General features: G+C 37.7%; 1 long non-coding RNA gene across 1 annotated transcript; it reads left to right on the top strand.

Moving 5' to 3' along the window:
• Nucleotides 1-19033: 19033 nt before the first annotated feature.
• On the top strand, nucleotides 19034-55116 carry LOC119618537 (uncharacterized). The gene is made up of 3 exons (XR_005234880.2): nucleotides 19034-19503; nucleotides 36790-37053; nucleotides 54780-55116. It is a non-coding gene; the product is annotated as an uncharacterized lncRNA (long non-coding RNA).
• Nucleotides 55117-72089: the final 16973 nt, after the last annotated feature.

Here is a 72089-nt window from a genome sequence, read left to right as displayed (position 1 = left end):
CAGCCTCATCAGCTCAGCTAAGAGTAGATATATTAGTGAGAAAAATTAGAATAATGGGTAAAGCAAGATAACTAACGCTGTAGTTATGCTCTGAAGCTTATTTTGTTATTTAGGATTTTTGGTTGCAAGTGACAGAATCCAACTCAAGGCAGCATAAGCAAAAATATGTGAGATCTAATATAAGCACACGGAGATTTCTCTCGGGACCGCAAATACTAAAGATAAAGTAAAATATGAAAATGAAAATTCAAGGTGGCTGGCAGAGTATAAAAACATGATCCCGGAGAGCATGACAAAATCCAAATCTTGAAGTTCTTTGTAGATTTCATTAAAGCACTTTAATTCCTTTCTAAATGTAGCAAGTGGCCAAGAAATGGGAAACAATGTTATCAAAATGCAGGAAAATGGGATTATCAGATACAATACCACTTGAGCTGCTATACGGGATAAAGGCAGTATGAAGGGTTGCTGTTGGTTGATTTTTTTTGACTATGTATATAGTAGTGCTGTTAATTATGATCAGGAACATCAAAATGCAGATATGGGGTTGGAGGAAAACGTTAATGATGCATTTAGTTTTGAACAGATTGGATTTAAGATGCCTATGAGTCTTTCAAGAGTTATCTACAGACACTTAGATAAAAGAGTGTGGCGTTCAGGAGAAGCACATGTGCTGGAGTTACAAATGAGAAATTACCATCACAAAGATGCTAGCAGAAGCCATAGCAGAGAATCAGGATATCCAAGGACTTGATTAAAGGTGAGAGAGCAGGGGACAGCATCGAACATAGAACTCTAACAACCACCACCACCAGTTATGGGTCATATACATTAAGAAGAAAAGCCTTTAAACCTTCCAAGAGTAGCCAGAGAGATAGAGATCATTAGGAGAAGGAACACTTTCTGAAAACTGGAGTAAAGACTTCTGAAAATTTACTTCATAACAGCAAAAAGAACACTAAAAAAATAGACAAACTTTTACAGAGCTGTAAAACTTAAAAGCTTGCAACAATCTGAAGAATTTTATTAAAGAAAAATAGCTGAATTTCTGTAAGAATAGCAAAGAGCTTTGTAGCATTTTAACACACACTCTTCCTATTTCTTTTTTTTTTTCTCTCTTTTTTTTTTTTCTCTTTTTTTTTGAGATGGAATCTAGCTCTGTCGCCCAGGCTGGAGTGCAGTGGCCGGATCTCAGCTCACTGCAAGCCCGGCTAGTTTTTTTTTTTTTTTTTTTTTTTTTTTTTTGTATTTTTTAGTAGAGACGGGGTTTCACCGTGTTAGCCAGGATGGTCTTGATCTCCTGACCTCGTGATCCACCCGTCTCGGCCTCCCAAAGTGCTGCGATTGCAGGCTTGAGCCACCGCGCCCGGCCCCACTATTCCTATTTCTGTTTTCCCGCACAGTAGCAGTGAAAACCAATAGCCTCACAAGCATGGTAATTGTGAAAACCAGCAGTCTTACAGCTACTGGGCGGGGGATAGAAAGTGTTTAGAGATCTCCCAAAAGTCCATTTCCAGAGAACTATCACTATTTGACCTGCCTGACAACTCCCTGGAAAGCCCCATTCATTCAGACTGGCTTTATTTTAACTGACTCAGAGCTCATTCACTGGGGAAATGCTGTATCCCCAGGGTGTTTGTGAAAAGTGAACAGTGTCCTTCATTTAAATTGAAGCTGCCTGAGATAGTGATACCAGTTGTATCAATTAGGGCAAATAAGAGGCTAAGAATCTTAAAAGAAAAAGCTGAAAAATGAAACATTTACCGGGGGCTTTAAAAGACTTCAACATATTCAAGGGCATCTGCAAAACGATGCACATGTGCAGGGCTGTGAGAATGCCCAGGAAAGACTTGAGAAGATCCTAATATCTTATGGTGGCTGACACTGAAAATCTGCATAAGCAGGAACTGAAAGCTAAGGCAGAGTTGAAAACTGGCAGAATGTTGAAACGGTGCCCCAACACATCCACTCAGAGATCCATGGTGAAGTGTGAGAGACCTATGGATTCAAGTCATTCATGGAAATTTTTATCCAATCATTCGCTAACCACTAAGCTTCAGCAGAGACTTCAGCGGCCACACACAACACAGTGCAGACTTTAAATAATAAGTTGAGGAAAGTCACCAAACAAACTTCAAACAGCAGGAACAACAAACAGTAACAATAGAAAGCCCTGGGAAGGGAGGAATCTTATTTCCTGAGTTGCCACATTAGATTATGAAAACGTCCAGTTTTCAACACGAAGCTGTGAAACACACTAAGAAACAGGAAGGTATGGCCCAAACACATAATTATAAACTAAATAATATCATACATGGATTAAAAGAGTTTCCTATATTAAAGAAATAAAATAAAAACACAGAAAGATTCTTCATTGGGAGTATATTCAGGTAACTTAAATTATTAGTTTAAATTCTGCTGTACCTAAGTTTACTAATTAATTTTTAAAACATACATAGTCCACGAGGCTTAGAAATGCAAGACATGTACACTGAAACTACAAGACATTGCTGAAGGAAATTAAAGAAGACCTGAATAAATTGAAATTTAACCACATTTATAGATTGAAAAATTTAATATTGTTAAGATAGCAGTACTTCCCAAATTGAACTATAAAATCAGTGCAGTCCCTATCAAAATCCTAGTGCCTCTTTTTGCAGAAATTGGCAAACTGATTTTAAAACTTATAGGAAACTGCAAGTGACCAAGAAGGACCAAAATGATTTTTAAAAAGAAAAATAAAGTTAAAAATTCACACTTTTTAATTTCATAACTTACAACAAAAGTATGGTATTTAAGAAAATGTACTCACATAAAGATAGGCTATAAACTAATACAGTAGAAATGAAAATTCAGAAATAAATCCTTACAATATAATTGATTTTTGACAAGGTTGCCTGGACAAATCGATATGAAAAGAATAGTCTTATCAGCAAGTGGTGCTGAAACAACTGGCTATCTATCTGGAAAAAAATGAAGGTGGACCCTTCCTCACACTGTACAGAAAAGCTAACATAAAATGGATCATAGACCTAAATATCAGAGATTAAAGTATGAAACTCTTATAAGTAAATATAATAGTAGTAGTATATATTCATGACTTTGAGTTAGGTAAAAGTTTCTTAGATACGATACTGGAAGCAAAAGTGAAGACAGAATAAGTAGGTAAAGTGGATAAGATCAAATTTAAAAAGTTTTTGCCTCAAAGGTAACCACCAAGAAAGTGAAAAAGGCAATCCAGATAATGAAAGTGTTTGCAAACCATGTATTTCATAGGAGACTTGTATCCAGAATATATAAGGAATGATCACAACTCAACAATAAAGATAAATAATGCAATTAAAAAATGGGCATGTATCTGAGTAGACATTCCTCTTCAAGCAAAGATATATAAATGGCCAATAAACCCATGAAAAGATGTTCAACATAATACTACATGAGGAAAATTCAAAACAGAACTACAGTGAGACACTACTTCACACTGACTAGGATGGCTAAAATTTAAAAAGTAACAAGTTTGACAAGGATGAAAACGGTGGAGAAAATGATACCCTCATATATTGGTGGCAGAAATGTTAAATGGTACACCTCCTTTGGAAATAAACTTGACAGTTCTTCAAAATGTTAAACACAGAGTTACCATATGACCTAGCAATTTCAGTCTTAGGTATATAAGAAAAATAAAAATGCACTTTCTTTTTTTGTATTATTATACTTTAAGTTCTAGGGTACATGTGCACAATGTGCAGGTTTGTTACATATGTATACATGTGCCATGTTGGTGTGCTGCACCCATTAACTCATCATTTACATTAGGTATATCTCCTAATGCTATCCCTCCCCACTACCACCTCCCCACAATAGGACCCAGTGTGATGCTCCCCTTCCTGTGTCTGAGTGATCTCACTGTTCAATTCCCACCTGTGAGTGAGAACATGCGGTATTTGGTTTTCTGTTCTTGCAATAGTTTGCTGAGAATGATGGTTTCCAGCTGCATCCATGTCCCTACAAAGGACACGAACTCATCCTTTTTTATGGCTGCATAGTATTCCATGGTGTATATGTGCCACATTTTCTTAATCCAGTCTGTCACTGATAGGCATCTGGGTTGATTCCAAGTCTTTGCTATTGTGAATAATGCTGCAATAAACATACGTGTGCATGTGTCTTTATAGCAGCATGACTTATAATCCTTTGGATATATCCCCAGTAATGGGATGGCTGGGTCAAATGGTATTTCTAGTTCCAGATAAAAATGCACTTTCATACAAAAACTTGTACACACATTTCCATAACAGCATTATTCATAGTAACAAGTTAGAAGCAACCCAATTGTTCATCAACAGGTGAATGAATAAACAAAATGTTATATATATATATATATATATGCATGCAATGGAGTATTATTCAGCCATTTAAAAATGACATGCTGACACATGCTACAACATGAATAAATCTTGAAAATATTATGCTAAGTGAAATAAGCCAGTCACAAAAGACCACATTTTAAATGACTTCACTTACATAAAATGTCCTGAGTAGTCAAATCCATAGAGACGGAAAGTAGATTAGTGGTCGCCAGGGAATGGGTGGAAGAAGAGAACTGGGAGTGACTGCTATAGGGTATGGGGTTTCTTTGAAGTGATGTAAATGTTCTGGAATTAGTGGTTAAGCTTGCACAACTCTGTGAATATACTACAGATCGCTCAATTGTACACTTCAAAAAAAGGTGAATTTTCAGGCATGTGAATTATAGCTTGATAGAGCTGTTATAGGGAAAAAAAAGAGGAATCCAGAAGACATGATGACAGCAGTGTTATATGCTGCGAATAAGCCCATTTGATAAGAAATGAGCAACGTTTGTTGGATATAGCAACAGTGAGGTTTTTGATAAACTTGGCTGAAGATAGTGGGGAGGTGGGGCAAAACAAGTTTGATTCATTCACCAAATATTTATGAATTACATATTGCATAATGGCATGTACCATTGGGATGAGATATGAATGAAGGGAAGAAAGCCAGATGATAATGGGTTGATCTGAAAATAGGAGATGAGAAATGAGAGACTAGGAGTATGCACAATTCTTACAGAAGTTAGGTTCCAAAGGGCTGAAAACAAAAACGTTAGTAACTGGAAGAGGACACATACTCAGCTTGTTTTGTGGTTTGTTATCTGGGAGAAACTTCAGTATTTTAACATGGGTGAACATATTCTCTGTGTAGTGCTGATAGAAAGGATTCATGGGAGAAACAGGGATGGGGTTGATGACACACAATGGCATGGGGATAGCTCAAAGGGACAAGTTCTGGAGAAGTTCACCAGAGCACAGATAGAGGGACTGTCCTTAGACAGCAAGGGACACAGCCATATATTGGGTTGGGAGGAAGAGAGGAGAGGAAAATGGATGGGAATGAAGCTTAACTTGAAGACTTGTGGGAGAAAACTGAATAAATTTTCTGTCCTGGATTCTATTACTAATAAAGGGAGGTTTTACCTGTGGAGAGCCAAGAATTGGTAGAGTTTCCAGACCCGCTTGGGGTCAGTGAAATAGTGGCCATGGAGGAAGCTTGAGAGGAGAGTGTAGGAGAAATATGAATGATTCCTCTGTGTTGAACAGACAAATCCAGAGTGTTGAGAGCTCAAGTAAGGTTTGTTGTAGCCCCAATTCACAGGGTTGGACATTTTTTAAAATTCTCCCAGTTTTCAGCAGCAGTGTTCAGACTGTACCATTAATAAAGCAAATCAGTGAATGTTGCATAGTAGAGGAAGTAAAAATACTCTATTGATAAAAGAATTCTTTAAAGTGGGCACCCAGGATCTAAGCTGTGGGAAGAAAGGGAAGTCTGGGCATGACTGGTAGGGAGAAATTAGAGGTGTCAAATGATTGAAGGTATTTTTTCTCTTCTCTCTAATCTGTTTTGGATATCCCTTCCTCCTTTCCATCATCTTTCTTCTTCTATTTCTTCTCCTTTTTTAAGAAGCTGCTCATTTAAGATTCCTTTTCTGCCTAGTTGGTGTGTTCTTGATCATGAGCTCATCAGTTCTTGGAGAACTGTTGACTGCAAGTGCCTGTGTGAATGTTAGGCAGGTTTAGGATGCTAGTTACCTCTTGGTTCAGCTTTCACAGAGGGGTTTTATTTGAATTTCACAGCAATCCTGTCCTCTAAGTGAAGTGAAGAAACACAATGTACTTCAATGAGCTAGGGGTTATTTGAATAATGTTCCAAGAGGTTTAGGACAACTCTATGAAGTCCACTACAGGGTTGAAATTCAGTTTGATTTGTTTCACTTTTCTCAATTCCATGCTGACAGATCATTTAATTTATATATGGAAATGCATGCATTTCATTCTGTGAGGGGAGTCCTATTTATTTGGAGGGATGCTATAAATAATAGAAGACCCTTTAAAAGTAATAATCCACCACACATTTTAAATATAATTATTACTCCATCAATGTAATCCTTCCTTGGTTTTATAGATGATCTTTTCAACATATTTATTCTTTGCCCTCCTCCCCTCCCTAAACATTTTCTTTAAATTAGGAACCAAATATGAGCCAAGCACCATCTTAACCATTTTATGAGAAAGAGTCACTATTTACAAGGGACTTGAAATCCATTTGGGAATATACCACATATTTGTATATATGTATGTTGGAGTACATAACATATGTTATGTTGGAAAGAGTTCATTATTTATATTAACTTTTTAATTAAATTTCATGTGATTACACAGTTTTCCTAGAACATTTATTTGAACACCTGTTCACCCTAGTAATTTTGAAATCAACTTTTCCTTAACATCATTACATTCATGCAATATTTAAATTAGAAATTTATCCAAATCTCTGAAAATTTGATGGCAGGAATTGCGTCATTTAGGTATGACAAACTTAGTGTTAATACCTAACTAATTCTTGCTGATTTTAACTGAAATGTTGAATCAAAACAAATACTAAATCTCAGCATGAATGCCCATCTGCATCAGCTTCTAATAGCTATTAAATTCCGATGTCCAGACACACACACAAAAAAATAATCTTTACTACTTAACAGTTTTGTGACTTCAGTCAAGTCATGCGGCCTCTGGACATTGATTTTCTTAGTTGTTAAATGGGGATAATACTTTCTGCTCTATTTACCTTACAGGGGTGCTCTGTTTTATAGGTAAAAGCAGAAAGCACTCAAAGACCATGTTGAACACACATACACGTGGTGTGTGTTCACACAGAAACACATTCTTTTGAAAGGACATTATATCAAAGAATCATAATATCTTCTCCCATGATATGGGTGAATCTGAAAAAAACCAGGATTATCCATTCTGTCATAAATGGCAGGGTTTCTTTTTAAAAGGCTGAATGATATTCTGTTGTGTATACATACCACATTTTCTTTATCTATTCATTCATACATGGATATTTTGGTTGATTTGATATCTTGCCAATTGCAAATAATGATGTAATGAACATAGGACTGCTGCTACCTCAACATATTGATTTTATTTCTTCTAGATATATACCCAGGAGTAGGACTGCTGGATTGTATGGGAGTTTTAGTTTTATTGTTTTGAGGAACCTACATACTGTTTTCCATAATAGTTATACCAATTTACCTTCCCACCAACAATGTGCAGAGGACCTCTCTTCTAGATATTGTCACCAACACTTAGGTTTTTTTTTTTTTTTTTTTTAAAAATAGCATTCTAACAGGTATAAAGTAATATCTCACTGCAGTTTCAATTTGCATTTCTCTGATGATTAGTGATGTGTGGAATTTTTTTATATTCCTGTTGACCATTTGTATGTCCTCTTTGGTAAGTGTCTAATCAGGTCCTGGCCCATTTTTAAATTGGGATATTTATTTTCTTCCTATTGAGTTGTTTGGGTTCCTCATGCATTTTGGATATTAACACCTTACATGATGTACATTTTGCAAATACTTTCTCTCATTCCATAAGCTGTATTTTCACTCTATTGATTATTTCCTTTGCTATGCACAAACTTCTTAGTTTTGTGCAATACCCTTTGTCTATTTTTGCTTTTGTTGCCTGTGTTTTGGGATGTTATCATTGCCCAGGCTAATATGAAAACATTTTTCCTATGTTTTTCTGCAGTGATTTTTACAGTTTCAAATCTTATGTTTAAGTCTAATCCCTTTTAGTTAATTTTTGTACATGATGTGAGATAAAAGTCTAATTTCTTTCAACATGTGGATATCCAGTTTTCCCATTGCTATTTAATGGAGAGACTATAATTTCATTGTTATGTGTTTTTAAATCTAAAAACATCAAACTCAGAGAAGCAGAGAGTAGAATGGTAGTTGCCACGAGGTGGGTGGGGGTGGGGAAAATGGGAAGATGTTGATCAAAGAGTACAAATTTCCAGTTACTCAGGATGAATATGTTCTAGAGCTCTAATGTACAGTATGGTGACTATAGTTAAAATACTGTATTGTATACTTGAAATTTGCTGAGAGTATATCTTAAATGTTCTCAACACACACACAAGGTAACTATGTGAGTTGATGGATATTATAATTAGTTTGATGATTTTATTAGTCCATTCTCATGCTGTTAATAAAGACATACCTAAGACTGGGTAATTTATAAAGAAAAGAGGTTTAATTGACTCATAGTTCAGCATGGCTGGGAGGCCTCAGGAAATGTACAATCATAGCAGAAGGGGAAGCAGACATGTCCTTCTTCACATGGCAGCAGGAAAGAGAAGTGCAGAGTGAAGAGTGAAGTGCAGAGTGAAGTGCAGCAGCAAGGAGAAGTGCCGAGCAAAAAGGGGAAAAGTCCCTTATGAAACGATTAGATCTCATGAGAACTCACTATTATGAGAATAGCATGAGGCTAACTTCCTCTATGATTAAATTACCTCCTCCCCATCGGGTCCTATCCGTGACATGTGGGGGATTATGGGAACTACAATTCAAGATGAGATTTGGGTGGGGACACAGCCAAATCATATGAATGATGTTAATCATTTCACAGTATATGAGTATATCAAAACGAAATCGAACACCTAAAATACATATTACTTGTATTTGTCTATGATATTCCAATAAAGTTGGAGAAGAAACAGTACACCATGAGGTGCTGATCACGCTGGCTATCATTAATTGCTAATTTAAGAAATAAACAAATGTTCTTGAATGTTGTTATTAAGAGACCACCTTTAAATTTTCATTATATCAACATTTAAATCAGGGTTTCTCAACTCCATACTACTGAAATTTGGGGTCAGATTATTCTTTGCTGAGGAGTGAAAAGAGACTGCCCTGTGCATTGCAGGAAGTTGAGCAGCATCCCTGGCCTCTACCTCCTAGGTGCCAGTAGCACTCCCCTTCCCTACAATGTAAAAACATGCCTCTAGACATTGCCAAATATCCCTAGGGGGTGTTTGTGTAAAACTGCCCCCAGTTGAGAACCCCTGCTTTAAATAATATGAACCAAGGCTTTCATGAAGTATTTTGCAAAACCCACTGAAACACATTATATATTAAATTCCTATAATACTAAGCCTTTGAGAAAGTGGATGATTTGCCTGAGGTCACACAGAAGGGAATTCAGGGAAACCAGGATTGAAGTTCAGTCTTCTAGTGTCTCATCCATGCTAATACTCCTCCTCATCCTGCCTCCTGCCTCCATGTACTATGTAATCTCAGGCAGGGAATATATATATATATATATATGTATATATACACACACATATACATACATACATACATATACATACACACACACACACATATATACACATATATACATATATATAGAGAGAGAGAGAGAAAGTGAGAGAAAGAGAGAATGAGTGAGAGTGAGAGAGAGAGTAGTGAGTTTACCACACCACTCATAAGGCAATTCCGGAGATGAATAAGTCTAAATACGTTGACATGGCAATATATTGCATGACTTGTATGGATTGACAAGTAATTTCTTTAATGTATATTCTAATTTAGAGTTATAACACACATATGTTTTACTCTCACAATAAACTTGTAATCTCCAAAAAACAAGTGTCAATATTTCCAGTTTAAAGACAAGCAAAGCAAGGCTCATTTGAGTAAGCTGCCTGAGGATGCACAGCTATGTAATGGTACGGTTGGGATTTGAACTGACCTCTGTTTGATTGTAATCTATCTTTCTTCTCTCACCTCTTTCCCTTCTCTCCATGGCTGATGCCTAGACATTTCCATTATCTTAGGACAATAAGCAGGTGTTACAGCTCCTTAAATTTTTCTGAGGAAAAAAATGAGTCATTCATAGGTGTTCTGCTTAATTCAATTCACATTCGATTCAATTAATATTTATTGAGAGTCTTCAGAGGACTTGAAACTGTACAGTATTTTTAATGAGGTAGAGTTTGCAAATTTCAATCTCTTTGCTTTAAGAAACTTTGAGGATTATTTTTCCCCTTGCTTTCGAGAGATTCTTACCACCTCAGTGAACATCAAAGTGCATTCAAGGGCGAAAGGCCTTCTTTTCTGTTACCTAAACTACTTACGGTTTTTTATTGTGGGGCTATTGATGAAGCATTAATTCATCCAGTTTCGCTGTCTTTAGGAAGCAAATGTCTAATAAGAAGAAGCACTAATAATATTAGTGACTTTAACGCAAGTTGTAATCCCCTCTGTGTGTTTGCCACTTTTATATTTTGAATTGTCAAGAAACTTTGGAGCACAAAGGAAACAATGGTATGGGGTTTTAATTTTCATAATTTCTAACTTAAATTTATCTCATTTGTTCCTTTACTACTTTACTTATTCATCAAATATAATGAAGGCAGGGACACGGTGCACAGTGATAAAAAAGAGACAGTCCTTCCTGTAATGGAGCAGACAACTGAGTGAAGCACACAAAGGCATGTAAATATGGATGCAGGAGAGATGGTATGACAAAGGTCTGTGTGGCATGAGTGGAAGCACATGGAAAGGGCATCTATCCTGGATATGGAGCACACAGGGATGCCCTCCATGAACACTAATTCACGGTTGAAGGATAAGAAAGAATTATCAGAGGTGGGTGGAATCGGGACCAGCATATGCTCAATTAAAGAGTCAAGAAAAAATTATGCCACTTAATGGAGGCAGCAGAAGCTTATTGTGAGTGGAGAATAAAGTGTAAAACACACACACACAGAAAGAGACAGAGAGACTAGCAATAAGTGAGGCTGAAGGGTTACACAAACTGGAATGTGAAAGCCTTGTTTTACATGTTAAAGAGGCCATGCTTAATAGAGCCACTGAAGAGTTAAACTAAGGGTCAGACCTGTGGCCGATGTTGGTTTTGGGAAAGATCCCATATGCTACATGATGGGAGATGAATTGGCAAGAGACAGGCCCAGAGTGTCCAGTTCAGATGAGAGGTGAAAATGCCTTGAACCAGGGTGATGTCGAGGAAGTGGAGATAAGGGGCGAACGTAAGTGGGATGAAAGTGGTGATGCCCTGGACCAGAGCAATGTCAGCATGATGGTGATGAGAAGGCAGACAGAAAAGGAAAAGAGCCAATTTTCAGGCAAGGAAACAGGAGAAAAATCGTTCTGTCATACATGGATCTCGTAGAAGGGATGCCATAGTAGAGGTTTTGGAGACAGACAAGTATTCCATCCCAGCTTGGTGACCTTGGGCAAGTTACTATGATACTGTGTGCCTCAGTTTCCTCATGTATAAAATTATGACAATAATAGAACTACCTCATAATATTACAAGGATTCAACAGAACAATATATAAAGCACTTAGCCCAGTACCTGGCACATATAATCTATTCAGTAAAGAATAGTTATTGTCACGATAGTATTTTTTTCTTTCTGTTACGTTAATGTGGTCTCTGATATGAGGGGTGGGAATGAGAGTGAGGGTCATTTATTTCTATTTTGTATTTACTGGGGAGAGAGGTTGGCTGGATTCCCTGAAGTCTCAGCGTTGAACTCTTAGGATACTGAACTAAATAGTTCTTCTCTTTTGAATCCAGTTTTTGCTCCCCTCATCCCATCCTTTACCCCCTCTCCTACTGAAACATGTGGAACTGCAAACCTCACCCCAAGGGGGACTAAGACCAGGGACACATCTTGTTACCTTTGAAACTGGTTTCAGTTTGGGCTAAAGACAAAGTGCAGACAGTACGAAGGAGGATGGGAGTGGTGGCATGTCTTCAGGAAGGTGCATGAATTTCTTTGGGTGATGCCTTGGGAGAAAATGAAATTCTGCAGAGGTAGGGTGGGCCCTGGGAGTCAGGGATCTTCCTCACCCTGCCTCCTAGTCCCAATAAGGAACCTTAAACCTGCATTTCTTATTTCTGTCTTTACAATACCCTGAGATATAGAAGAGAATGGAGCAGAGCATGTCAGCCCAGGAAGATCTTAATAGACCATGACATTCAATAGCCTTCCTCTATTTCCAGATGCAGAACCAGAGGCCCAAAAAAGGGTTGGAGCTAATTTATATCAATTTCATGATAAAAAATAAAATAAAATAAAAAAAACAAATTGCATCCTCACTGAATAAAAACAATTGTACTTTCTATGTGCTAACCTTCATAGCAGTTCATCTGACTCTTTCTTGTGTTGTATTTCTTTTCTACCTCTTTGTATAAACATGTATACATTTTTCTTTTTCTCATCTCTAGCCTGATAAATCCGGGGAAGTGAGGTTGACTGTTTTTTTTTTTTTAATTTTTATTTTTTTACCTCTACATTGTACACAGTCTGATATATAGAACCTTGTACCAGACAAAATCTTAATAATTAGAAATTAACTGTTAATAATGGAAGCAGGTGCATCAATTAGAATAACACACAAAATCTACATTAGAAGGAAGAGAATACGAAAGTATGCTTCCAGACAGCACCAGGAGCATTGTATTAATCACTTGATCTACGCTATTTTATTTAAAACTTGTTGGGATTCTAGCGAGCTTCTCAAGTTCTGAATTTGTATAACCAAGTTACACAAATGAGTTGAGTGGATAGGAAGCCAAATGTTGGCTTCATTACTGAAAGAGCTATATGAAATGTGCAGTAGGCTTCTTCTGGAATTAGACGTGCCCACTTGGTCACAGCAATCATGGACATCCCCAGGTCTCTCTGGCATGGCCAGGACCTTTACTGCCCGGTTCATTGCATGGCAGAGGGCACACCCAGGCAAAGGTTCTGTGAAGACAGAAAGATTCCAAGGCAGAAAGGGATGGTGCTGAGCTATGAATACAGCTCCTTGTTCCAACAAGTTGTGTGAGAGGCGGAGAGGACCTAGAAATGTTTGATCATCGGCATCTTCCACATGAAAACACAGCCCCCCACCCCAGCTGGCAACAGTACTCTCAATTACTATAGGAAACACTGCAATTAATTTTCCCTTAATACAAAGAAGAAAACAAAAACAAAAACCCAAGACTCATCCAGTAAGGGACTTGCTCTAGGTCGTAGGGCTGGTAAAGAGCAGGGCCCTGATTTGAAGCTGGGCTGTCCTCAGGTCTAAAAATCTGCTTTACTTCATCACTTCCTCTTCCTCTAAGGTGGTCATTCCGATTCCCTATGTCAACTAAAAGAAAATTCTTTAAAAGGATGCTGATTTATTAACTCACCACCTTTATTCATAGGGTCATGTTGCTGGCATTTAAATGAAGACTGATGAGGGCAGAGTATTTGGCAGAGCTCTGCTGTTTGAAGTTCAGGGGGAAATTTTCTTTGTAGCTGAAGAGAGTCAGAGAATATAAATTGTGAGAGGTAAGGGAAAATGATTCAAGACAGCAATGGCTGGTGTTGCTCCCCTGGAGAGAAAGTGCCCTTATTGTGTGTTGTTGAACCGGATGGGCTGGATGAAGAGTCCTCCACTCAGTCTTCTCTCGTTGGCTATCGACTCATCTTAAAAGTAAAACTGGGCTGGGCACGGTGGCTCACACCTGTAATCCCAGCACTTCGGGAGGCCGAGGCAGGCGGATCACAAAGTCAAGAGATCAAGACTATCCTGGCCAACATGGTGAAACCCCATCTCTACTAAAAATACAAAAATTAGCTGGGCATGGTGGCACATGACTGTAGTACCAGCTTCTGGGGAAGCTGAGGCAGGAGAATCGCTTGAACTCGGGAGGCAGAGGTTGCAGTGAGCCAAGATTGTGCCACTGCACTCCAGCCTGGCAACAGAGCGAGACTCTGTCTCAAATAATAATAATGATAATGATAATAAAAGTAAAACTAGTACTTCGTTCAGAAACAAAACTAGAAAGTAGCATCTTTTTTTGTTTGTTTGTTTTGTTTTTTGTTTTTTGTTTGATAACGTAGGGGTCGGGACTTATGATTAAATCATCTGTTTGACATTTTCCATACTTTTCTGGAAATATCCTCTGTCCATAAGCAGGATGGAACATAAGAACCTATGTTCTGTGTTCATATCAACCAACCTTATATCTGACAGGGCATAATGTAATAAAATGGCATCTGGAAGGGGCTCAGCATATGGTACCTGCTGTCAAAAAACTCATGGGATCCTAGAGCTTCCGACCTCTCAGAGCCTCTTTTTCCTTATCAATAAAATCAGTAGATTTGTGCCTTAACCACTGTCATTGAAAACAATATTTACAAGGCTGGGCACGGTGGCTCTAGCCTATAATCCCAGAATTTTGGAAGGCCGAGGCGGGTGGATTTCAAAGTCAGGAGGTCCAGGAGGAGACCAGCCTGACCAACATGGTGAAACCCCATCTCTACAAAATATACAAAAGAATTAGCCAGGCATGGTGGCATGTGCCTGTAATCCCAGCTACTCGGGAGGCTGAGGCAGGAGAATTGCTTGAACTCAGGAGGCAGAGGTTGCAGTGAGCCAAGATCACACCACTGCACTCCAGCCTGGGTGATAGGGTGAGACTCCGCCTCAAAACAAACAAACAAACAAACGAACAAACCATGTTTAGAAAACAGTAGGTTAAATGCTAGAACAGAGCAGTATCAAAAGCACAGGTCTTGAAGGTGAGTAGACTTGGTTTTAAATCTTGGCCATGCTACTTACTGGTGGTTTAAGCTTGAGCAGTCATTTAGTCTCATGGAACCTCAGATTTTCCATATGGAAAACATGGATAACATTTGCCCTCTCTCTTCTTCTGGTGATGCACAAGAACAATGTAAATAAGATACTTTGCACAGTGTTTGACACATAATAAATGCTCCCTAAATGGTAGCTTATTTCATTATGGTATTATTAAACAATATTATCATTTGGTCCCTAGTAAATATGCATTTATGGGGTAGCATTAAACAGAGAGACTTTATGAGAAGCAGCCTCATAAAGCTCATTTTTAAAAGCTTTTTAGAGATATTGAAGAGGGTATTGTGCTCCATTATGTTACACATTTTTCCTTCATTTAGGACCTAGGAACAAAACTGATTTCCAGCTTCAAAACAGGCAAATAACTGTTTCTTCTTGGGAAGTAGTATTTCAATCATGTAACTAATTGCATTTCCCTCTTTGTTTTCTGTGCTAGGAAGCTCATATTTAAAGTTGGACTATAAATTAATACTTATCTAAATACCCTTTAATTCAAGGGTTCGTTATACCAAAGGGAACACCAAGTCCCAAAATTATTTATTTTGTCTATTTAACATGAAAGATTGTTCCTCCAAGTCTCAAACTCTTATTCCTTGACAACTACTTTTCCGAAAATTGTTTCCCTTTCTTCTCATCTGGCTTCTTGCACTCTAGATGCCTCATATTTTTAATGTTTTTTACCTGCATCATGTCATTTAATACCACACAAATGCTGTAAAACATAATACTATTATCTTCACTCTACAGCAAAGACCCCTGAGGCTTAGAACAATTAGAATTAACTGATATACTAGTCTTTCGCCTTCTCATCTCACTATACCCTTTCCCTGAATGATATATTTATATGATTTAAACAATACCACTGAACTACACCAATTTTGTACCTATAGCATTGAACTCCCTTTTGAACACTAAGTATTATTTCCAAACAACTACTAGATATCACTAATCTTTCTTTTCCCTGTAGACTTGTTCTTGCCTACCGTAATTAAATAATTTATACAATAAAAATTTTGAGCACCAATGTTTCCGGCACTATGCTATGTGTTTTATATGTATTATCTCATTTAATCCTCACAGTAATTCCATAAGGTGACTTTACCATTATTTCTAGGCGAAAAGTATATCATTTGCCCAAGGCTACCATCAAGCACCTGTTGTAGCCATCTGATTCAGGAGACAAGATCTTAAACCAATAGCGTTTCCCCAGGTCATGTGAGCTAGAAAATCTCTCTTTATGTCCTCCTTCTTTCTTCCCAGTCATATGCAACTAGTCATCCAGACCCAGTAATTCATAAACCAGTGATTCTCAAACTTAGCTACACATTTGAATTACCTGTGGAGCCTTAAAAGCTATTCATACTCTGCCCCATGACCAAAATTTCTGATGTAATTGGTTTGGGCTGTGTGTGGGGTTCCAGAGTTGTTAAAAGCTCCCTGGGTCATTCAATGGACATCCACATTTGAGAATAACTGATTAATTCTCTAAGTATGGATACCTGAGTCATCATTCTCACTTCTCCTGACTTAGCACTTGTATTAGTCCGTTTTCACACTGCTGTAAAGAACTGCCCGAGACTGGGTAATTTATAAAGGAAAGAGGTTGAATTGACTCACAGTTCTGCATGGCTGAGGAGGCCTCAGGAAACTTACGGTCATGGGGGAAGGCAAAGGGAAAGCAGGGCACCTTCCTCACAAGGTGGCAGGAAGGAGAATGAATGCAGGAAGAACTATCAAACACTTATAAAACCATGAGATCTCATGATAACTCACTCATTATCACGAAAACAGCATGGAGAAAAATGCCCTTATAATTCAGTTACCTCCCTGGTCTCTCCCTTAACATGTGGGGATTACGGGGACTATAATTCAAGACGAGATTTGACTGGGGACATAAAGCCTAATCATATCAACTCTGGTTTCACCATTTTCTCCCAGATGTCACAAGGCCCTAACCCAGCACCCTGTCTCCCTTTTTATCCCTTGCCATCCATCTTCCCTGATGACTGTCAGAGTGACCTCAATGAAGCACAGATCTGACCAGCTCACAACCCAGATTAAACGTGGCAATGGCTTCCTACCACCCTTAAGGCATGTTCATCTCCTTATTTTTTCCTGCTAAGCTCTTTTCCTTGAGCAGATCCCATACTCTTGCTACAGCCTCTGCCTGAAAACCACTTTCTGCATTTAGCAATGGTGTAATCCATTCTGTAGGCTTATGTTTACATGCCATCTGTCTTTGAGATATTTCTTGTATAACTACATCCCTACGGAAATCAATTGCTCCCTCCTCTGCGCTCTTAAAGCACAAAGCTGTTAAAATACTGATAACTGGCCGGGTGCGGTGGCTCAGGCCTATAATCCCAGCACTTTGGGAGGCCGAGGCGGGCAGATTACCTGAGGTCAGAAGTTTGAGACCAGCCTGACCAACATGGAGAAACCCCATCTCGACTAAAAATACAAAATTAGAGGGGTGTGGTGGCACATGCCTGTAATCCCAGCTACTTGTGAGGCTGAGGCAGGAGAATCGTTTGAACCTGGGAGGTGGAGGTTGCCGTGAGCCGAAATCATGCCATTGCACTCCAGCCTGGGCAACAAGAGTGAAACTCTGTTTCAGAAAAAAATAATAATAATAATAATAAAATAAATAAAATACTGATAATTTTACACTAACTAGGCTGTGCTAGATTGTAAGTTCACTGAGAGCAGGTAATGTTTCATTCATTTTTCCATCCGATGGGTACAGCACACAGTATAAAGGAATTGCTTTAAGGAGCTAATAATAACAGTTATTGAATAAATAAAGAAATAAATTAATAAACAGTTGTTCTTTTCAAATGTAACTTTTTAATTTTTATTTTCTCTTTAATTCAAGTAGGATAGTTTCACCTCTAAGAGAGATTTCTAAAATGGCACCCCATGGTTGGCAACCAGAGAGTTAAAGGTCTGGCTCCTGGCATCTTATACAAATCGTTGCACGGATTTTGAGAAAGTGGGTTAGCCTTTTGACACAACAGGTTTCTAATCTGTAAAATGGACACAGTGATTTTATGAACTTATTTCACAGAGTCATTAAGAGAGTTTAATGAGATAGTAGCTGTAAGACACTTAGCATAGTATCTGGCACACAGTAAGTACTCAAAAATTATTTTTATTTTCTTCTCCACAAAGTCTTCCTTGCTTATGAAAAGCCTCAGCGATGTCTCTCTTTTTCTTTCTTGTTTGGATTTATTTGCTTCATAAATATGAATTGAAGTTCCCAGACATGACATATGCTCTCTAAAGTGCTGTGAGATATTATATGTCTCACAATTATTCACTGTCAATTAACATTTATTATTTATGTATTATTCGATTAGTTACATATATATCAGTGGAGAGGACCAGTATTGCCCTTGGGAGCTTACTTTCTAGTGTGGGAAATGAGATAAAATACACAAAACAAATAAGATATATAGAATACATGATGGAGGTATTTCTATGGAGAAAAATAGAACAAGAGAGGGAAACAAAATAAATGTTGGGATAGGATTTTAATTTTAAGAAAAGTGGTCAGGTACGTCTTTGCTGAGAAAGTCTCATTGGAGTGAAGACCTGAAGGAGATGTGAAAATCAGCTGTGTAGGTTTCTGGGGGACAGAATTTCAGATAGAGGGGACAGCAGGCAGGCTAGTGTGGCCAGAGCAGAGTGGCTGGGATGGGGGTGGGGTATAAGTGATGAGTTCAGGGAGGGAACAGGGAGTATGGTCCTTTCAGTTGTTTTAAGGTCTTTGGATTTTACTCTGAATACAACGAGAGACCTTTGGAGAGCTGTGAGTTCAGGAACCACAAGTCTAACAGGTTTATTAGGATCACACTGGTGACTGAGTTAAGACCAGGCTGTATGGGGCAAATACAAAGGAAGAGCCTCCAAGAAGTAATCTGGATAAGAGAAGACTGAGAGTTGCAGCAGGCTGGTCACAGGGCAGATGGTGAGAAATTGCTGCATCCAGGATGTATTTTGGGGGTAACACAAACCAGTATGCCATCAGATTGGGTGTGGGGTGTAACCAAAAGAGGCTTTTTGTTCTGAGCAACAGGAAAGATGAAGTTGCCATGAACTGAGACTGGGGAGTCTATCAGAGGAGTAGGTTTGGTGGGGAAAAATGGGAATTTAATTTTGAAACTGATAAGTTTGAGACACCCAAGGAGAGACAGCAAGTATGCGGTTGTATATATCAAGCTGAAGTTTAGAGAAGTGGTACAGAATAGAGGAAATTAGAGCTATTGGTATGCGGGTGGGATTTGAAGCATGAGACGGAAGGAGGTCACCAAGAAAGTGAATGTATATAAAACAAACAATGTGTCCAAGGGCTGAGTTCTGAGATACTTCAATAGCAGAAGATGATGTTGACAAGCAGAAGCTAGCTAAAGAGACTGAGCAAGTGCTGGCAGTGAAGCACCAGGAAAACCAAGAGATCACGTAAGATGTCTCAGATGCCAAGTGAAGAAAGAGTTTCAAGGACAAGGAGGCAGTCAACTGTATTATATGTTGCTAATCAGTGAACCAAGATGAGAATTAATGTTTGACTTTTGTGTTTAGCAATGTGGGTGTCAGTCATTATTATAATAATTAGGTTTATATATAATAACCTTGATAACAACAATTTTGGTGGAGAGGTGGAGGTGAAAGTGTGATTTAAGAGTGATGAAGAGAAAAAGAGTAGAAAACTTATTCATGAGCTGTGGGTTTTATACAAGTTACAGAACTTCAAATCCTCCCTCCCTCTGTTCCTCCCTCCCTCCTTTCCTCCCTCCTTCCATTTCTCCCTCCCCTACTCCTTTCCCTTCCCTTCCCTTCCCTTCCCTTCCCCTCCCTTCCCTTCCTTTCCCTTCCCTTCCCTTCCCTTCCCTCCCCACCCCTCCCCTCCACTCCTCTCCCCTTCCCTTCCCTTCCCTCCCCTTCCTTCTTTCCTCCTTTCCCCAATCTGTAAAGCGGGATGATAATATCTTTTTTAGGTATGTAAATCATGAAAATATATGATATGTCATCAATAAAAGACAGCCTCTTCCTGCTCTTTTAGGATCCTATGTCTTGTGTTCTCAGTGGCTGTGATAGGATTTGCACAAGTAGGTGTCAATTAAATATCCACGGATGGAGACAAATTAGGTCCTTAATTCTGCTTCTGACCCAGGTGCGTGGTTATTTGTTTGGTGCAAACAGCATAGAGTTCCTGTTAAAGGTGATAGCTGAATGTTGGAGGCCACTACCAGCTTTTCAGGAAAGAAGCCTTTTGGCTCAGAATTTCATGGAGCTTCTGACTGTAAATAAAAATTGCATTGACTTCTGCTTGGAAGTGGGGATGGGAGGTCTGAGAGTAAGTGCACTCTGTCCAGGGTAGCCTCCTGCGGAAATGATTTCCAGAGCAAAGTGCCAAAGTGCTTTCGTAAATGACTCTGGCTCACCCCTTTCTCCATCTTCTGCCCTGTGTATACAACATTTATAAAAATAAACATTTGCTGGAGGCATTTGGGAGGAAGCCAAGGTGAAGCACCCAGCAAAAGAAACAGAAACACCAGAGAACTCAGAACTCCCAAGAAGAATATAAGCTTTCAGAGGAGGAAACAGAGGGACTAGCGGATGTTTGGGAGGATGGTGATAGGAGAGGAACGTATGTTTTAGAGTTTCCATTCTGTCCACTCTTGGCTTCTCCTTTCATTTGCCATATTGTTATGAGTGAATGAGAGTGAATGAACTTCTCCACTGGACTGCATGATCCTTGAGGGAAGGGACTCTCAAATGAGTACTCATTTTTGGATTTGGGTTATTTATCCAAATATGATACATTTATCAAGTACCTACTTCATGCCAGGAACTCTGCTCCTACAACCACACTCATCATGCATTAGATGCTCCATAGTTAAGTGAGCATTCCTTCACCCTTAAAAGTTAGTACTGCATTTGCTCCACTGGGCCCAGTGAACATGTCATCTCCTCATAAAAGCCAGATCTAAACTCCCACCCTAGGCAGAATAAGGCTTTTCCTCCTGTAAACTTCATGGCTTTTCAGATTTCCCACTGAAAGCTCTGTAATGGAAGCTCACTGAGTGTGAGGCTTGGCTTTGCTTACCTGTACACCCCACTGCCTAGAACAGTGCCTGGCAAATAGCAGTTGCTATGGTCTGAATGTTTGTGCACCCCTCCCTCACACTGCAAAATTCGTATGTTGGAACCTAGTACCCAACATGATATAATAACATTAAGAGGGGAGGCCTTTTGGGAAGTTATTAAGTCCTTAGGGCTCTGCCCTCATGAATGGGATTAGTGCCCTTATAAAAAAAGTTGAAGAAAGGTATCTTGCCCCTTCCACCATGTGAGGATCAGAAAGTGCCATCTGAGGAACAGGCCCTCACCAGACACTGAATCTGTTAGTGCCTTGACCTTGGACTTCCCAGCCTCCAGAAATACAAGCAACAAAATCTGTCGATTATTAATTATCCAGTTTAAGCTATTAATATTTTGTCATAGCAGCCTGAAACGATGAAGTCCGCAGGTACTCCATTAATATGAACAAATGATTAGTACCCAATTCCTCATTATTTTAAAGTCAAATATTTTGAGTCTGTCTCTACTACTAGGCTGTGAACACTTTGACGGGAAAGGCAGTGCTATTTTCTTAATTTTTCCATTTCACGGCATAGAGAAGTGACTTAGTAAATGGTAATGGGATAAATGTATAACCAAACCTTCACTGTTTTTTATGAGTTTCTTTTAAATTATTCTCTGCTTTATGAAATCTAACACGTAATTTTGTTACATAAAATGTGTATTACAAAAGAGATACAGTCAAAGGCTCTTGCCGAGATAAGGGTACTACAGGGAGTGGTGGAAGGATGTGGTATGTGTGGTATGACCCAGATGGATGCCACTAACAAGAACGTCAGAGGACGGGCCATGAAAGCTAAAGAATGAATTTCAATACATTGCGTAGTCAAGCGATAAGTAGTCCTGAATTTGGCAAGGGGTGAAGAAAGAGGTGTTTATTCAGACAAAGAAAATAGCATTTATTATAGCATATAAGTGATAAAGTAAAAGAAAAATAATAGAAGTTCAGGAAAATGATAGGAGTTCAAAATATCCAAAAGGTAGATTGAAGGTGGTCCGGTGCATCCAGTGGAGAGAAGGCACAGAAGTGAGGAAGTCAGGGACCATGTCAAACAAAGCCCTGTTATTCATGAGCAGGTTGGCCTTTGCCCACTTTCTTTTCTCAATGCTGAGTCACCTATTTTCTGCCCCAATCTTCATAAATACACACAGGCATTAGTTAGATAGGTAATCTACCAGAAAGACAAATGAGCTAATATCAAGAGAAACTAAGTCAGTTGAAAATATCTGGAAATATCCGGTTCGTAGAACTGAACCTAAATTCAAAATCTCTACACCTTTTTTTTTTTTTAAGACATAATTTTACTCTTGTTGCCTAGGCTGGAGTGCAATAGCATGATCTCGGCTCACTGGAACCTCCGTCTCCCGGGTTCAAGTGATTTTCCTGCCTCAGCCTCCCAAGTAGCTGGGAATACAGGTGCTCGCCACCAGGCCCGGCTAACTTTTTGTGTTTAGTAGAGACGGGGTTTCACCACTGTGGTCAGGCTGGTCTTGAATTCCTGACCTCAAGTGATCCACCCACCTCAGCCTCCCAAAGTGCTGGGACTACAGATGTGAGCCACCGTGCCCGGCCAGTCTCCACACTCTTAAATCCAAAAAGCAGCAGTAGGAATGGAAACTAGATAACAATATTTTATGCCAATTCTAATTAACTGGTAGTGGACGTCTGTGGTATGTTTTCAGTTTGTGATCCAACTGTGCTCTATAGAAATGAGATCTCAGATTGATTCACCCTGATGCCTCAGGAGGGCGAGGGGGAAGAGCAGGCAGCCCCACCTGTCATGCATCCCGCATGCCCTGCAACCGCATTGTGCAATTCTCAGTTACACCACGCAGATCTCTATTTCTCAGTGAATTCTTTCTAAATGATTATGATTCTTCATTTATCCCCTTTCTTTGTTGGAATACTTCTTCACTATGACACATACCAGAGATTTTCCTAGAAATCCAGAAAACTGCTAGTGCGGGCCAGTCAGGCTAGTGATTACGAAATTCTCCAAATTCAAAAATGGTTCATTTGAATCAGCCAAACCAAAGAAAACTCTTACCACCAATTCCCGCCCACAGATTTTTTAAGCTAAAGTGAATTAGGGTTATCCAATTACACATATATTAACAGTGATTACTACCTTAAGATGACTGCATTTCATTGCCATAGGCAGCATTTGAATTATCCAAGACTTAGATATTGAAAAATGTATGCAAGCTAAGGTGTCAACCCTCCCATACTATGATATTGGTGATATTAGTACTTTTCTGTAGGTACTTACCACGTATTTTCCTGCCATGATGATAGCACATTTCACTTAGCAGCTATTTTGTAAATATTTATTGAATGCATAAATAAATGAATTAACTGATGCAACAAATAGGTAAATGAGTGAAGGCAGAAATTAATTACACTTATCTAGTGCTAATGGAACTTTTTGAGGAGGAGAACCATGTATTTTCACCTTTGTGCTGCCTTGGAGGCTAGCATGTTACCTAATATGTAATTTTTAGAATTAAACATACATAGATTTATTGGAATATTATCACTCCTAGTAGATTATATGTCTTTATGTACTTTGGACTATAGTCCATGGATATGGACTACATTCCATGTGCTCTTTAAAATTCTTCACAGATTCTAGCACAGTATCTGGTGTTTAGTATGGTTAGACTTAGCAATGTATGTTTTATGTCATCTTTGGGATTTGAATTTCTCCACAAGTGGTTCATGAATCACTTGTGTCACAATATTAATATTAGAACCCTGCAGAAATCATTATTAGTTCTGATTCCAAGACAAAGCATGAGAATTTTTAACAAACTTGTTGGGTGGTTCTGGTGAACAAAAGTTAGAGTATCATTTTCTAAACTAAGAGCTACTTGAGGATAGAACTAGGTTTATGCACCTTTGACTTTCTTGTAATGCAGCATAATTCCCAGCTCACAGTTGATCTTATTTATTGAATGTAGGAGCTTTCAGAGTAAGTTACCTGCTGGCTGTGATGACTGCTGATGTGGTTTAGATCTGTGTCCACCTCTCCTCTTGCCCCTACCAAGTCTCCTGTTGAATTGTAATCCCCAGTGTTGGAGGTGGGACCTGATGGGAGGTGATTGGATCTTGGGAGTAGATTTCTTATGAATGGGTTAGCACCACTCCCTTGGTGCTGTTCTCATGGTAATGAGTGAGTTCTCGTGAGTTCTGGTTGTTTAAAAGTGTGCATCTCTCCCTTCACTTTCATGCCCCTGCTTCTGCCATGTAAGATGCCTGCTCCCTCTTTGCCTGCTGGCATGATTGGAAGCTTCCTGAGGCCTCCCCTAAAGCAGAAGCTGCTAAGCTTCCTGTGCAGTCTGCAGAATCTTGAGCCAATTAAACCTCTTTGCTTTATAAATTACCCAGTCTCAGGTATTTCTTTATCACAATGTGAGAATGGACAAATACAACTGTCAAATTGGTGATGTACTACCAAGGTAGTCAAATTAACAGGTGATCTCAAAAGGGTGAAATTGTGTATCATATTTGTTTTTGCCAAAGTGCTTCTGGAAGTTAGGAGAGAGTGCCTCAAATTTTGTGAAACTAGGAGTTCCCAACACTGCACATGGTCTGGGACCTTATCTAAAGAATATGCTCCTAGTACTGTTGAGTTCACTAATCTCTGAATGCAACAATACCACCTAATATATTGACATTGATCAGACTCCCTGTAAACAGACTCCAAGGCTGAGATTTGTGTGTTAGAAGTTCATCAAGGGGTGCTTTTGGGAGATACACCTTTGGGAGTGTGAAGGCACTAGGGCTGGGCAAAGGGAGGAGTTGGGTCCCGTGAAGTCACAACAGAGGCTTCCATGAGTCCCACCAGAAGTGCTGGAGCTGGGATGGCCTTCGGAGTTGTTCCACGTGAGGCAAGAGGGCCATGTTTTTGTACCCCACATTGAAGAATACTAGATATGGGCTGGCCCTGGGAAGGGGTGTGACCTAGGATGAGGAGGCTCCCTGCAGTAGAGGGCAGTTGGTAGCTGGAGAGCTGAGAGTGAACAGCAATCCCAACATCTGGAAAAAGGAGTCCCTTTTCCCAGGTATCTGCAAGGAGGTATCTGCATGGCACATCACTGCATCCAACATGTAAATTTCTACAATAACCATTTCTGAAGAATTTACAGTTTGAAGATAGTACACTATGTTGCAGTAAATCATAGGATTTGGAGTCAGGAATAATGAATCTAAATCATACCGCTTCTTTTTATTAGCTGTGTAACCTCCATAAGTCACTTAAGTTTTCAGAATCTCAGGCTTTTATTTGTAATAGTGGTGTTTGCCAATGCCTGGCTCCTGGAAGATGATACATACAAGCACCTCTGCCTCCTCACCCTTTCCCCTTAAAGGTTATTTAGCATTGACTTAACATTCATTCATCTGTCAGACACGCCTTTTTTGATTTGACTAATTATGTATTTGTAAAACTAAAATGACTTGGACGTAGGTACAGTTGTATCCCTTGAGCATGTTTACTAAATTGGTATCTTTTGGAAAAAAACCTTTATTTTATTTTATTTTATTTTGAGACAGGGTCTCACTCTGTAGTCCAGGCTGAAGTGCAGTGGCATGATCTTGTCTCACTGTAACCTCCGCCTTCTGGGTTCAAGTAATTCTCCTGTCTCAGCCACCAGAGTAGCTGGAATTACAGGCGTGTGCCACCAGGCCTGGCTAATTTTTTGTATTTTTCTGTAGAGACAGAGTTTTGCTATGTTAGCAGACTGGTCTTGAACTCCTGATCTCCAAGTAATAGGCCCACCTCAGCCTCCCAAATTGCTAGGATTACAGACATGAACCATCACACCCAGCAGAAAGAAATAACTTTGAAAGGAAGTATATGGATAGGCTTTACATCATAATGTGATAAAAAAGTAATTAAAGGAAACAATATGAAAAATATTTACCACTTATTTAAAAAATATCTGAGGGCCTATATCCTATGCTAGCCCTATTCTGTGTGCTTGGGATTTATCAGTGAACAAAGTAGATGGAAATCCTCTCTTTTTCAGAGCATACCTTCTAAAAGGAAACTAAAAACAAATTTAAATAAATACACAAGTTTGTTAGAAAGTAGTAAGTATGGGGAAAACAAGGATTTAGGGAGGATGCAAGTTGCAGTTTGAAATAGGGTCATCAGAGTGAGCCTCACTGAAAAAAATGGGATTTGAACAAGCATTGTAGGTGTTATGGGAGTCAGCTTTGAAGAAGAGTATTCTGAGTAGAGATCACAGTTGGTGCAAGGATCCTGAGGCAGGAGGATGCCTGTCATATTGTAGGAATAGCAGGGAGTCAGACCTTGAGATAAGTAGAGAAAGTAATCAAAGTGTGGTGCTTTGACTATCCTAACCTCTTCACCAACACACAGTTCAGGGCCTACCCTCCCAAAGCCATTCCTAAGACCTTCCCCAAGCCCCTGCTCTGCTGGAGTAGCCCACACTATGTTAACGTTCATGCCTCTTCACTTTCTAACTCCACACATGGAACAGGAAACTACAAACACCATGGAGTATTATTATTCCAGTTTTCCTCTTTTTCTATAGAAACCACAATAGTGCATTCAGTCTGGAAAACATCACCAGGATAGAATAAAAAACATACACACACAAAAAATCTAAGTTACATAGAAGCCTATAACTGACATCCCCAAATTCTAAGTTTCAAACACAAGCCTGGAATTGACACCCCAAACGAGCTTCCACAAGATAGCTCAAGGCCAGTCCTCATCTTGCTTCAGTATGTCCATGATAGCCACTAAGAGAAACTGATCTTGTATGTTTCCACAGCTTGAATGTTTCATCCTGGAGTGGAATTTATAAAATGGAAAGAAAAAAAATGATTTGTGGTATAAGTAACAATGCTGCCTCTCAGATATATTCCTCCCCTGTGATCTGGATTCCATTTGGATTGAACATTTTCATAGATGTACACACACAGGGTGGTTCCCATTGCTTAAATTCATACTCATAACTCAGCCTTAATATCACAAAAGGATCTTGTGATGGATCTCACAATCTTGTAGAGAAAACTGTGCAAGATTTTAATTGAAGTCCTTGACCTCCAAATCTTCTGTGATTTCATTCCTGAGTATTTGTGAAGAAGGAAAATTCTGGATCCTTTTCCCCATGTTCAGGAGAAGCTACCTAATTTCAGCTCTTGAAAGCCAGAAAACCTGCATATTTGCTGGTCATGATTTGGTGCATTTAATAGTGTGTAGTTCCTTCTGAAAGACCTAAATCTTGTTATAATATTTCTGATGAATTATCCAAAACACATTTTTGCTCTCTCTGATTTTTCCCCAGTGTCTCTAAAAACCATTTTGACAAAGCTACCAAATAACTGAACTTTTTGTCAAGATGCTTAAAATTCATCAAACTCTTTTTTATCTGTAAGAAAGAATCCTGTAACTGGAACAGAATGGCAAAGATTTGACACCTGGCACTTCCATGTATTAACTTTGTGATCTGAAGCCAAACACTTAAGCATTCTGCACTACAGTGTCCAAGTTTGACTAAGCTACTTCACAAGAAACTATGCAACTGTACTGTGGAATAAGCTTTGCCGGATAACTATAAAGTGATATTCAAGTGAAAGAGGCATTAAGGTCGGCTGCTGGTGGTCATGAAGGTCTCCTTGTCCCTGATGTAAAATTATATGACATACAGAGCAATTGCTTAAATTTTTCTAATCCTTTAAAAAAGCAAAGGCACTCGCATGTGCATTTTCTTATTCTACTCACATTATGTCTGTTTCCCTTGGGAGTTAACCCCTCTGATTCCCAAATCTATATCTTACAGCTCTTGAAGTATCATCCTGTTTCTCACTAGGATAATCAGTTTATGTCAATAATTAAGAACTCAGACTCCGGGGCCAGAAAGACTGCAAATTCTTTCACTCACTAGCTGCTGTGGGTAAATTTATTCACTTCTCTAAGGCCAAGTTTTACAAAGTAAAAATAATAATAGTAATTACTTTATAGGATGTTGATTGTATTTAATGAAATAATGCATATAATTATTTTAGCATAGTGCCTGCTACATAGCAAGTGCTTAAAATTGATTATTGTTGTTGTTGTTATCAATATTATTATTTAACCATAAATATTATACAACTCTATTTTTTAAGTTAGGCATTGAAATTTTGTCTGCCAAGAAAAATGACTCTGGGTCATTAAGGTTAAAATATTTACCATGAATATAATGTTGTTAATATATTTTTCTCATAGATCATCATTTCTTTAAAAAAGAAAGCCATTCTGAGGCATTATTCTGATCTCTGTGTTAAAAGGGGTTTGGGGTGGAGGATGGTGGGGAACTGAACCATCAGGCTTAACTGAGAATCCATTGTAATTAAGGTGCTGGGCTAAGAATAGAATTGAGATATTTGGACTCTAATCAATATGTACTTAAAAGAGAGAGGCCTTTCAAGTGGAAGAGAAAAGGGTATTTGACCAGCAATTCTTCTGCTACCATGTACACTGCTCCCTCCAACTTCTCTACCAAAATACACATGTAGAAACTTCGATGTCCAGGTTGCTTTTACTAGCTATTCCCAGTTTGTCCAGCTCTCATTACAACCTGATGCCTTCTTCCCTGAGAGATTTAAAAAAAAACTTGAAGTTTATGCAAGTACTTTGTTGCAATACAGATCCTGATGAAATTTATGATCTTGCAGACTTCTGTTTGAATCTTAGTTCTGACATTTACATTAGCTGTGTGACCTTGAGAAGATTCTGAGCATCTCTTGACATATTTTCCTCCAATCCAATGTGATGATTAAATGAGATAATTGAATCTATCATTTCTTGAGTGCCTATCATTCTTCTTGTCCTAGGCAAGGTGAGAGGTACCAAAAAATCTTTACTTGGAGTCCAACTTTAGGAGAGATGCGATATGTATGTAAATCACACTGTACTATAATGCACATAAGAATGACTTAGTAAGTGATAGTTGTTTTATTATTGTTATTATTATTAGCAGTAATAGTATGATCATGATTATCTGCTATTGAAGAGCAATGGGCAAGAGAAGACAGATAGGTTTTCTAGGCAATGGGAGCAACCAGAGCGACTGTGTTTGGGCTGGAACCCAAGATGTAATTGGGACACTAAATGCATGTGTAAAGCTGACAACAGTTAATAATTGGAAAACTCAGAAAGTAAACGTTGAGTCTTAACCCTACCGCCACTCCCCAATACACACAGGTAAGTGCAAAACCAAAAGTAGAAGGTGAAGATTTTGATTCACCTCAAGGCAGCTCATTTTCCTGCATCCTTATAGCTAGGACTGTGCCTTAATCTTTTCTCCTGAGCAAAGGGATTATGGGAGAGAAGTTCAAACTTCGAGCCTTTCCGAGGTGAGAGGGTTTAAAGAGAGCATCTCTGATTGCCCCTTGGAAGTTTTCACAGGTATCTTTTTCTCTAGATGTGGCAGCTGTTGGGGTATAGGATACAGCCTTGCTGTCTGATGCAAAACAAAGGAGTACAGTGAACTAGGATGCCAGAATATAAAAATGGAGATTGGCGTGTTTGCTCAGTTCTTTCTTTGTTTTATATTTGGAGAAACTGAAGCTCAAGGAGGGGAAAACTTGGATAAAATCATGTAGCCAGAAGGTAGTAAAAACTACAGCCAACAGGAACCCAGGATGTGTGGCTCAAGATTGAACGCTGTTTTTTGCCATATAACACAGCTGTTTGCCTCCATGGAGCATATTACAAAAGAGTGTAACTGAAAAATGCCTTAGATACCCGAGGCCTCTCATTTTAGAGATGGGAATACTGAGGCCTGCAGAGAAAAATGGACTTGTCCAAGGAAATAGTGAATAAATTGCTGCATTTCAATTAGAATTTAAATCTCTGTACTCAAACAATATACTTTTTAGTGCCCACTCTCACACTGTTGCAAAAAGCTCATGGGCTGGAGCATTTTGGAAGCAGTCTCCACTCCTTGAGGTTTTCTGCCTATAGACCAGGAGTTAGCCTTTGAAAGCCTTAAGCTTGTGGTTGGCCATGCTCCAGGCTGACTGCATGCACATCCCAAGTGGCAATTCCCATGAAATATCTCACAAAAACATGGTGGAAAGGAATGAGATCTTTTATTAAATCTGTTTTAGGCTTGTTGCCTGCTGGACTATCTTGGCCAGTTCAACTTCTTCCTCAATTTCTTGGCTCTTAAACATAAAGTACAGGTGCTGAGCTTGGGAGTCCAGAGGACTCTAGAATGCTGACCTCAGGGTGAATGATCCTGCGGGTGCTCTTTGTACGTAGAGCACCTATTGACTGAGTGTTGCTGGCCAGAGCTACCTACAGAGATAAGCCGTTCAGCTCCTTGGCCAGGTACTAGTGAAAGAACCACAACAAACAAGGGCATCTGGAAACATATAATCAGAATTGGCACACTTGCGGGAAAAATGCAGTGCAGTATATTAAATTATTTCTGCAACCACAGCTCTGTATCTAAAAGGGAAAAAAAAATCAAACATAATGTTTCATATTTCAATTTTAAAAGAGGGAGGCTTGGTTTTTAACGTCAAACACAGAGTTCAGGGCAAGGCACACAGTTGGATTTGTAATTTATTTACATGTACTTATTTATTTATTTATGGCTAACCAAGTTCCACAAAGAATTTGAAGCAAAGGATTTGTATTTTTTTTTCCTTTCCAAGTTTGTTTGGGCCAATAGTTGTCATTGAGTGGCTTATCATTGCACTAGAAATTTGGGGGACAGATAAAAGAAGATGCGTCATTCTTGGCCTCAAGGTCTCATTCACAGGAAACAAAGATAGAATTATGATGATGATGATGATGATGTACACAATGTTATGGTTTATAAAAGTATTATCACATGTGGTAATCTAATGATCTTCTTAGGTGATACTGCAAGCAAATATAATTTCCTCTAGCTTACACAAAGTACTAAATTGACATGATGTAAAGAAAGGAAGAATGGTCTACTCAGATTCACTTGACTGATAGGTGGTAGAATCAAACCTGGATTCCCAGAATTTTTAAATTCAAAATAAAATCCTTGATTGACCGGTTCAGGCACTGAGACAGAAAAGAGGAAGAAAGGCTGAAATTGTTTTGAAAGGCTTTGTGAGAGAGATGATATACGACTAAGCAAGCAAGACAAATAAGAGTTTGTTTTGGTGGAACTGAGAAAGAAAACAGCAATGCAACGAATGACTTCTCCCTTCACAGAGGAAACTGACCAAGTTTAAGCACATTCCATAACTACTTGGTGTTAAGTGCTTCCTGAAGCTCATCCACTTGCCTTGTTTGCTAGCCAGAATAGCACCACAGGTGGTTCAAACTATCCTGATGGTTACAAAGCCCAGCTTTCACCTTTTCCTGGGTGAGGGACTAGTTTTGGTAATGGCCTCGATCAGGCCCACCGCAGTTAGAGCCCCAGAAGCTCCAGCCTTGATGGGATCCATGGAGCCTCTGGCCGCATACACAGGCTGGGTGGTAGAACCCTTTTCACATTTACCTGGATGATACTTGGTAGAGTCAAACCAGGAATCCACTCACCAGGAAGACTTTTGTCAATGGAAAACAGGAACAGAGAAGGACATTGATGGATACATTTCTTTTTCCATTTTTCTATCCTACCTTTGTCAGGCTGTTTTGAGATGCAGCAGCCTTAAAGGACCAAGCAACCAACTATGTTTTCTTGAGAAGCTATAGTCACTTTATAATGGCTTTCCCGTAAAATATTATGTTCGCTTATTTCTAGAACATCAAACTCTCCTTGTTTTTCTTGTTCTTTCTGCTCACACTTTAGTCTCCTTTGGAATTCTTAATATTGAAATGCCCAGGTCTTCGTCTTTGGACACTTTCTTATCTAGGGTTAATATTTTTGGGTGAAAAAGCATTCTTATTTCAGATAAATATAAAACGTTTTATTTTTTAGCTCAGACCTGTTTCTTGGACTTTCAGATTTGTTTATTAAATGAACTGCCTGATCAGTATTTCTTTGCGTACGTCTAATCAGCATCCCAAACTTAACATGACTAGAACCCAACCTTTTGTCTTCCACACATACAGCAAATAAAGAAACTTGCTCTCTAGTAGTTTTCCCTACCTCCTGAAGTGCCTGTTCTAACCTGCAGTTGCTAGAGTAACCTTTGACCTCTTTTGTTCAACATCCCCCATCATCTCCAATCCATTAATGAATACAGAATTCATCCACTTATCCCCCTTCCATAGCAAGATGCCATTGTATTTTGCTAGATTAGTGCAGGAGCCTCCTAACTAATAATGTCTTTGCTGCTATCCCATTCCCCTAGTTTCAAGGCAGAAAACTAAGCAGCTTTTTTAGAACATAAATCAGATAACAGCTCTCCTTAGCTTAAAACGCTCTTAAATTTTGCAACTTGCTCAGACTGGAAGCTTGTCCTTAAAACGGCCTACAAATGCCTCTCCAATCTGCCTCCCCATGATGTCAACAACCTTTTCTTTTCTGTCTCCACACCAACTATCTTAGACTCTTTGTCCCTCTTCCAACATGCTATGCTTGCTCTTTCCTTGGGCCTCTGCACTCACTATTCCTCTGACTAGAGGTAAGGTACCATAAATATGTGCCTGGGTCACTTCGTCACCTCTTCAGGTCATTGCTCCAAAGACATCTTCTCAAGAAAGCCCTTTCTGACCACCCTATATAATATTCCCACTGAAACCTTGTCTCATTTTCCTGCTTTATTATTTATTTATATTGATACATATTTGATGTACATATTTTGGGAGTACATGTAATAATTTCATACCTTCATACAATCCTAATCAGGGTAATTAGGATATCCAACATCTTAAATATTTAGCTTTTCATTATGCTAGAAACATTCAACTTATTCTCTTCTAGCAATCTTGAAATGTGCAATCAAATTAATGTTAACTATCATCATCTTATTTAATTTTTTTGCATACAATTTCTCCCATTAAACATGTGACTCGTTTCACTTATTTATTTGATGTATTGTCTATACCTATCATCTTATTATAAGCACTGTGAGTCTCAGGCCCTCCTCCAGCCTCCTATCCCCAGCCCCTGAGACAGTGTCTGGCACATGGAAGATGCCCAGTAGATATTTGTTGAATGAGTGAGCACTCTGTCTCTTTACCCTGAGTACTCTAAGATTGTCTTTCCTTTGGGATCAGTGTTTCTGATTGCTGAGGTGATGAGAAGGGTGTGGTAAAATGCCTTTATGGTCATCGCTTGCTACTCAGAGCCTCAACGGAAGCTGCATCCCCCACCACACGTGCAGGAAAACACAGCACATCCTCTGCAGCATATCTGTGAATCTGGCCCTTAACAAAGAGCAAGAGCATTAACATGAACATAGTCCAGACTTACAAAAGGCTGTCTCTGACCTATCAGTCCCTTCCCTCAAGGAGCTTGTAGGCTCATAGGGCAGGTAAGGCCTTCCCAAGCAGCTGGTATAGTGTGCTAATGGCAATGAGTTACAGAGTGACATTTGCACATGCAAAAGAGAAGGGACAGTATTGGAAAAAGGCTTTAAGTTTTCATTTGAACCAAATGGTATTTCAATGAGCAAAAATAAAATGAAAAGGGGACATTAAAAACAAAGATATTTACTGGGGACCATGGGACTTGAGAGAAATGGATTCTGGAAACTGCGGCTGAGCATCTGAGTTTATTCAGGTTCTGAAGGGCAGCATTATGAGTGGACCCCCAAGATCAATAAAAGCCTCACAGAGCCAGTCATTTGGTGACAGTTTGTGAGAACATAACAATGACAACTCTTAAGAAAATAAAAATGCATATGTCAAAATGTGTATTTGAGGGAAGTAAAACGTTCTATTTGGCTTCTGTACCAGGGCTGGTTAGTGAAGAATGAATAAAGCAAGTCTTATTATTATTATTATTATTATTATTGCAATGATAATTCACGTGGTTGCTTGTGTGGAGCAAGGAAATTCTTGTGTAAATGGCCTTTAATAGAAGTTGATGAACATCTGGACTCTTGTGTGTCAGGTTAGCTTGCGGAGAATTTTACTTTTTAATTTACTGGCTTTTGCGCTCATCCTTTCACTTTTTAAAAATTGGGAAAGTAAATGCACTTTTAACAGCACAAGCAATTTACATTATAAAATATATTTTGTGGTTCTGTTAGTGAACTGAAGCTCTAGCACAGGCAGCTTATATGCCAATTCATCAAAATATATCTGCCCTCAAATAACAGACAAAAGGATCTAGGACTAGAAGATAATAATTTTGAACCCCTGCCTTGCTAATTGTTAGCTGTATGAACTTAGTTAGACACTCCTTCAAACCTTGATTTCTCTCTCAGTGAAACAGAGAAAATACTAAGGCTATTTCTAGGAAGATCCAATGAGATAAGATCTAATAATATGAAGTGCTTTGCAAATTATAAATCTCAGTTTGTCTAGAAAATTTGTGTTCCTATTGCAGTTATTGCTTATATATCAGTTCTTCTGTCCCTTCTTCAGTGTCCTCATTAAGAGATGCTGACAAAAATCAGTTGCATTTATATATACTATTAAACTATTTTTTAAAAAATTAAGAAAATATTCTCATTTACCAATAACATCAGAAATAAACTAAAATACTTAAGAAAAATTTTAACCAAGGAAATGAAAGACCTGTTCAGTGAAAACTGTAAGATATTGATTAAAGAAGTTGAAAAAGATACAACTAAATGGAAAGATGTTTTATGTGCATGGACTGGAATAAGTAATATTGTTAAAATATCCATACTACCCAAAGCAAGCTACAGATTCAATGCAATCCATATCAAAATTTCAATGGTATTTTTTCATGAAAATAGATAAAACAGTCCTAAACTTTACCTGAAACCACTAAAGACCCTGAATAGCCCAAACAATCTTGAGCAAGAACAAAGCCGGAGGAATCATACGTCGTGATTTCAAACTATATTACAAACCTATAGTAATTTCAAAAATATGGCATTGGCATTAAAACAATAGACATATGAACCAATGGTACAGAATACAGGACCCAGAAACAAACCCATGCCTACAAGGTCATATCTTTGACAAAAACTCCAAGAATACACAGTGATGAAAGTCTTTAAATAAATAGTGTTGGGAAACTGGATATCCACAAGTGAAAGAATAGAGCTGAACTCTTATATCACAGGCAAAACTTAGCTAGAAATGAATTAAAGAATGTAAGATCCGAAATTGTAAAATGTGTACACAAAGACATAAGGGAAAAGCTCTTTGATGTAGGGAAAAATCTCTTTGGTCTTGGCAATGATTTTTAAAAATATGACACAAAAATCACAGACACCAAAAACAAACAAATGGGACTATATTAAACTAAAATGTTTCTGCACAGCAAAGAAAACAATCAACAAAATGAAAAGACAACCCACAGAATGGGAGAAAGTATTTGCAAACTATACATTTGATAAGGAATTAATATCAAAAATGTATTAAAAATTCATACAACTTAGCAAAACTCTAAGAAAACAAAACAAAATAACAACATACAAGCCTAAAAATAGGCAAAAGATTTGCATAGATATTTCTCACAGACAGACATATGAGTGACCAACGGGTATGTTAAAAAGTGCCCAACAGCACTAATCATCAGGGAACTGCAAATAAAAATCACACTGGGATATTACCTTATGCCTGTTAGGATGGCTATTATCGAAAAGACAAGAGATAGCAAGTGTTGGTGGGGCTATGGAGAAAAGGGAACCCTTACGCTATTAGTAAGAGTGTAATTGGCATGGCCATTAAGGTGAACAGTTTGGAGGTTCCTCAAAAAATGAATAGTAGAACCACTAAAAAATGCTCCATAAATCCCACTATGGCTATTAATTCCATTGCAAGGGAAATGCAATTAAGATGCCAAAGAAGTATCTGCACACCCACATTAATTGCAGTAATATTCACAATAGCCAAGATATGGAAACACCCAAAGTGTCTGTCAATGGATGAATAGATAAAAGAAGTGTGGCATATATACACAATGAAGTATATTCGGCCAGAAAAAAGAAGGAAACCCTGCCTTGTGACAACAGGGATGAACGTGAAGAATATTAGGCTAAGTGAAATAAACCAGATATGGAAGGACAAATTCTGCATGGTCTCACTTACATGTGGAATGTAAAAATGTCAGAGTCACAGAAGCAGAGAGTAGAAAGGTGATTGCCAGAGAGTAGGAGGTGGGAGAAATAGGGAGATGTTCAAAATGTACACACTTCCAGCTATAAGATGAATAACTTCTGGGGATCTCAAACATAGCATAATAATGTTGGTGATTGTAGTTAACAAGGCTGTATTGTATACTTGAAATGTGCTAAGGCAGTAGATCTTATGTGTCCTCACCACATGCACACATGAAAGAAGGTGACAGATGTATAAATTAGCTTGATGTTGATAATCATTTCACAATGTACACATTTATCAAATTATCACATTGTGCACCTTAAATATATACTGAGCAATATTTATTGATTGTACTTCAACAAAAAATAAAACAAAATTATATTAAAAAAAAACAGACAAAAAACAAAGATATGCTGAATTTAATTAATCTCTGGTTTTATTTCTCCTACTTCTCTTCCCAAAGGCTCAGTGCTAGCGGATTCACAAGCAACCTGCACTCCTCAAAGAAATACAATGATAAGATGAAGGCGATCTCTCCAACTAGCGACTGGGGCTCTTCCTTCAGTGAAAAAAGTGGGTATATGCAGACTCCTGAATCTAGATTGCAGGGATGTGACCTATGTAATGAACTTGCTGCTTATGGCTCATCATCTTCTTCAATGACGTGAAAAATAGTAACAACTAATACGTCTCGGGCAAAATAAATACTTTAATGGACTTGTTACAGGTAAGTCTTTTAAAAATCTTTTATTATGAAGTGTTTCATAGATAGATAAAAGATTGGTATCCATAATATATAAAGAACTTTAAAATCAATAAAAATGTAAATTTCAATAAGCCAAGATTATATATAGCCAATTGACAGAATAGAAAACATAATGGCTTACAATGGCCTAAAAATATAAAAATATGCTTTACCTCACCAATAATAAGAGAAAAGTAAAAATGAACAATCCAAAACAGAAACAAAGATAACAACAGTGACAGACCACTTTACATCTAACAGCTTGACAAAAATTAAAAATCTAATGTATTCTATTGATAATTCAATAATTTCTAATTGTCTTTAGTCCTGTGTATTTTAGTCACTTTAGTGAACTTCCATGGGTTTTTGTGTGTGTGTCGAAAGAGGTCAAGGAACATTATAATTTTATTTATATAAAGTATTCCATTTACTTATGAAGTCTTCTGCATTGCTTTGTAAATTTTTCACTCAACCACCAGTTTAATGCACAGTTAAATAAAAAAAACTTTACTGTTTCAGTCAATCTTTGTTTACCAAAGATTCCCTCTTTTTCCATCTTGGCTCTGAGGTGTGCTTATTCCATGTATCAGAAAAAAAAAAAAGAACTAAATATTTCCTTAATAAACATTGATTTGTTCACATCATTTTAACCATCCAGGATTTAATCCACTTCGAAGGGCTTTTTTCTGCATTAAATGGGACATTTGGGCTCAGCGACCTTTTAGCTTCTTTCCGACTTTGAGATCATGTAACTACCTAGATTCCAAATGCATGTTTAGTATTTTAAACATAGTATTCAAAGAAAAGTCAAATGATTGGTGGAGAGGATTGTCAGGGTGGGCTGGGGGTATGTAGGATGCAGTGAGGGGTGGAGTTGGGGAGGTCAAGTGGTACCAATTGTGGGCTGGAATTCTGCAAGCAGCTGTGGGTCACAGATGAATCTTATAGAGGGCTTAAAGAGTAGTATGTGCACAAAGTTACAGTCACACAGCATTCACTCTGGTGGGGTTGATGACATCTCAGTCCCTACATCAGGTCCACAGCCTCTGGAGGTGGGCCCTTGTAACCACCCTCAGATTCATCTGTAGGGTTTTTTCCACAGTTCCCTGGGAATCTTCCCCTACAGGGCTCTACCATCCTGTCCCAAGCGGAAACCTTCCCTCCAAGTTGTCTCCCTGATGTTAGAATGGGTACCACCTGCAAGCCATACCATGGGACTATTGCCTCCTGCTTAGAAGAGGCTTCTGGGAAACACATTTGCCTTCCTGCACATGTGGGGGATTATGTCAGGGCCTTGGGAGGAAAGATCAAGCTCTTTGAAAATGAGATTATATTTGTGGTTGTTTATCTGGCTTCCCAGAGAGTGAAAAGAGATGGGATGGGTACTGAGGAGAGGAAAGATTTGCTCAGAGCCAAGAACTCTGGCCTGAGAGTCAGAAGGATTATATAATCTTAATGAAAAAATGGGTTTAATAAAAGTGGCCAATTAATAAAGAGGACTTTTTAATGGAAATATTTATTGAGCTTTTACTACATGCCAGGAAGGTTCTAGGCTCTGAAAATACATCAATGAAACGAGACAAGACAGGTTGCCTGTTCTTACAAGTTTAGAATCTAGTGGGAAGTAGGTAATGTGAGATAATTTTCATATTAAAATTAAGATAAGTCTATTAAAAAATTCTATTATGTTTTAAGATAATTATATTAAAATTAATTCTATTAAAATTACGATAATTTACTTAAACAGCTCATCACTATTTCTGGTACATTGTAAAAGCTCAATACATGGTAGTTATTTTTAAATGCTCAGTGGTAGGTAAATCTATGAAGGTAGAACACTGTGGGTCTTGCAGTATCCTTATCATCATCAGCACTCAATTACCATTATGTTTATTGAATGACTGAATAAATGGCTCTGGCAATTGACTAGATGTGAGTTGGAGAAACTCACTTTCTCTCTCTAGGATGCAGATTTCTCTTAAGTACAATAGAGGAAGGAGAATACTGCTGATCTATGGCTCTTAATAGCAATCCCAATTCACAACGACCCCATCCTCAGTCCAGATAATTCATCCCAGGTCTCTCAGTCTCACTTAAAGGGCCTTTCAGGGAAAACCTCCACTTATCATTTCACACTAGTCTTCAACAAGACCTCTAAGCTTAAGATGAACTAATCTAATCACCATCCTCTAAATTCTCCACGTGTTTCTTGCCCCTAGGCCTCTGCTCACAGTACTTCCTCTGAAAGCCTTCTGTTCTTTTATCCATCCAGTTGACTTTTTCTTGTTATTGACATTCATCATCAACTGTCTTCTCAAGAGAATCTCCCTTGCCATCTCTTCACTCTCACCTTGCACATTTAGGCTCCCCTCTGCTATGCTGGCAAAGCTCCCAGGGCTTAACCTTAACTTGGCATGGGTACATTTAATTGTGATTATCTGTTTTAGTGTGTTTTTTTGTTTGTTTTTTGAGATCAGAGATAGTTTTATTTTTTCTTTGTATCCTGAAAGACTCACAGTGCCTTTCACGTAATAGATGCTCCATAATCTTTTTTTAAGACAGGGTCTCTCTCTGTCACCCAGGCTGGAGTTCAGTTACATGAACACAGCTCACAGGGTCTGGGCAAGTTACCCAACCTCATTTTGAAGTTCTGGGCTCAAGCAATCCTTCTGCCTTGGCTTCCCAAAATGCTTGAATTACAGGTGTGAACCACTGCACCCAACCAATAAATGTTTCTTGAATTGAACTGAGTTTTTGTCCTGCATATTGCCACTGGGACAAAAATTGCCAGTCATCAGTTTATAATGAGTTCATATTAATGTTGACAACAATTTTTTTTTTTACATTGCCCAGCTGAAGAAACAAATAGAAAAAATTTCAAAGTCTGGATGTCAAAAATAATATATAATTCCATGTTAAGCTGAAATAAGATTATATAAAAGTATCAATGCATTAAAGTAGAAAGTGAATTATACTGATATAAGTGGGTCTTAAACTTAGTTCTGCCACTTAAATTATCTCCCTTCAATCTCTTGGGGGCAATGAAATTAGTAGTAGAAAGAGTACTTGTTTTGGCATGAGACAATTCTGGATTCAGTTGAGATATATATATATATCTTTTTCTAACTCTTTTTCTTCACTGACCTGTGAAATGTAGTATATTCTTGAAGTGCAATTCTTTCATTTGTATCATGGTCTAATTAGATATAATACATAGGGTATTCTTAATATTTTGTAAAATGATTTAAGTAAAGAATTTAACATAGAATCTACCCTATGTGAAATACACAATGTACACTGGTTTTTCCATTTATAAAATTAGGATCTTGGGGACAGAATGCATCAGAGGATGTAGCCATGTCTATGAAAATGGTATGCCTAGTTACTGGCCATGGTTGATATTCAATATATGTCTGTTAAAATAATGAAACTGGTGACATCATAATAACTCTTTTGTTGATAACCAGCACTACTTCCTGAAATGTATTTGAGTCAGTTAGAAGCTAGTTTTCTGAAGAAGAAGAAAGTAATAAAAACAAGTAAGAAGACATAAAAATAAGATGAAGAAAAGGGAGGAGGGGCAGGAAAAGGAGGAGAAGGATGAGGGAGATGAAGAGAAGGAAGAAGAACAAGGTGAAAAAAGAGGAGGAGGAGGACAGGAAGGAGGGGAAAGAGAAGATGAATTAAATTTCTACAGAAAGATGAGAAAATTGTAAATCTTTATAAAGGAGCATAAAATGTGATATGTGTATTATTAAGAAAAAAGAAATACCATCAGTTTGAAATAATTTTTAGAGTTTTCAGCCCAGAACAGTCCTGGTGGACTTTGTCTCTACCAAAGGATACCGTAAGAGGTATTGGGATGAAGCTGCTTTCATCCTTATTTTACAAAGGTCTGCCAACATCTCTTAGGACCAAGTGTTCTATACTTGTGAATTTCTTGGAATTCCAGGATAGCTACGGCCTATGTTTTAGTGACCCAAGGCAGCAAAATTGCAAGGGTCTAAACTGGATTTCTTGATTTAGCATCAAAAGTCTGATCTTTTAAATAGCTTGTGGAAGTTAAAAATGGCCAAGCCTTGACATCAGGGAATTACCCTTTTAAAAAATCATTATTTCTTTAGAAAGCACCACATGTCTGGATTTTTCCATCTCATTATTGGCATGACCATTTTTGCAGGCTTAGTAATGATACTCTTTTTAAACGTTAGTCATAGTAATGAGACCCTTTTAGGAGAGAACCAAAGGCTCCATATTTAGTCTTTCAACTAATGAGCTTGGGTAAAATGTTGAATTTGATATGTGCTATAGAAACAGTTAAAAATGCAGCAAAAACTAGCTTTGAGAGGCAGTCAAGCTTGCCTGTGTATTTGGTCTTATAATCAGGAGGTATGCATAAGTTAGGCCTTTGCCTTTTCTTTCAGACTTTTTCTTTGCTTGATATCTTTTTAATTTACTTTACATTTTCATATGTTATGACATTAAAAAGGAAAATATCAAAATAAAATATAGATGCCTTTAGGCACTTTTTCTTTTCTTTTTTCCTTGTCTCTGATTATAAGAAAGGAGCTTCGGTGTGGTAATATACAAAATAAATAAAGTTCTAAAAACAGCATAAAACATCTATATCCCACCAACTGGAAATGTGTGTGAGTGTGCGTGTGTACACTCACACACACTCACACACACACACACATATATGTCTCTAGTTTTCAGTCTGAACTTTTTATTTTTCATCTTTATATACTATTTGCATAATTTTATATTCAACTGTTTTGTTGTTTGCATTGTTTTTGTTTTTGTTTTCAACCTTAGATGAAGCATATAATTGAGTCAATCTTACTCTATTTCATGGTAATTATCTTGATTCTTTCAAGGCCTCATACTTGTTTTATTTTACTTTGCATTTTATCTTCTAATCGTTTTCTCTCCCTCCTCTTTTTCCCTTTGTTCCTCAAAACATCCAGACTAGCATATTGATGTTTCTTAGATATACAGTCAAGCTTAACACATATTTTGTTGTTTTATGTAAACATACATTTTTAATTTTCACAAATAAAATTATACATTTGTTACTTACCCTATTAATTTATTCAATAAATACTGTGTTTTTAACATTTAACCTTATTCCTCTAAGTGCATGTAGTTTTTGTCTACTGTATATAATTCTGCTTTGTATTGATCACCCTCTTCTTTATAATTTACCCAACTTTTGGTAATAGACATTTAGATTGATCTACTTCCTTATTACCATACATATCTTATGAATAAATTTGTCATGCACATCCCTCGATAGACTTGTGCATGGCTTTCTCTGGAGTAGATACCCAAGAGTAGGATTCCTACATCCCTGGCCACATACACACGCAATTTCACTTAGTACTACCAAGATTTGCCCTCGAAATTGGCCACACCAGTTCAGGCTCCCACCTGTAGGGCAGGGAGTGGGTTCCCATTTCACTCCTATATTAGTCTGTTTTCATACCGCTCTAAAGAACTGCCTATGACTGGGTAATTTATAAAGGAAAGAGGTTTAATTGACTCACAGTTTCAGCATGGCTGGGGAGGTCTCAGGAAACTTAAAATCGTGGTGGAAAGCGAAGGGGAAGCAAGGCACCTTCCTCACAGGTGGCAGGAAAGAGCTGTGGAGGGAAGTGGAAAGAGCTCCTTATAAAACCATTAGATCTCGTGAAGAACTCACCATCATGAGAACGGCATGAAGGAAACTGCCCCCACTTTCAATTACCTTCAATAAGTCTCTCCTTTGACCTATGGGTATTATAGGGATTACAATTCAAGATGAGATATGGGTCAGGACACAAAGCCTAACCATATCAACTCCCTCACCCCATACACAATAAGGCACAATTGTAAATATCAGCTAAATATAAAGCAGTGTATGTTATCTCTGCCTGCAATATTCTTCCCCGAGACATTCACATGGGTCACTCCCTCCCCTTCAAGTCTTTATTCAAATGTCAATTTATAAACGAAGACTTCACTGAAGCTCTTTAAAAAATTGAAACCCAAAACTTTTTATTCTTTTTGAAATTGCAACTCCCACACTTTATATTCCCTTTCCCTTTTTTTATTATTTAATAGAACTCTGTCATCTCTTACATGTTAATATTTGTCACTGTTTTATATGTCCTTTAAAAATGTATATTCTTTGTTGGGTACAGTGGTCTGTATGTATCTATTAGATAGTGCCTGTTAATCATATTTTTGTAATTTTTAAAAATACTTTCACTTATTTTAAAAATCTACTTGATCTGTTAGAGGAACATGTAAAAATCTCACCCTATAAGTTATTGCCACATTTATTTCTCTCTGATATTCTTATACTGTTGTTTTATTAATTCTGTGTCTATTTCCTTAGGTGCATGTATGTTTATGAATATTGTTTCTTTTTTGATCTATTGTTCCATTACCTATGTTATTTTACTGTTTTTCTGACTGTACTTAAAATTATATTAATATGTTATAAAAATTGCTATCTCAGACATCTGTAGTACATATTATCCTCATATATATGTTTCTATTTTTTTGTGTGCACCATATCCTTTGTTTTTAAATTTTTTCTTAAAGATAACAAATTAGTGGATTTTGGCATTAAAAAGTACAATTTAAGAATCTCTGAGTCTTGAAGAGTAAATTTAAACCATGAACATTTAATGTATCATGATTATATTTTTACTTATTTCTGTAACTTTATTTTGCAGATCTGTTTGTCATGGTTATTTCCTTTTTCATCTTCCTTCCTGCCTCCAATTAATGGAGTAAATTTTATTGTACAGTTTAGAAAAATTATATTGAATTATTTCTGATAGAGAACATTTATTAAAAATTTTATATTGTTTCGCCCTTTTCTTATCAATTTTTAAGACTTTCAATGTGCATGTCTTCCATGATCGAGAACAACACTTTAGCCCATTTTCTTATTTGTCCTCTTCTCCTTCATCCTCTCATAGTATCATATTGAGTTTTAATCTTAATTCCTATACATTTTTTCTCTTTTCTCACTTTTTTTTTATTTTGTGAGAGATCATTAAGACAATAACTTTTATTAAGGTAATTAATTAACTTTGTTAGCAAGATCTTCTATAATTCTCCTGAATTTAATAGTCTACTTGTAATTTTTTTTATAAAAATGTTTGCAAAAATGGTATTTTTGTATTAAAACTTTTGGGACTTTTTATGCCTCAGACTGATTATTTGGCTTTTTCATTTAGAGTTAATATACATGTACTTTTTTTTTTTTTAGCACTTTGGAAATATTTCTCCACTATCCTCTTGCATGTAGTACTTCATACACAATGTTGGTTTCTACCTGGTTTCCTCTTCCTCTATAGATCAGGTCTTTATTTCCCCTGGAATTGGATAAAATTTTCTCCTTTACTGAAGTCTTTAATTTTACTGTACAGTCTTCTTTTATTTCCTTGTTTCTTGTTTGTTTTGATTTCTTTTTCACATGATTTAGCACTCTGAGATCTTTTTATCTGTAATTTTGCTTCTGTTTTATTTTAGGACAGTCTCAATTGTTATTTCTTCAAGCATGCTTTTTATGCATCCCCCACTAACTTCTTTCCAGTATTCCTATTATATAAAAATTGGTGACTCTCTTTTACTCCTTTACATTCCTTAAGTTAAAAGAATATTAATCAATATATTTCTTTCCAATATCTTCCATGTACATTCATTAGTCTGATATTTCCACTTGATTCTTTAACTCTTCATTGAATCCATGCTTTCATTTATTCACCATAAGAACTTAATTTTAGTTTTTTATTTTGCTAACATGTTATCACCATGATTTTTTTTATATTTCATTTTCTTGCTTTATATTTCTAACAGACTATCTTATTATTCTGAAGATGACTTTTTATGTTTACATCTATTTTCCTAAGCATATCTAAGCTTCATAAAGGCAAGGACCATATCTTATACATCAACTTTTAAATCTCAGTTCTTTAAAAATATGACATTCTTAAAAACATTTGCCAAATTACTAAATGTGCTAAATTAGCAAAAGAAAAGATACATTTTATTCATTGTATATTTTTTGAAGTGTTTTAGTGAATGCTTAGCATTTTTTAAAGCACACTTATTGATTAGCAGAAAACTTTTTTTGAGGCTATTTTGCTAAAACTATGGCTCTTCTGATATGCTAGCTTTGGACTTCCAACCATTAGAGCTATAAAATAATACATTTCTGCTGTTTTAAACTACCAAGTTTGTGTTACTTTGTTACTACAGCCACAGGACTCTAATACACATGGTGAAAAGTTCTGGGATCCCTTTATACAATGATCTCCCTTCCACCTTTTAGAGATTTATAATATACATTAATATATTAAAAGATCTATTAAGTCAGTGAATTTATTTAGGTCAATATTTTCAAAACTTATTTGAGTCTGAGATTCATTCCTTCTCTACTCTCTTCATAACATTGATAGCCTGTGTGGCTATGATTTACAAAGTACACTTTGAAAAATATTGAATTAAATATTTCTAATCCTAAAATTAGGTCAAAAATAGTTGCAAAATCATAGCATACTTTCTTTTTTTTTCTTTTTTTTTTTTTTTTTTTTTTGAGACGGAGTCTCGCTCTGTCGCCCAGGCTGGAGTGCAGTGGCCGGATCTCAGCTCACTACAAGCTCCGCCTCTCGGGTTCACGCCATTCTTCTGCCTCAGCCTCCCGAGTAGCTGGGATTACAGGCGCCCGCCACCTTGCCGGGCTAGTTTTTGGTATTTTTTAGTAGAGATGGGGTTTCACCATGTTAGCTGGGATGGTCTCGATCTTTTGACCTTGTGATCCGCCCGTCTCGGCCTCCCAAAGTGCTGGGATTACAGGCTTGAGCCACCGCGCCCGGCCTCTTTCATTCTTAAAACAATTGACACACTGTTATTTACGCTTTAGGTAGCAATCCTGTGGAATTCATATTTTCTCTTTCTTCCTCTTTCTTTCTCTTTCTCTCTCTCTCTTTTTCTTTCTTTCTTTCTTTCTTTCTTTCTTTCTTTCTTTCTTTCTTTCTTTCTTTCTTTCTTTCTTTCTTTCTTTCTTTCTTTCTTTTTATTTCTCTCTCTTTCTCTTTTCCCTTTCCTTTCCTTCCTTTCCTTTCCTTCCTTCTTTCCTCCCCTTCCTTCTCTTTCTTTCTCTCTTTCGCTTTCCCTTCCTTTCCTTCCTTTCCTTCCCTTCCTTTCCTTCCTTTCCTTTCCTTCCTTCCCTTCCTTCCCTTCCTCCCTTCCCTTCCTTCCCTTCCTCCCTTCCCTTTCTCCCTTCCCTTCCTTTCCCTTCTTTTCCCTCCCTCCCTCCCTCTCTCTCTCTCCTTCTTTCTTTCCCTCCCTTCCTTCCTTCCTTCCCTCCCTCCCTCCCTCCCTGCTTGCTTGCTTGCTTTCTCTTTCTCTCTCTCTCTCTCTCTCTCTCTTTCTCTCTCTCTCTCTTTCTTTCCTTTTCTCTTTCTTTCTCTTTCTTTCTTTCTTTCTTTCTTTCTTTCTTTCTTTCTTTCTTTCTTTCTGTCTGTCTGTCTTTCTTTCTTTCTTTCACGGTGTTTCACACTTGTTGCCCAGGCAGGAGTACAACTGCATGATCTCGGCTCACTGCAACCTCTGTCTCCTGAATTCAAGAGATTTTCCTGTCTCAGCCTCCCAAGTAGGTGGAATTACAGGTTCCTGCCATTATGCCAGGCTAATTTTTGTATTTTTAGTAGAGATGGGGTTTCACTATGTTGGCCAGACTGGTCTCAAACTCCTGACCTCAGGTGACCTCCCACCTTGGCCTCCCAAAGTGCTGGGATTATGGGCATGAGCCACCACACCCAATCCAGAATTCACACTTTCAACAGCAAAATGGACTTTGCAAGATATTATATGCAGATAGGGGCCAAAGATAGTAATAATTTGAATTTTTTGCATTAATTCCATTATTGCCATTTTATATTTCACAGGCATTAATAACATTTTGTATAACAGAAAAGCCAACATGTTTTTATGTACTACTCCAGCAAATAAATACTGTAATTTACCTAATGATATCACACTATTACTTCAATAAACAGATGACTGAAAATTATACTCTTATTTCCATATCTACAATAAATTAGGAAAGGGCAAGTATTTAAGACTTAGTCTACTGCACTTTGGAAAGAAGGCATATTTTAAAGATAGAAATGTAAAGGATGAAATGCAGCAAAGTACTGTCAAAGTCTCTCTTTTATTAATTTATTTAACATTTTTTACAAATATTTGTTGAGGTGCTCTTCTATATACAAAACATCGTGATGGGTGCTCTTTCCTCAAATAATAGTAGAAATTAATTTAAGGAGACATTGTCTAGTTAAAACTAAACATTGATGCTTGAGAAAACTGAGGTTCAGGGATACAAAAAAAAACGTGCCAAGTTGCACAAAGAGTTAATAGAACAACAAACTTGAACTGTAATAATATTAATTTGGATATTTTAATGACTTAATGCAGCTATAATCAATTTATGTAAAAAAATGAAATCAGATCTCAATGCTACCTTTGCTTTTATTCTTCCCCAATAAATGTATTGATCCTTTTATTATAGCCCAGTAAATGGTTTATTTTGGTGAACGGTCCATGTATACATGAAAATAATGTGTTTCCTGCTGTGTGGAGTCTTCCATAAATTCCAATTAAAACAAGTTCATATGAGAGTTGTTTGTTTCATCTACATTCTCACTGATTTTCTATGCATTATATTAATTATTAAAAGCAGAATGTTAAAATTTTCAACAAATATGTATATTTCTCCATTTATTTCTATTAGTTCTTCTTCATTTTGAAACTCTTATTATGTTCGTGCACATTTAGGATTATTCAGTCTTCCCAGTGAATTGACTTTACCATCTTTATTATTAAGAAATGTCTCTATTTTTCTCTGGAAATATTCATTTTTATGTTTATTTTGACTGATATTAACCCAGCACTCCTAGCATGCCAGTTTTCTTATAATCAATGATTTTTTTCTTATACTTTTATTTTTTATTTTTATTCTTATACTTGTAGCCTATATGTGTCTTTTAACTTAAAACACATTGCCTGTAGTAACTGGTTTACATACTTTTTACTTCTTCATATGTTATAAATCCAACCATAGATTGTTATTGCTTTTTGCACTGAACATCCAATTATATTTACAGGTATTATGGAATGAGAAAACACATATTTTAAAGTTTCATTTCTAGTGTGGTTCATCTGTATAGATTGTTTCCCACCTAGCATCGCTTTCCTTTAGCCTGAAAAAGTCCTTTAATATTTCTTATATATTATTTTAACATGTTTGCTGCTGACAAATTGTTTTAGTGTTTGACTGTCTTTTTCATTCATAAGGAATATTTTTAATTTAAAATATTTTATTGTTGGATGCCGACTTCCATGTTACTTTAGAACTTTGAAGATGTTGTTCTTTTATTTTCCGGATTCTCTTGGCCTGTTTCTAATGAAAAGTTCCTGATAATTGTTGTCACTATTCCTGAGGACGGCTTTTAAGATTTCCTCGTTGTCTTGAGTTTTCATCAGTGTGATCACGATGTGCCTAAATGTAGTTTTCTTTGTGTTAGTCTTTCTTAGTTTCATTGAGCTTCTTAAATACATGGTTTATTCAATTTTTATTAAACTGGGGAATTTTTAGCCAGTATTTAAAGAAATATATTCTCTTCTTGATCTCTTTCTTCCCTCTTTCTAAAACTCTAATTAAACATATATTAGACTGCTTGCTATTATCCCTCAGATCATTGAAGGTATATTCATAATTTAAAGTCATTTTAATCCCTGCTTTTTAATTAGAATGTTTATCGATATAACTTCTATGGCTATGCGTTCAAGGCTGCTTATGTTTTCTGCAGCATCTAGTCTGCTGTTAAATACATTCAGTTAATATCCTTTATTTCAGATATTGGGTTTATTAATCTGTAATTTATTTTGTTTTTTAAACATATTTTTTACTTCTACATTGAGATCCCTGTTTTCTAGTTATGTTCACATTTTCCTTTAAGTTCTTGAATATATTTATAGTAACTGATTTAAAGTCCTTGTATGGTAATTCCATTAGTTGTGTTATTTGTGGGCATTTTTTGTTGAGTAATCTTTCTACTGATTGTCAGTCAAACTTTTCTGCTTCTTTCCAAGTCTAGAAATCTTGATTTATGTACGTGAACATGTGGATACTTCATTACTAAGTGCTTGGATTTTGCCTTTACTTAAATAGTTGATGTTTGTTTTGCCAGGCAGTTAATTTCTTCTGAGGCTTTTATGTAAGTCTTTTTCTTCTTCTGGGGCTTTTTGGTAAGTTTTCTTAGGATCATGTAGATTAACCTATACTCTGTGAATTGATTAGTCTTATTCCTAAAGTGAAAGCTGTTTAGAATTTCATCTAAGATGGATAATATCTCTCCATTCTGGCTTGCTTTGTACAAACTTAAGAATCTCACAGCTCATAGATGTTTAGCTAATATACCCCTAGTAGTTGTCTTCTTACTGCTTTATTTTATTTCTTGCCTAGACTTGCAGGCTATATAGTAGGTTCAACTAAGTATTCAGTCAAATACTCAAAGGGAGATCCAAATTTCTGTATGGAGATTTCCACATTTCCATATAACTCTTTCCTCTCAAGCTCGTACCAGCAGTTTGGAAGTATAAGTTCTATTCCTTCAGTTCCATATTGGAATACTTCCTGCCCTATGGGCCAAAATGTATTCCCTGGTTGTAAGCCTGTTGATTTGAGGATTCACTAATTTGTTTCCCATTTCTTAGTGATCACTGTTATGCTTTACCTGTTGCTCAATATCTGAAAACAGTTGTTTACGATACATGTGATGCTTCAGTTTTTTAATGGCAGGAGACCTAGTTGAGATGAGTGTCCTCGGGTTTTTTGTTTGTTTGTTTTGTTTTTGTAATTAGATACTCCATCTGCTTAATGGTGTTGTCTTTGGATTAGTAGAGAACCCGGGAATGTTTCCTAAGTTCATTGTCAATCATTTAGCCATTCCTCTGCAAACATATCAATGTGTCATTGTGGTCTGGCACACGTGTTTTAGATTAAAATGTGCTAGATCATAGTAAGTGATTGTTACTGGTTGAATAAATAAGTTAATTACATGATCTGTGTTGCTAAATATACTCTCTATTACAACTGTATCTTCTATTATCTTTTTTTATTGCAAGTAAATTTTTTTAAAATGTACTTTAAGTTCTAGGGTACATGTGCACAATGTGCAGGTTTGTTACATATGTATACATGTGCCATGTTGGTGTACTGAACCCATTAACTCGTCATTTACATTAGGTATATCTCCTAATGCTATCCTTCCCACCCCCACCGCCCCCGCCCACGACAGGCCCTAGTGTGTGATATTCCCCTTCCTGTGTCCAAGTGTTCTCATTGTTCAATTCCCACCTATGAGTGAGAACATGCGATGTTTGGTTTTTTGTCCTTGTGATAGTTTGCTGAGAATGATGGTTCCCAGCTTCATCCATGTCCCTACAAAGGACATGAACTCATCCTTTTTTATGGCTGCATAGTATTCCATGGTGTATATGTGCCACATTTTCTTAATCCAGTCTATCATTGATGGACATTTGGGTTGTTCCAAGTCTTTGCTATTGTGAATAGTGCCACAATAAACATACATGTGCATGTGTCTTTATAGCAGCATGATTTATAATCCCTTGGGTATATCCCCAGTAATGGGATGGCTGGGTCAAATGGTATTTCTAGTTCTAGATCCTTGAGGAATCACAACACTGTCTTCCACAATGGTTGAACTAGTTTACAGTCCCACCAACAGTGTAAAAGTGTTCCTATTTCTCCACATTCTCTCTAGCACCTGTTGCTTCCTGACTTTTTAATGATCGCCATTCTAACTGGTGTGAGATGGTATCTCATTGTGCATGTAGATTTTTTTTTTTTTTTTTTTTTTTTTTTTTGAGACGGAGTCTTGCTCTGTCACCCGGGCTGGAGTGCAGTGGCCGGATCTCAGCTCACTGCAAGCTCCGCCTCCCGGGTTTACGCCATTCTCCTGCCTCAGCCTCCCGAGTAGCGGGGACTACAGGCGCCCGCCACCTCGCCCGGCTAGTTTTTTTGTGTGTGTTTTTAGTAGAGACGGGGTTTCACTGTGTTAGCCAGGATGGTCTCGATCTCCTGACCTCGTGATCCGCCCGTCTCGGCCTCCCAAAGTGCTGGGATTACAGGCTTGAGCCACCGCGCCCGGCCGTAGATTTTTATATAGAAAAAAAAAATCCTACACACAGTTTGAGATCAGTGTGTATATTGATCTGATGGCTATGAAGATGACTAAAGATGCAGTCACTGTACTTAAAGGATTTAGATTAAAATTAAAAACGTAAGACCCAAATGTATGGAAATTTGAAGTACTAAGACATCACTTTCACTTTGAATTTGAATTTGTTAAGTCACCTAAGTACATGCCATTGTATATGGTATTATACTATTATTATTATTATTTTTAATGTGGTTGACTGATGAATTTGGAAGAAGCCAGAGATGGCTGCCAAATCTTTCTGAAGGAAGAAGCACCTTGCACTTTGTATACTAGCAAAATGTCATTAGTTATAGATTTTTGAGCTTATCGTTGTGTTTCACCTATGGCTTTCAATATTCTGTTTTCACTGACTAGAATATGACCTTCTGTAGTCCTTTTTTTCACAAACTCCTACTCACTCTTATAAATAATGTTTCTTTTATTATCTTCTCCAAGAAAATAATTTTGATGTTATAAAAACAAATGGATTCTTCTGTGTAGAGCTGAACTTTGCACAAGGTTGAATAGAGCACTTATCAACATATATTTGAAATATTTTTGTAAATTAATATTTTTACTGAAGTATTGAGTTCAAGGATTGTTTATTTTTTGCTAACACCACAACTTTTGCTAATACCTAGTGTGAGTCATGGCATGGAAAATGTAAATGAAAAAGAATAGAATAGATTTGAAATGGATAAACTAGAAGAGAATAGGATAGAATAGAACCAGGGAGTCTAGGATAGAATAGAATATAATGTAATACAATAAAATAACTTAAAACATTGGTTAGACACTCTGGAGACATTTTAACTTTTGAAAATTCCCAAAATATCAAGTATTCAAATTATAATTGCTACCTGGTCATCACTTGTGTGACTGATGCAGTAGCAATGATTCTACTCTTTGAAAGTGATTGAATGAGGCCTATTAAAACCAACAAAAGTGCTAGTAAAGTAAAAAAATAAACTTTTAAAAGCCTCCTCTAGCCTGTGCATGTCATAGCTCAGTGTGTAAAGCTCAACCCAGTATTTCCAGGTGACTAAAGGCAGGTTCATCTCTTTCAAGCACTTCCTAAAAATTTTCGAGTGAGAGTTTTCTTGCCATAGAATGGATCCTTAGAAACCCAGTGACAGGTTAGCATCATAGGGAGGAAGGTAGAAATTTCAGAATTACTTCAAATACCACCAAATAGTGAGATGTAACGGAGTCTGTGAGGACTCTAATATTTTAGTTTTATTGGCTGGTATATCTGTACTCCATTCATTTCCTTATTTACTTATTCATTAGTTTGCTTCTTTATTTAAAATAAATATAAACAAATATTTACTGGTTGCCTACTATTGGCCATATAAACCTCATTTCTTACCCTCTGTTTAGGCATAGGCAATAAGAATTAAGATGCAAAGAAGACACAAGAGAGCAATAATCATGGAGCTAAAAATAAGGACATGGACAATGCTGAGAACAGGCTTTTTCATAGAGTACAATAGGTGCTATGATGGATAAATGCAGAGTGTACTTTGAAATCATATAGCAGGGCCCCCTAAGTTAATATGGACAGTTAGGGCAGACTTACCTCCTAGAGAAAGTGACATCTACATTGACAGCTGAATGTCAAGTGGGAAATAATCAGGGGAGGAGAAATAAAAGAGAGCATAGCTTCTTAGAAGGAGTAAAAAACGAAGCACAGTGTGCCTAGAGGGTAGACTGGGGGTACATTGGTGAAGAATGAGGCCAGATTGGTGAACAGGAACAGACACAAAAAGCTTTGTAAGTTGGATTAAAGTGTTTAGAAAGTATCCTTTTTCATTTTTGTTGTAAGAAGAGTGATTATGCATTACTGGAAGAATTGTAATTGATCTATACTCTATGCCTGTACATATATATGTAAATTATCTATATGTATGTTATATGTATTATGACATCATAATATACGCAATATGTATATGTATACATGAAATGAATGTGAACGCATGCAGACACATTACGCCAGGTGTACCACAGTTATGGTTTGACTCTTAATTCCTATCCATGGAGCGTACTCATCAGCACATCCTTGTCGATGTAAATTATTCTGCAGTGGGTTACCTGACTCTTTCCTAAGCTCTTCAGACCACTCTACCTCTGCTTGTTGATTAAAAATATCAATCTAAGATGAAAATCTGGTCATGCTGTCTCATTTGCTTAAAACACCCCATTGCCCTTAATAAATTGCATTAAAATAAAATTTAAGCTCTTTAGAAGTGTTGACCAAGACCCTTCATAATCTGAGATTCCCAAATTTGCCGACCAATCCTCAGCCATCATTGTTCTCCCACACAAATCCGATATTCCAAAAAAATAAATTTCCTCCAGTTGTTTGATGTGACACAAGCGTTTCTAACTTTGTATATGTTCTTCCTCAGTCTCTAACATTATTTTTCCTTCTTTACCTGTCTAATTTCTATTTTTCCTTGAAAACCCAGTGCAGGCATCACTTTTGCCTTCCTCCTAGGATGCTATGGGCGTTTCCCCTTCTCTGATTACCCAAACCACCAGTTGTACACACAGTCCCAGCTCCATTACTTGAAGACCATAACTTTGGTTGATACTTAACCTCCACTATCCTACTTCCTTTTACCTCTTCAAGATAATTACACATCTACCTCTTGGGATCTTTATAAGAATAATAGATTCCACTCAATATATGTTGGCTGGTGTTATTATTTTAAATTATTGTAGTCATTGTTACATGCATCATTATTCTATTAACTGATCGGTTTTTCTCATCAGCCTGAAGGGCAGGTTCATGTGTTTGTTTTTTCTTTAGTGTCATTACTCAGGAACCAGATATGGGATTGGAGTGCAGTGAATCTCTACTGTGTAATGGAAGAAAAAAGGTCTCTATAGGAGCCAAATGTCCAGCTTCACAATTGGCCTATTGTGGGATTTTAGGCAGATCATTTCCCTCCCTGGGCCTCTGTAATTTTATCTGACATAGAAAGAACGAATTAGAAGGTGAATAAGGTGTCTTCTAATTACATAATGTTATTGAACTTATCAAACTATAGGATGAAATGCTTTGACGATTTTTATATTTTTCCTCAGAGTCCACTCTAACTCCAGGGTCTGGTGCAACCCAAGTCCAGGCTCTCAGAAGTTCACTGCCAAATCTGAAAACTGGTTTGTACTGGGTGGAATGAATATTACTTACACTGATACCTCTAATAATTTTGGTCCTGACTGCTTACAAGTGCTGCAATTGGACACTTATTGTTCCTGCTGTTTCAGCAAAGACGTGAGAGGCACATTTATGATTTAGTGTGTCAAAGTCACAGATAGAGAAGCTGTCATCTGTAATTTTCACATGTCAAGTGACTACAAGTTGAGCTGACAGAATGAATTAGGCCTTCTTCCTCTTATTTTGTGTACCATCTCCAGCAACCTGATTTTTTAAAAAGAAAAAAGGAACTTACTTGAACTAAAGTGGTTAAGACCTCGACATTTGCTCACAGAAAGGGTCGTTGAGTCGTTTCTAGTTGTTGATGGGCAAAAGATGCAGTTGTCCCTTATGGAAAATTCCAAGAACTTGTACATAATTTGAGTCATGCAAACCTGAGTTCTGCATGACTGAGTTCTGTCACTCAGAAATTGGGAAATTCACTCAGTTGGGAAATTTATGATCATCTCTATGCCTTGGTTTCTGCATCTGTAAAGTGGAAATGATAATGTCTACCTTGTGTGATTCCTGGAAGAATTAAATACATGATATTCAAAATCTTTCGGTCAATTGTAAATTGCCAGGAAGCATAAGTTATTGTTAACTGAGAGAATCAAACTTTGATTAACATATTTAGCATCTTTAAAAAACACATAATTCCGGTTTTTACTCATGGGAGAGGATTATATTGAAAATAATGTGAATTTTGTTTAAACATTTTGTATCTTATATGGTTTGGGGTACATTTTTTGTGAAGGAATATTTTCAGTGTCCTAGACTGAAGAGAAGCAGAGGAAATTGAATTGCTTCTAATTTTGCCCCACTAGATTTTCTAGAACACGGGAAGGAGATTTGTGCTGATTAAACACACAAACATACATATATGCATACACACATGCACGCGCACGCGCGCGCGCACACACACACACATAATTCTATTCTTCAACTTTATATAATTGTCCTTTTTCTCCCAAACACAAAGTGAAGAAATTCAAGGAAAGCTAATACACTTTGGTTGTAAAATAGGCACATCAACCCATATGGCTGTTGTGAGGCATAACTGAACTAGAATTACCTGTCAAGGGCTTTGCAGATGGTTACACATTATACACAAAGGTGAATGTTTTGGAGGCAGCCATAAAGTGTAAAAATTTACCAAGAGCTTTGAGGTCAAAAGCCCTGAGATCAAATTCAGCTTCTGCCCCTTTGCCTGGTCTTTCCTGCATGGTATAGGGCCTATCTGTTGCAATCTGAAAGTTTCAGTCTCCTTAGATATAAATGGTGGTATTCTCACCTGCCTCACAGGGCTATGATGAGGAGGAAGTAAAATGATGGACATGACTTTGCTCTGTAACCAGTAACATGGTCTACAAATGTGTGGCCAAGACGTGGGTTCTACACTAATTACAGAGAAAGCAAAGGGGTCTCCAAAATAGCTGGGGAATTATTCCTCCCTCCACCTATGCATTGAACAGCCAAGAACAGTGCTCAGTCAGCAAAGATGCAAAGGTTGAGGCCATGAAGCTGCATTCACACCCAGAGCCTGATGATCTCACAAGTGCCAAGTGCCATCAGCCAGAAAAAAAAAAAAAGAAACACACATTTACTGCAAAAATGAGTTTCTTTGCAAAGGAAATCTAGCACTTTGGTCCATTCTGCGTTGGGTGCAAACACCATTCTCTCTCTGAGTCTCAGCTGTGTCAATATTCAAAAAAGAAAGGGATTAATGAAACAAAATGTCTACTCTGAGCACTTGGCTATCCCTGACTTTAAAGAAGAAAGGAGGGAAACAAAAGAAAGAATATAACCAGCCTTGCTCCCCACTGAGAATTTATTTCCCTTTAATATTCATGTGGGTAACATTCATTGGCAATAAATGTAGACATGCATTTTAATGGCATACTGTATTAGGAATAAAATAAGAACACCCAGAAACTTGACAACACAAATGAGTACTAAGAACCTTTGTCTGCTCTCTGTGCTAATTTCTGTCCCACCCGTGGAAAACCACCTTAAAACTTTTGCCTTTTGTTTCTGTTTCTGTGTTTACCTGCCACTTGATAGCTTTGTTTTGTAGAAGAGCTCTTCAAAAACACAGGCCATGTCTTCTACATCTCCTTATTGTTTTTGCTTAGCACAGAGATGGACACAAATAAACTGCATGGGGGAATTACATGGGGATTTTGCAGTTCTGGCCACCACTGTTCAAAAAGGACATTGGACAACTGGAGTAGATGGAAAGGGCCTAGAAACAATGTTATATGAGAAACTAGTGAAAGAACAAAAACAGCTCTAAGCTAGAATACTGGAACACTCAGAGCCGAAGTGAGGGTGGCAGGACAGCATGAGAACTGTCAGTTAAATCTCCTTGTGCCTTGGGAGACTAAATCCAGAGCTCAGTTACACGAAGGAAGGATTTTGCTAAGACTAACCAAAAGAGGACACACAAATAGCCAACAAGTACATAAAAAATGTTCAACATCACTGATCATCAGAGAAATGCAATCAAAACCACAATGAGTTATCATCTCACCCCAGTTAGAATGGCTATTATAAAAAAGACAAAATAAAATGCTAGTGTGGATGCAGAGAAAGGGGGACTCTTATACATTATGGATGGAAATGTAAATGAGTACAGCCATTATAAAAAAGCATATGGAGGTTCCTCAAAAAATTAAAAATACAATGACTATATGACCCAGCAATCTTACTACTGGGTATTTATACAAAGTAAAGAAAACCAGTATATCGAATTGGTACCTGTACTCCCATTTTCAGTGCAGCACCATTCACAGTAGCAAAGATACGGAAACAACCTAAGTGTACATCAACAGACGAATGAATAAAGAAAATCTGTTATATACACAGAATGAAATATGACTCAGCCATAAAAAGAATGAAATCATGTCATTTGCAGCAACATGGATGAAACTGGAGGACATTATGTTACGTGAAATAAGCCAAGCAGAGAAAGACAAATATGGCATGTTCTTACTCACATGTGGGAACCAAAGAAATTGATCTCATGGAGGTAGATAGTAGAATGATAGCTACCAGAGACTGGGAAGAGTACAGTAAGATGAAGAAATGTTGGTCAATGGGTACAGACATACAGGTAGACAGAAGAAATACGTTCCAGGACTTGATAGCACAGTTGGGTGACTACAGTTAACAACAATATATTATATATTTCAAATAGGTAGAAAAGAAGATTTAAAATGTTCTCAGAACAAATGAATAATAAATGGTAGAGGTGATGGATATCCTAAACACTCTGCTTCAGTGATTACACATTGTGTGAATGTATCACAAGCACTCCGTAAATATGTATAATTAGTATGTATCACTTTAAAAAATACCCATACCGGTAATGATTTAATGTTATTCCCCTCCCCAACATTGGTGGTTTTACTTGCTGTGGAGATTTTTACCCGTGGGAATTTTCAAATTTGGAACCAGAAAATCTATCTACTCTTGAATATTACTCTAAGAAATTCAGTGTCCCAAGTGAGGTCACTTGGCTTATTTGAGCATTAAAATATAAAACAAAACTAAGCTTCATCTGGGCACTTGATTTTTTTTTTAACTTTTCCTACTGAGAATCATTGACTCTTCCTCTGATGGGAGAGCATTTTTCTAAAACAGCATGATGGCATTTCGTTTTCCCTGAAGTCCCAACCTCAGAGCTTCCCAAATAATAAACATTCCACATTCAGTCATTAGGGACTCCTCATTGCACAGCCAATGTTTTGCTATAAAGGAATCTGAACAGAAGCAGAAGCAGTAGGAGAGGCGATTCAATTGCTTACAAACTTCATGACAGGAGGGTATTAGATGATCTACAAAATTAGGATATTTGGCTTTGAGAAACACAGGGAAACTGAGGTCCCAAGAAAAGTAACTTTTTTTAAGGCACCTCAGAGAGTGACAAACCTGGAATGAGAAGGAACCCTTGGGTATTAGTATTGCAGCAGAGCAACGTCAGGAAGCTCATCCAGAGGTCTGGATGCTACCAATGAACTTCAGAGACCACTTGACTTCTCCTAGAGTCAGAAACTAAGCTGGACCCTGATTTCTGTGGAGGAGCCAGACAGTGAGAGTTAAGGTAAGGGTTAAGGCAGCCCAAACATCCCTGCTCCATCTCCATCATCTTGAAAAGTCAATGTGTGAGTTCACAGTGGACATATAACAGCAGGGCAGGGTCCTCAGTGTCCCTGTAATCCCCTGCTGTCCCTGTAATCCCTCAGTGTCCCTCAGTGTACCAAAAACAGGGCCAGGTTCCTAGTAGAGGCACAATCCAGCCCCTACATTTGTTGGCTTCTTAATAACCATTTGTTAATTGAGCGAGTGAGAGATAAAGGCGAAAGTAATGTGTGCCCCCAATAACTTCTAATTTAGAGCTGAAAAATCTAAATCTATACAAGTTAGAAAACATAAACCAATACTCCAAAAAGAAAACAAACAGACAAAAAACCTCCAGGATCTTCTACGCGGCAAGCAAAATAGGCACAACCCCTGCCCTCATGGTGGATACATTTGAATTTCTTATACCAATAATCATTTAAAATACACATTGACATATTTCATACTTTGTTACATTGAGGGGCAACTTCCATTACCTGGGTACTTAATAATGGGTAATGCATTTCCCTTTCTGATTAGTACTTGGGTGATTTATGTTCTATACTACAACTCGCTTAGGCAGATTATGCCTTGATTCTGGCCTCAATATCATCATCTGTAAAATGAACAGATTGTGATAAATATCCTCTTAACTCCCAGGTGTGGAATGAATACCAGAGCCTCACCTGGGAACAGGGAAGCAAGTTTGTGGTATTTCACTTTAATCTGCAATGCCACCTTGTGGTTATCAACACGGACCGCACCAAGGACAGGGAAGAGGCTGTGCAACACAGCAACCCACATCAGAAGATGCTGGTTTATTCTTCCCTCCCCTAAGGCTGGATGCACTGAATGGGAAACAGGAGTTTCCTTTCAAGTCCACGTCCCATAACCCTTGGAAGCCTCATCCCGCATAGAATCACCAAGAGTGAACTCTAGTAACACAGTTTGGGGCTTCCTGGAGGCTTGCAAAATGTGTCTGCCCCCATCGCTCCACACTGACATCTCTCTCCTTAGGTCTGCTAGATGATGACAGATGGCACCAGGCTGGGGCAAGACACAGGAGACAGAGATGGAATGAACACAAGCCAACTTCCAGACCAAACTCCTCTTACTCAGGTCATGGGAAAAGTAAGACATTTCCAGGGTCCAGGAGGCCTGAAGATTTTCAAGCTTCTGATTCCCTTTACTTTCTTCATATAACTACATCTTTTCTCATGAATACATTACAAAAAGGGGTTGTCACATCTTGGAGTGGCAGTGCACCAGGTCCCTGACCTCAGGTACATACCAGTCAGTTCTAAAGCTGTGATGCCCTAGTTCCAAACACCACACTGCCAATTAGAACATACTGCAGGTGGAGCTCTCAATATGGTGAACTCAAGTGTGTTTGCACTCTGGTGGCAGAGACACTAGGCTTGCTGGGGGAGAGAGAGCCAATTTGAAATTAGCTGGTCCTTAAAAAATCAGGAACTCTAAGAATGCATGACTTTGAAACAGGAAGCAACAAGGCACAACGAAACAGCAATGACAAAGCATCGGTTCAGAAATCCTCACGCTGTACTTGGCACTGGGCTAAACATTTAACATGTGTTGTTTTATTTAATCCCCCTACAACATTATGAAGTCACTACTTTTATTATTTTAAATTTCATAGTGGAAAAAGCCAAGGCTTGCTAAGGCAAACGTAACTTGGCCCCAGTCTCCCAGCTAGGAAGTGGTGTCACTATTATTTTGAATCTCTTTCTTTCCAACTTCAGGTTTCATACTCTTCCAACACCCAGAAGAGCCATGAAGCAAGGAATTCAAAGACTTATCTTCTAGTTCTTACCCACTTGTCGTGAGACATTGCATCTTTACTCCACATCTTTAGCCTCTGGTTTCCTTAGATCTAGAATGGAGATGATACAAAACCAGACTAAAGGCAAAAAGCCGGGTCTCATCATACTGTGAAGTTCCTCCTAAATCTAGGACTAAAGTTTGTAATATATCAGTTGACATTGAAGTCAAAGGTTGCAAACTAGCAGCCTATAAGGGAATCCAGTTCATCAATTTGATTTATTTACTCTGAAATTTGTTACAATTTGGAAGTTTAAAGATTTTGGGTGGACACGACTCTCCATTTGATCCTGGTTCCTATTTCTCTGTGCTATCCTATGCAGGTCAGTTGTCTGCTTGACCTCACTGGTGGATGTGTGATTACATGGCTCTTGGTTTATGTCAAATACAAGGTTCTGGTGTTGGCAATCAGAGTGCAGGCCATTATAGAGGCTAACTTCACTGCTAGCCTCCCTCTAGATTATTTTATTAAGCCATTGTTGTCCCAAACTCTGTTGTCTTCTCTGGGCAGCTTATGAGCAACTGAGACAAATGCTATACTACCACAGGAAATATTATGACCTAGATTTCCGGAGACCTGAATTCTGCTTCAAGCTGTATGGCTCTAGGCAAGCTTATGAATCTCTCTGAGCTTCAACTTTCCCACCTATGGGAGGCTTAGAGTAAACGTTGAAAACTTCCATGTCCTGGCCGGGCGCGGTGGCTCACGCCTGTAATCCCAGCACTTTGGGAGCCCAAAGTGGGTGGATCACGAGTTCAGGAGATTGAGACCATCCTGGCCAACATGGTGAAAACCTGTCTCTACTACAAATACAAAAATTAGATGGGTGTTGTTGCGCATGCCTGTGGTCCCAGCTACTTGGGAGGCTGAGGCAGAATAATCGCTTGAACCCAGAAGGCAGAGCTTGCAGTGAGCCGAGATCCAGCCACTACACTCCAGCCTGGCGACAGAGCGAGACTCTGTCTAAAAAAAATAAAACAAAAACAAAAACAAAAAAAAACTTCTGTGTTCCTGTAAAACTGAACCTTCCATTCTGATGGGCTAAGCAGTAGCTTTTTAATTTAGATGCATGAGAGTGTTGTATATTTAAATACCTTGGTCTCACACATAGGCTTTAACTGACTTGGGCATTTGTAGCTTTTAGAAGCTTCCCAGGAGATTCTAATGTGCAGCCCAAATTGAGAACCACTGTGCTAAAGTGTGAATTCTGAAACAAAGTAACTTTTTCATAAAGGACACGGAGACATTTTTAAAAATTAAAAACAGGCCGATTAAAAAAAAAAAATCTGATATAAGTGATATGTTAAAAATCCGAAGACTCTTAACTCCAAACCCAGGTTATTTTCCGTTATACTGACCATGGCATAGTATTTAAAGACCCCAATCCATCTTTCTTTAGAATACTTAAAATATCTCATAAACTCAACAAATTAAACAATGCATAGCTTGTAAAAAAAAAAAAAAAAAAAAAATAGCAATACTGTGGCTTCTCCTGAGTTCCCCAGTTCCTAACAAAGGCATACAGGATATTCTCAGGTGGCCTCATGACCTTATTTTCAGAGTGCTAAATAGTTCTCAAAGTCAGGAGAGAAGCTAGAACTAGCTAGGAAGAGTGAAGAAAAAAGCTTTCTGTATTCCAACAGTTAACTGATTCTCATATACAAACTAAAACAATTAAGCAGCACTTTTAAGATTTTCTAATCATTTAAAAAGCCCAGATTATCACCGTCCAAGGAAAGAGAAATGACGCGGAAGTCAGTTTCTGCCGACACCTGCAGCTTTCAGCAACTCTGGTCCCTGCTTCGGGCTCCAAATCCATCTGTCAAGTCACAGCAACCCATTTGCAAATGCTGTCTGGCTTCACAAGGACTGTTTTATTCATCGCATTTATTAAGTAATAGAAAGTGAGTTATAGTCATTAGATAAAATAAAAATTACTTTCATTCAGGTGTCCAAATGAGTCTCTGGCTACAATATGAAAAAAAGAGCTCTGGCTGACTTCTCTCTGTGCCCAAGAATTGTGCCAGGAAGTAGAAACTGGTCAGGCAGCCCTTTCTAGAAGATTAGCTCAGCACTTAAGTTAATTAAGCTTCGTTTCTTCATATTGGTTTGCTGAGTGTCCAATATGTGCCTGGTCCTGTGCTAGGACAGTGTGACTTTGGACCAGGTGCTTAGTGAGTCAAGCCTCTTTTTCTTCATCTTTGTGATAGACATAATAATGTCTACATCACAATCTTGCAAATGACATAAGACATATTTAAGCTCTGTCAAATGTAAAGCAACATGTTCAAAGTTTATTTTTTGTATTATTTGCCTTTTCCTTCAAATCAAATTCAAGACGGTATCATTTCTGTGCAAAGGACAGTTGGCTATCTGATGCAACTGGAAGTTCTTGACTCACTTGCCAGCTGGCTCAGATTACCCCCTCCCCTCCCGGTGCCATTTTGATTGACAATTTGTTGTATATATGGCCCTTACAGAGGCAGTTAATCCTCTGTTTTTTGACCCATAACCTCAGGATTTTGATCTTCTGTCAGTTAATCTCTTTATGTTAATGTTTTTTCTCTTTATGTTAATTCTTAATGCAACATCAGTGAAACTTACAGTTATAAATATTTTGGGAAAAGTGGTTTGCACTTCCAATGAATTACAGATCTGAGATATGGGTGAATCTTTAAAGTACTGGTTCAATATCCTACCTGATTTTCAAAGAACCTGGGGTTTTTAGCTGGAGAACAGAGCATCTGCTGTTCCAGAGAGCTTGCTGGAGCTATCTGTACATATTTCAAGTTATGACATGGAAGATAAATCAGACCTATTGTGTGAGATTAAATAACAGAAAACGTAGTTGGCAGACTTCAATAATTTGAACTATACCACATCTACATGGGCTGTCTGGAAATTCATTGAGTCCTCTGACTCTGCAAATATGCAAGTAAAAGCTGTATTAAATAATGTTGAACATGCTATATGCTGAGCTAAATTGATTCAGTTGCAACTCATAGTATTCAAAATATAGGTGTGCTGGATATCTTGGACAGGTCTCTCCAGATACACTTTCTAACCTTCTGCACCCTTCCCAGTGTCCCAGGTGTCTGATCTCCATGCCCCTCCTTGCCTTCTGGCTTCCAGTTGGATTCATCCAGAAGATTAGAGGGAGGAGGGGGGAAGGAGCATGAGGTCAGGGGACTTAACCCATCAGCTCCCTGTCTCCAGGATTGCCAAGGGCTGACTGTGTTCTTTGGGTGATTCTCACAGCCCCGTCCAGGAAGCTTTTTACCTGCTGTATGTGTGTCTCTGGGGTCCCCACAGAACATTTTCCTCTCACCCTATCAGTACAGGCACCCTGCTCATACTAGACCTAGCAGGCTGCCCTCAAACCTTGAGTTTCCCTATGCCCTGCCCTCACCATTGTCAATACTTCCTTTATTATATTCTCCTCAAATTACATATCTTTCTTTCTGATGAGACTCTGACTGATAAAAGTGGGATAAACATACAAAGTGAGAACATAAAATTTATGAAATAAAGAAGAACTCAGTATGTTTCCTTTTTCCTTTTAATAATTCTCTAAACCCCGTAGAATACAGATGACACGTGGAAGGGTGAAGTTCCACAGGAAGTTGGTAAGGCCAAAATAAGAACTTACATATATTGACTTCAGATCACATACCTCAAACCTCTGTCCTGTTGTTTCTCTGAATGCTAAAAATGAGTTGGTTGAAAATTAATCCATTTCCAACCTGGCAAACACTATTGGTAGGGTCATCAAGGTTAACATCCTCAGTGATAAATCATGTTACTAGCATGTACCTTTGATATACTATGATGAGAATGACACTTCATCTCTGAGATTTTCCCTCCATAAGCTCATAACCCATAACCCCAATTTCACTACGAGGAAAACATCAAAGAAACCCAGACTAAGGGACGTTCTATAAAATGCCTGACTTGTATTCCTCAATACTGTCAAGAGCATAAAAAAGTCTGAGAAACTGTCACAGTACAAAGTAATCTAAGGAGATTTGCCAACTAAATGTAATGTGGTATCCTGGATGAAATTCTGGAACAGGAATAAGACATTAAAGGAAACTAATGAAATCCAAATAAAATTTGGGACCACAGCTGCTGCTGACATGAACCCATTGCTGAAGCAAAGAAGTACTGGATGGAGCCTGAGGATCCTCAGCTCCCACCAGGAAGCAGAGGGGCTGAGGAGTGATGTGGGATGGTGGCGTAGGAAGCCTGAAAGAGGCTGGAGAGAAACGTGGAGGAAAGCAGATTCTCACATGAGATGGATGGGAAACAGGACTAGATGCAGCTCCGACTTGGACCGACAGAGCAGCATTGGAAGGCTCACATTGTGAACTTTAGCTCCAGATGGACTGCAAGAACAAATCAGCAATCCTGAGAGGATCCACAGACCCTATGAAGGAAGCAGATTGCACTTGCAGGACCTGGGAGACACCCCAAATACTCAGCTGCAGCAAGATCCACCCAAAGAGAGCCTGAGCTCAGACACACCTAGCCCTGCCCCTACTGGATGGGTCCTTCCCTACCCACCCTAGTAGCAGAAGACAAAGGACATATAATCTTGGGAGTTCTAGGGCCTCGCCCACCACTGGATTCTCTTCATACTACCACAGCTGATGCTCTCTGGAGAGTGCCACCTCCTGGCAGGAGGCCAACCAGCACAAAAATAGATCATTAAACCACCAAAGCTAAGAACCCTCACAGAGTCCACTGCACAACCATCCTCCCCAACCCCACCACCTCCACCCCAATAGGTGCTGGTATCCACAGCTGAGAGACCCACAGACTGCTCACATCACAGGACTCTGTGCAGACAACTCCCATTACCAGCCCAGAGCGGGGCAGACTTGCTGGATGGCTACACCCAGAAGAGAGACAGCAATCACTGTAGTTTGGCTAACAGGAAGCCACATCCATAGGAAAACGGGGAGCATACTACATCAGGGAACACCTCATGGGACAAAAGAATCTGAACAACAGTCTTCAGCCCAAGACCTTCCCTCTGATAGAGCTTACCAAAATGAGAAGGAACCAGAAAACCAACTCTGGTAATACAAAAAAAAAAAAAACAAGGCTATTTAACACCACCCCAAAATCACACTAGTTCACCAGCAATGGATCCAAACCAAGAAGAAATCCCTGATTTACTTGAAAAAAAAAATCAGGAGGTTAGTTATTAAATTAACCAGGGAGGTACCAGAGAAAGGCAAAGCCAAATGCAAGGAAATCCAAAACAATGATACAAGAAGTGAAGGGAGAAATATTCAAGGAAATAGATAACTCAAAGAAAAAACAATCAATCAAAAATTCAGGTAACATTGGACACACCTATAGAAATGCAAAATGTTCTGGAAAGTCTCAGCAATAGAATTGAACAAATAGAAGAAAGAAATTCAGAGCTTGAAGACAAGGTCTTTGAATTAACCCAATCCAACAGAGACAAATAAAAAAGAATTTTATAAAATGAACAAAGCCTCCAAGAAGTTGGGGATTATGTTAAATGACCAAACCTAAGAATAATCAGTGTTCCTGAGGAAGAAGAGAATTCTAAAAGCTTGGAAAACATATTTGGAGAAATAATTAAAGAAAGCTTCCCTAGCCTATGCATTCAAATACAGAAGCACAAAGAACACCTGTGAAATTCATTGGAAAAAGATCATCGCCTAGGCACATTGTCATCAGGTTATCCAAAGTTAAGACAAAGGGAAAATTCTTAAGAACTGTGAGAGACGGAAGCACCAGGTTAACTATAAACGAAAATCTATCAGGTTAACAGCACAATTCTTAGCAGAAACCCTACAGGCTAGAAGAGAGAGGAACCCTATCTTCAGCCTCCTCAAACAAAATAATTATCAGCCAAGAATTTTGTATCCAGTGAAACTAAGCATCATATATGAAGAAAAGATATAGTATATTTCAGACAAACAAATGCTGAGAGAGAATTCACCCCTACCAAGCCACCACTACAAGAACTGCTAAAAGGAGCTCTAAATCCTGAAACACATCCTGGAAACACATCAAAATAGAACCTCTTTAAGGCATAAATCACACAGGACCTATAAAACAAAAATACAAGAAGCAAAACCAACAAAACAAAGTACGTATCCTTTGCCTACTGTTTGATGGGGTTGTTTGTTTTTTTCTTGTAAATTTGTTTGAGTTCTTTGTAGGTTCTGGATATTAGCCCTTTGTCAGATGAGTAGATTGCAAAAAGTTCTGTAGGTTACCTGTTCACTCTGATGGTAGTTTCTTTTGCTGTGCAGAAGCTCTTTAGTTTAATTAGACCCCATTTGTAAATTTTGGCTTTTGTTGCCATTGCTTTTGGTGTTTTCGACATGAAATCTTTGCCCATGCCTATGTCCTGAATGGTATTACCTAGGTTTTCTTCTAGGGTTTTTATGGTGTTCGGTCTAACATTTAATTCTCTAATCTATCTTGAATTAATTTTCCTATAAGGAGTAAGGAAAGGATCCAGTTTCAGCTGTCTACTTATGGCTAGCCAATTTTCCCAGCACCATTTATTAAATAGGGAATCCTTTCCCCATTTCTTGTTTCTCTCAGGTTTTTCAAAGATCAGATGGCTGTGGGACATGGATGCAGCTGGAAACCATCATTCTTAGCAAACTATCACAAGAACAGAAAACCAAACACCGCATGTTCTCACTCATAGGTGGGAACTGAACAATGAGATCACTTGGACTCGGGAAGGGGAACATCACACACCAGGGCCTATCATGGGGAGGGGGGAGGGGGGAGGGATTGCATTGGGAGTTATACCTGATGTAAATGACGAGTTGAGGGGTGCTGATGAGTTGATGGGTGCAGTACACCAACATGGCACAAGTATACATATATAACAAACCTGCACATTATGCACATGTACCCTAGAACTTAAAGTATAATAATAATAATAATAAAGAAAGAAATTTAAAAAAAAAAAAAAAACAAAGTACACAGGCAACAAATAGCATGATGAATGCAATGGTACCTCACATCTCAACACCAACTTTGAATGTAAATGGTCTAAATGCTCCACTTAAAATATACGGAACTCCAGAATGGATAAGAGCTCACCAACCAACTATCTGCTGCCTTCAGGAGACTCACCTAACACATAAGGACTCACATAAACTTAAAGTAAATGGGTGGAAAAAGGCATTTCACACAAATGGGCACCAAAAGCAAGCAGGGGTAGCTATTCTTTCATCAGACAAAACAAACTTTAAACCAACAGCAGTTAAAAGAGACAAAGAGGGACATTATGTAATGTTAAAAGGCCTTGTTCAATAGGAAAATATGACAATCCTAAACACATGTGCACCTAACACGGGAGCTCCCAAATTTATGAAACAACAACTAATAGACCTAAGAAATGAGATAGACGACAACACAATAATAGTGAGGGACTTCAATACTCTATTCACAGCACTAGACAGGTCATCAAGACAAAAAGTCAACAACAACAACAACAACAAGAAAACAATGAATTTAAACTATACCTTGGAAAAAATGGCCTTAACAGATATATAGAGAACATTTCATCCAACAACTGCAGAATACACATTCTATTCAACAGCACATGGAACTTTCTCCAAGAGAGACCATATGATAGGCCATAAAATGAGCCTCAATAATTTTAAGAAAATTAAAATTACATCAAGCATTCTTTCAGACCCTAGTGGAATAAAATTGGAAATTAACTCCAAAAGGAAGCTTTAAAACCAAGCAAATACATGGAAATTAAATAAATAGCCTGCTCCTGAATGAGCACTGGGTCAAAAACAAAATCAAGATGGAAATTTAAAAATTCTTCGAACTGAATGATAATAATGACACAACCTATCAAAACCTCTGGGATACAGCAAAGTTGGTGCTAAAAGGAAAGTGCATAGCCCTAAACAGCTACATCAAAAAGACTGAAAGAGCACAAACTGACATTACAATGTCACACATCAAGAAACTAGAGAAACTAGAACAAACCAAACCCAACCCCAGCAGAAGGAAGGAAATAACCAAGATCAAGGCAGAACTAAATGAAATTGAAACAAACGAATGAACAACAAAAAAAATACAAAAGATAGATGCAACAACAAGCTGTTTATTTGAGAAGATAAATATAATTGATAGACCATTATCAAGATTAACCAAGAAAAGGAGAGAAAATCCAAATAGCCTCATTAAGAAATAAAACAGGAGATATTACAACTGATACCAGTGAAATACAAAAGATTATTCAAGGCTACTATGAACACCTTTATGCACATAAACTAGAAAACCTAGAGGAGATGGATAAATTCCTGGAAAAATATAACCCTCCTAGCTTTTAAGCTTGGGAAGAATTAGATACCCTGAACAGGCCAATAACAAGCAGTGGGATTGAAATGGTAACTAAAATATTATCAACAAAAAAAGTCCAGAACCAGACGGATTCACAGCAAAATTCCACCAAACATTCAAAGAAGAATTGGTACCAATTCTTTTGACACTATTCCACAAGATAGAGAAAGAAGGAACCCTCTCGAATTCATCCTATGAAGCCAGCATAGCCCTAATGCCAAAACCAGGAAAGAACATAACAAAAAAGAAAACTACAGACTGATATTCTTGATGAACATAGATGCTAAAATTCTTAACAAAAACTGGATAACTGAATCCAACAACATATCAAAAAGATAATCCACCATGATCAAGTGAGTTTCATACCAGGGATGCAGGAATGGTTTAAATATGCAAGACAATAAAAGTGATACACCATATAAACAGAATTAAAAATGGAAATCACATGACCATCTCAATAGATGCAGGAAAAAAATTCAACAAAATTCAGCATCCCTTTATGATTAAAACTCTCAGCAAAATCAGCATACAAAGGACATACCTCAGTGGAATAAAAGTCATATACGATAAACCCACAGCTGACATAATACTGAATGGGGAATAGTTGAAAGCATCCCCTTTGCAAACTGGAACAGGACAAGGATGCCCATTCTCATCACTCCTCTTCAACATAGCACTGGAAGTCCTAGCAAGAGGATTCAGACAGGAAAAAGAAATAAAGGGAATCCAAATTGATAAAGAGGAACTAAAAAAGTCACTGTTAGCTGACAATATGATCGTTTACCTTGAAAATCCTAAAGACTCCTCCAGTTTGCTGATGAAAGAATTCAGTGAAGTTTCCGGATACAAGATTAATCAACACAAATCAGCAGCTCTTCTATATACCAACAGCGACCAAGCGGAGAATTAGATCAAGAACTCAAACCCTTTTACAATAGCTGCAAAAATAAAATAAAATAAAATAAAATAAAATAAAATAAAATAAAATAACTTAGGAATATACCTAACCAAGGAGTTAGAAGACCTCTACAAGGTAAAGTACAAAACACTGTTAAAAGAAATCACAGATGGCACAAGCAAATGGAAATATGTCCCACGTCCATGGATGGGTAGAATCAATATTGTGAAAATGACCATACTGCCAAAAGCATCTACAAATTCAATGCAATCTCCATCAAAACACCACTATCATTCTTCACAGAATTAGAAAAAACAATTCTAAAATTTCTATGGAACCAAAAAAGAGCCCACATAGCCAAAGCAAGACTAAGCAAAAAGAACAAATCTGAAGATATCACACTACCTGATTTCACACTGTACTATAAGGCCATAGTCACCAAAACAGCATGGTACTACTATAAAAACAGGCACATGGACCAATGGAACAGAATGGAGAACCCAGATATAAACCCAAATTCTTACAGCCAACTGATCTTCAACAAAGCAAACAAAAAACACAAAGTGGGGAAAAGACACCCTTTTCAACAAATGGTGTTGGAATAATTGGCTAGCCACATATAGGAGAATGAAACTGGATCCTCATCTGTCACCTTATAAAAAAAAAATCGACTTAAATCTAAGACTTGAAACTACAAAAATTCTAGAAGATAACATTGGAAAAACCCTTCTAGACATTGGCTTAAGCAAGGATTTCATGATCAAGAACTCAAAAGCAAATGCAATAAAAGCAAAGATAAATAGTTGGGACCTAATTAAACTAAACAATTTCGCAAGGCAAAAGGAACAGTCAGCAGAGTAAATAGACAACCCACAGAGTGGGAGAAAATCTTCACAATCTATATATCTGACAAAGGACTAATATCCAGAATCTACAATGAACTCAAACAAATCAGTGAAAATAAAAACAATCCCATGAAAACGTGGGCTAAGAACACGAATAGACAATTCTCAAAAGAAGATACACAAGTGGCCAAAAAACATATGGAAAAATGCTCAACATCACTAAGGATCAGAGAAGTGCAAATCAGAACCACAAGGCAGTACCACCTTACTCCTGCAAGAATGGCTATAACAAAAAATCAAAAAACAGTAGATGTTGATGTGGATGTGGTGATCAGGGAACACTTCTACACTGCTGGTGGAAATGTGAACTAGTATAGCCACTATGGAAAACAGTGTGGAGATTCCTTAAAGAACTAAAAGTAGAACTACCATTTGATTCAGCAATCTCACTACTGGGTATCTACCCAGAGGAAAAGAAGTCATTATACAAAAAACATACTTGCACATACACGTTTATAGCAGCACAACTCACAATTGCAAAATCATGGAACCAATCCAAATGCCCATCAATCAATGAGTAGATAAAGAAACTGTGGTGTGTATATATTTATATACACACATATACACACACACAGTGGACTCAGCCATTAGAAGGAGTGAATTAACATTTGCAGCAACCTGGATGAGATTGGAGACTATTATTTTAAGTGAAATAACTCAGAAATGAAAAACCAAACATCATATGTTCTCACTGATACGTTGGAGTTAAGCTAGGAGGATGCAAAGGCACAATGATACAATGGACTTTGGGGACTTGGAGAGAAGAGTGGGAGGGGGGCAAGGGATAAAAGACTACAGATATGGTGCAGTGTATACTGCTTGGGTATGGGTGCATCAAAATCTCACAAATCACCTCTAAAGAACTTACTCATATAACCTAATACCACCTGTACTCCAATAACTCATGGAATAAAGCAACAAATAAAAATTGGCATTTAATTAATTGTAATGTATCCATGTTAGCCCATTATAATATATGTATCATAGTAATGAAAAGTGTTAATAATAGAGGAAACTGAGGAAGGAATATATAGGAGCTGTCTGCACTATTTTTAAATTTTTTATGTAAATAGAAAACTATTCTGAAAGTAAAACTGTAAGCTACCACTTGTCCTCTAAAATAGAACCTGAATGTGTTGTACCTGAGGCTACTTCCTACCCCCACAAATAAAAGATGATCCAGGAAAAAAAAGCCAGTTTCAAGGTATAAACAAAATGTTTTGGACGATAGCTGCTGAAAAAAAACATTAATTTCAGAAACTTTTATAAAACATGAAAGAACATAAAAAGGTTTTCTAAGGGATAGGCCTTTACAAACCACAGATAAAAAATAATATTACAAGTAATCAGTTTTCACAGTTTGGTGGTGATATTGTTTTAGTTTTTTTTTTTTTTA

The sequence above is a fragment of the Chlorocebus sabaeus genome, chromosome 12, assembly GCF_047675955.1.
Source record: "Chlorocebus sabaeus isolate Y175 chromosome 12, mChlSab1.0.hap1, whole genome shotgun sequence".
Classification (NCBI taxonomy): domain Eukaryota; kingdom Metazoa; phylum Chordata; class Mammalia; order Primates; family Cercopithecidae; genus Chlorocebus; species Chlorocebus sabaeus.
The sequence above is the reverse complement of the archived record's forward strand: the minus strand, read 5'-3'. Positions and strand labels throughout refer to the sequence as shown.